The 52,732-nt window shown below is 47.7% G+C and overlaps 1 protein-coding gene across 1 annotated transcript; it reads left to right on the top strand.

Annotated features, from left to right (window-relative positions):
- The first annotated feature begins 20,446 nt into the window (after positions 1-20,446).
- On the top strand, positions 20,447-39,006 carry LOC106801800 (uncharacterized). The gene is given in 8 exon segments (XM_087444857.1): positions 20,447-20,501; positions 20,815-21,210; positions 29,531-29,725; positions 32,298-32,376; positions 35,059-35,235; positions 37,829-37,880; positions 38,718-38,888; positions 38,890-39,006. Coding segments are annotated over 8 exon segments (1,242 nt in total).
- The last annotated feature ends 13,726 nt before the right edge of the window (positions 39,007-52,732 follow it).

Here is a 52,732-nt window from a genome sequence, read left to right as displayed (position 1 = left end):
TTTTCGAATTCCATGCCTACACGGACAAGGGAAACAAAAGAAAAAATAGACAAGCGGGACTTCATCAGACTAAAGAGCTTCTTTTTTTTTTTTTTTTTTTAAAGGTTTTTATTTTCAACTCAGAGTCTGTGATGCTTCATGAAATCAAGGATTTTTTTTTTTTCTGAGGAAGACTGGCCCTGGGCTGACGTCTGTGCCCATCTTCCTCCACTCATATAGGATGCCACCACAGCATGGCCTGACAAGCAGTGCATTGGTGTACGCCTGGGATCTGAACCCGGGTCGCCAGCAGTGGAGCACGCGCACTCAACCACTACGCCACGGGGCTGGCCCCTGACTAAAGAGCTTCTGCAAGGCAAATGAAACTGGAATCAAAATGAAAAGACAACCCACCAGCTGGGAGAAAGTATTTGCAAAGCATATATCTGACAAGAGGTTAATCTCCATAATATATAAAGAACTCACACAACTGAACAACAAAAAAACAACCCAATCCAAAAATGGGCAGAGGATATGAACAGACATTTTTCCAAGGAAGATATACAGATGGCCAATAGACACATGAAAATATGTTCAACATCACTAACCATCAGGGAAATGCATATCAAAACCACACTAAGATATCACCTTACACGGGTTAGAATGGCTATAATCACCAAGATAAAAAATAACAAATGTTGGAGAGGTTGTGGAGAAAAGGGAACTCTCATTCACTGCTGGTAGGAATGCAAACTGGTGTAGCCACTATGGAAAACAATATGGAGATTCCTCAAAAAATTAAAAATAGAAATACCTTATGATCCAGCTATCCCACTATGGGGTATTTATCCAAAGAACCTGAAATCAACAATCCAAAGAGGCTTATGCACCCCTATGTTCATTGCAGCATTATTCACTATAGCCAAGAAGTGGAAGTGACCCAAGTGTCCCTCGACTGATGATTGGATCAAGAAGATGTGGTAGGGCCGGCCCCGTGGCTTAGCGGTTAAGTGCGCGCGCTCTGCTACTGGCGGCCTGGGTTCAGATCCCAGGCGCGCACCGACGCACCACTTCTCCGGCCATGCTGAGGCCGCATCCCACATACAGCAACTAGAAGGATGTGCAGCTATGACATACAGCTATCTACTGGTGCTTTGGGGGGAAAAAATAAATAAATAAAATTATAAAAAAAAAAAAGAAGATGTGGTATATATACACAATGGAATACTACTCAGCTATAAAAAAAGACAAAATTGTCCCATTTGCAACAACATGAATGGACCTGGAGGGATTATGTTAAGTGGAATAAGCCAGACAGAGAAAGAGAAACAGTATGATTTCACTCATATGTGGAAGATAAACTAACACACGGACAGAGAGAACAGGTTGGTGGTTACCAGGGGGAAGGGGCGTAGGGGGTGGGCACAAGGGGTGAAGGAACACATTTACATGGTGACTGACAAACAATAATGTTCAACTAGAAGTTTACAATGTTGTAAACTATTATGACATCAACCCCCCTGCCCCCACGCCCAAAAAGGTTTAAATGTTTTTGCTGGGCTTCCTTGTTGGTGAGACATTTAATCTATACCCCAACCCTGTTCCTTACTATCCCATTTTATAGAAGAAAAGCTGAGACTCAGAGAGGCTTAGCGACTTGCTTGAGGTCACACACCTTGGAAGTGACAGCTGGGGTTTGTACTCTGTCCTGGGCCTCTAATTTTACGCTCTACTGCCTTGCAAGGGCTTTTGCTTCAGACTCTCACCAGCTGCATGAATGAAATCACAAGCATTCCTGGGAGGCCATGGGGAAAGACAAGGAATCCACAGAGCATCTTCCAGAATTTCAGCTGGAAGGTGGTATTGTCTTCTCTGCACCTCCCTCCTTATTAGCTGGGAGCAGAGCAATTTTACAAATGGTTCTGAGCCTGGGATTAGTCCTGGTCCCTGGCAGACAGCTCGTGACTTCTACCAGCTCTTAGCTCCAGATCTCCCATCCATAAAATGGGCATAACAGTGTTACCTTCCTCTTGGGGTTCTGTGAGGATCAAATGAGATATGTCAAAATGCTTAGTGTAGCACTTGGCACAGGATAAGTGTTCATTTAGGAATAGCTATTCTTCATCTGACTGGCGGTCTAGTGGTTAAGATTTGGAGCTCTCACTGCCAAGACCTGGGTTTGTTTCCCAGTCAGGGAACCACACCACTCATCTGTCGGTTGTCATACTGTGGTGGCTGTGTGTTGCTGTGATGCTGAAAGCTATGCCATTGGTACTTCAAATACCAGCAGGGTCACTTATGGTAGACAGGTTTCAGTGGCGCTTCTAGACGAAGACAGACGAGGAGGAAGGACCTAGCCACCCTCTTCTGAAAAAATTGGCCGTGAAAACTCTATGAATTGCAGTGGACCATTGTCTGGTATAGTGCTGGAAGATGAGAGGATGGTTCAAAAAGACTGGGCAGGGTTCTGCCCTGCTGTACACGGGGTCACCAGGAGTCAGAATTGACTTGACGGGGCACTAACAACAAATAAAAATCTTCATGTGAGTAATGATGATCTAGTGCAACAACTTGGATGAAGACATTATGCTGAGTGAGGGAAGGGAAGCCAGTCTCAAATAGTTACATACTGTAAGATTCCATTCATTTGACATTCTCGAAAAGCCAAACCTATAGTGATGGGGAACAGATGATCGGTGGCTGCCAGAAGTTCAGATGGGTAGGGAGTGTGAATATAAAGGAATAGCACAAGGAAGTTTGCAGTATCTTTATTGTGGTGGTGGTTACATGAATTTATACTATGTTAAAATTTATAGAACTGTACATCAAAAGAAAAAACAGTCAATTTTATTGTATGATAATTTAAAAAAATATTAAAAACAAGCATGGGCTCTGGAATTGGATTTCTTGGGTTTGAATCCTGGCTCTGCCACTTATTAGCCGCGTGACTTTGAGTAAGTACTTCACATCTCTGAGCTTCAATTTCTTCATCTGAAAAATAGGGGTATAATGGTACCCACCTTATGGGGATATTTGGAGGAATGAAGGAACACTTATAACTCTGCTTGGAACACAGAAAGAGCTTTCAAATGTTTGCTATTTTCTAGTTTTTTTAAAAATCTTATCCTTTTCCTTTTTTCTCCTCCTCCTCCTAGATTTTGCCTGCCTCACGCCTAACTGGTCATAAAATTTCCAGGGAAGACGGAGCGGGGTTTGTTCAAGGACTTGCAGCTCCAGCCTGTGTCTGTAGGGGGCACCGTGGGCACTCACATTTCCAGCCTGTGGAGCAAATCTTCCACCCTTGGGCTAGGAAGTGGGGAGATGGCTTGGCAGAGGTGATGCAGATGGGGGAGCTTTTCAGATCCTGCAGCCAGCACTTCTGGGGTCGACTGCAGCAGCGGAGCCTGAGAAAGGGCGAGTTCCCCAGGCCTGAGGTGTGCGCTGCTGATGGTGTGACCAATAAACTCGTCATGCAACAAACCAACCAAAAACGAATTTACCCATGATCCCTTCAATCTAACATATCAGTAACAATTTTCACTTTCCCACCTTCTCTTCTGTCTCCATTATGTTACAGTGGGGCCGCCACTGCCAGCATTTTTAGGGGAAGCCAGATGTTGGCAACTGATTTCAGTTATAGAAACTGTGAAGACTGAGTAACGCACAGGTGTGGGCTCCACATGGCCTAGAGGCCGCCAGTTGGAGACCTCGGCAGTGGGAGCTGTGTCCTTTTCAGCACTGCCCTTGTCATTCCTGGGCCAGATAAAACACACATGCCCAGTTAAATTTGAATTCAGATAAATAACACATAACTTTTAGTGTTATGTCCCATGCAATATTTGGGACATAGTTAAAATTATTTGTTGTTTATCTGAAATTCAAATTTAACTAGGCGTTGTGTATTTTTATTTGCTGAATCTGGCAACCTCATTCCCGGGAGCACCTGGCTTGAGACGAGGGCATCTGTTCTTTAAGATGAAGCCTCGGTGGACCTCGTACCTTCTGAGTAACTTTCATGTTCTCTGTAGACTTGGATTTTTCCTCCAAGATTGTCTGGGGGAAAGTTGGGGTTTGTGGGGTTTCCCGATGCTCAGTTTCCAAACTGGCTTCAAAGCCAGGGTGGGTGGAATTGGCAAGCCCCCGTGGCCCACCAATGGGGCTGGTCCTCTGATCCATTCCTCCCAAGGCCTCAGTGTTAATTAATTGCAGATCTGTTTAGAAGGCGACTGTCTTTTCTTTTATCTGTTAGTCATGGCAGAAACAGACCATCTTGGGCTTATTTATATCTGTGGCTTTTTTAAAAAGAGAGAAAAGGAGAAATCTGGATCCTCTCACTTGGCAGGCCCACTTAAACAAATGGTCCTTTTGCTAAAACAGACTGGCGCCGCAGGGCCACAGTTTGCAGGTGGGAAGGCTTGGGATGGGGATGGTCCTAGTGGGTGAGAGCATTTTTCTTTTGCTCTGATGTTAAAATGGTGTCGTGCGCAGTCTGGGACTTTGACGTCACTTTTAGCTCCGCCCAGGTGACTTGATGTTTTTACAGCTAGAGGAGCTACTACTGAGTGTGGTGGTATTTATCCTAGTATGTGCTAGGCTGCCTCAAACGTTTCCCTGTCCCACCGTTTGGTCAAGACCAACATACCTCTCTAAGCCCCATTTCTCATCATCATCATCATCATTATCATCGTCAACATCATCTCAACAACAACAGCTACTGCCGTTTATTGAAATTTCCTACCAGTCTCCATGCTAGGTACTTTACATGTTATAAATAATTTATTCCTCACCTCAGCTCTACAAGGGAGGTAATATTATTATCTCTACTTTACAGATGAGAAAACTGAGGTTCAGAGAGGGGAAGTGACTTACCTAAGCCACACAGCAAATGGCTCTGCCAACGCCTTCCTGTGCCCCTCCAGATCCCCTCTTCCCCTGGGCCACCTTGCTCAGTGCTCCTGGAGCACACGCTGCATCCACAGCTCTGAGCCCTGTGGCGGAGCTTCAGCAGGGATGGAGAGTGGGGCTGAGCTACGCATCCCCTTGGCTCCATGCTGCAGGCGCTCCTCCAGGAGCCCCTCCACTCACTCTCCTTCTGGGTCTGGTAGCTGCTCCTTTCCTGGGCCTTCAGGTGTAGGGAGTCCCTCCTTCTATTTCCAGCTCCAGGTTCCTCACTAGCCCTTGTGGTTTCATCACATCCTGTGCACACCCTGTGTTTTTCTGGAATTATATTCTGCTAGAGTTATTCTGTTTCCAGTGGGCTATGACTGGTACAGAGGCAGAGCTGGGATTCGAACCCAAGAACTCCCAAATAACCTCTTTACCAATGGCCTCCCAGAGCTGCTTGCTGGTTGCTCCTGCCAGGCGTGGTGTTTTCATTCTGGTATGGACCATGATCTGCTCTCATTTCTATCACTCTTCTCTTCCACAGCAACTGTGGGAAATGTTGCTAAATGCACTTTCTGTGCCTGCCTGTGTATTGACCCTATTAAAAATTAAAAACCACCACCACAACGAAAGATGCAAGTTTTACATGACATTCTTAGGGACAAGCTCCTGGTGAATGCTTGCAGCCCACCCCAACTCCCAAGTGCTTAATTAGAATCATTTAAGAAGCATTTCCCTATGGGGCAAAGCATTGAGCTGGGCCAAAGAGGTGACAAGATGGGTGATTATCCCTGTGTCTCCCCTAAAGTACACCACAGCCAAGTCACCAACTACCTGGTTAATTTTTCAGGCTACAATTTCATGGGGAATGAGACCAAGCTTATCTACTTGTGGTTTCTAAACTCTAACCTCGCATTAGGAAATAGGGATATATATATATATATATATTTTTTTTTTTTAAATTAAAAACATATATATTAAAATTCAGGTGGGATATGTACTCAAATATATACTTATTAAAAATAATCTTTTAGGGCTGGCCTGGTGGACTAGTGGTTAAGTTTGGCATGCTCCTCTTCAGCAGCCCGGGTTTGGTTCCCTGGCGTGGACCTACACCACTTGTTCACGGCCGTGCTGTGGCGGCGACCTACATACAAAATAGAGGAACATTGGCACAGATGTTAGGTCAGGGTAAATCTTCCTCAAGCAAAAAGAGGAAGATTGGCAACAGATGTTAGCTCAGGGCAAATCTTCCTCAGCAAAAAACAAAACAAAACACCTTTTATTATGATGAAGGAACTATTGATAACGTGCAACAACCTAGACTGATCTCAAGGTCACTATGTTTATTGACAAAAGCCAATTTCAAAAAGTTGCATATATATGATCGTTTATATAGCATTCTTGAAATGACCAAACTACAGAGCTGGAGAACAGATGAGCAGTTGCCTGGGGAGAGGGACTGGGGAGAGGAGTGCAGACATAAATGGACAGCACGAGGGAATTCCTCTGTGCTGGTTACAGCTCTGTGTCTTGATTATGGTGGTGGTTACAGGAATACATGAATCTATACATGGGAGAAAATTGCATAGAATTATATGTTCACATGTGTGCACGCATATAAATGTGTAAAAAAATGAAGACAACAGAATGAGGTCTGTAGTCTAGTTAGCAGTATTGTACCAAAGTCAATTCTCTGGTTTTTATATTGTACTACAATTATACAGGATGTTACTCTTAGGGGAAGCTGGGTGAAGGGTACATGGTGTTCTATGTACTATTTTGCAGCTTCCTGTGAGTCTATAATTATTTCAAAATAAAAAGTTTAAAGAAAAACTTTCATTATTACCAAAGAAGGATAAGTGCATTGTAGAAAGTCAGAAATATTTGTTGTTGTTAGTGCCATGGAGTCGATTCCGACTCCTGGTGACCCTGTGTACAGCAGAGCAGAGCCCTGCCGGTCTTTTTGTGCCATCCTCTTCCTTTCCGGTGCTCTATCAGACAATGCTTCGCTGCTAGTCACAGTGTTTTCATGGCCAATGTTTTCGGAAGTGGGTGGCCAGGTCCTTCTGCCTTATCTGTCTTAGTCTGGAAGCTCTGCTGAAACCTGTCCACCATGGGTGATCCTGTGGGTATTTGAAATACCAATGGCATAGCTTTCAGCATCACAGCAACACGCAGCTGCCACAGTATGACAACTGACAGACGGGTAGTGTGGTTCCCTGACCGGAAAATGAACCCAGCCGCAGTGGTGAGAGCACCGAATCTTAACCACTAGACCACCAGGGCTGGCTGTCAGAAATATAGAAAAACAAAAATAAATAAAACACTATATTCACATAACTCAGAGACTCCAGTGTTAATCTTTATTGTTTATATTTTTCTTATGTGTTTATATATATTATATATATTATATTTGGCTATTTTAAAAAAGACTTTAGTTTTTTAGAGCGGTTTTAGGTTTATAATAAATTGAGAGGAAAGTAGAGATTTCCCATATACTCCCTCTCCCCTCACATCTGTAGCCTCCCCAGTTATCAACATCACTCACCAGAATAGTCCATTTTTTACCAAGGATGAATCTACATTGACACCACATAATCACCCAAAGTCTATAGTTTACCTTAGAGCTCACTCTTGGTGTTGTACGTTCTATGGGTTTGGACAAAAGTATGACATATATCCATCATTATAATATCATACAGAGTATTTTCACTCAAAATCCTCTGTGTTCTACCTATTCATCTCTCCTCCCACCCCTGGCAACCACTGATCTTTTTATTGTCTCCATATTTTCACCTTTTCCAGAATGTCATATAATTAGAATTACATAGTATGTTACATACATGTAGTTAGTATCACACAGTAGCATTTTCAGATTGGCTTCTTTGACTTAGTGATATACATTTAAAGTCCCTGCATGTCTTTTCATGACTTGGTAGTTCATTTCTTTTTAGTGCTGAATAATATTCCATTGTCTGGAGGCACCACACTTTATTTATCCATTCATCTACTCAAGGACATCTTGGTTGCTTCCAAGTTTTGGCAATTATGAATTAAGCTGCTATAAACATCCTCATGCAGGTTTTTGTGTGGGCATAAGTTTTCACCTCCTTTGGATAAATACTAAGGGGCATGACTGCTGGCTCATGTGGTAAGAGTGTATTTAGTTTTGTAAGAAACTGTCAAACTGTCTTCCACAGTGGCTGTACCATTCTGCATTCCCACCAGCGATGAATGAGAGTTCCTGTTGCTCCACGTCCTCACCAGCATTTGGTGTTGTCAGTGTTCCAGATTCTGGCCATTCTAGTAGGGATATAGTGGTAGCTCATTATTTTAATTTGCATTTCCCTGATGACATGTGATGTGGAGCATGTCTTCATATGCTTATTTGCCATCTATATATCTTCTGTATTTTCTAACTTTCTTCAATGTTGTGTTACTTATAATTAAAAAACAAGATGGAATAAAAGATAATTCTTAGACAACAAAAGTAAAAATAGATAAATTGGACTATATAAATATTGAAAACTTCTGTGCACCAAAGGACACAATCAATGAAGTGAAAAGGCAACCTATGGCGTGGGAGAAAATATTTGCAAATTATATATCTGATAAGGGGTTGATATCTGGAATATATAAAGAACTCCTATAACTCAACAACAAAAAACAAATAATCTGATTAGAAAATAGGCAAATTACTTGAACAGACATTTCTACAAAAAAGATATACAAGTGACCAAAAAGCACATAAAGAGATAATCACCATCACTAATCACTAGAGAAATGCAAATAAAAATCACAGTGAGATATCACCTCACACCCATTAGGATGGCTACCATCAAAAAAGCAGAAATAACAAGTGTTGGTGAGGATGTGGAGAAATTAGAACCCTTGTACACTGTTTGTAGGATGTAAAATGGTTTAGATGCTGTGGAAAATGGTATGACATTTTCTCAAAAAATTACAAATAGAACTACCATAAGATCCAGCAATTCCATTTCTGGGTATATACCCAAGAGAATTGAAAGCAGGGTCTCAAAGAGATAGCTATATACCCATGTTCATAGCATCATTATTCACAACAGCCACAAGGTGGAGGCAATCTTAATGTCCATCAACAGACGAATGGATTAAGCAAAATGTGGTATATGCATACAACAGAATATTATTCAACCTTAAAAAGGAAGGAAATTCTGACACGTGCTACAACATGGATGAACTTGAAGACATTATCCTTGAAATAAGCCAGTCACAAAAAAGACAAATAGTGTATAATTCCACTTATATGAGGTACCTAGAGTAGTCAAACTCATAGAGATGGAAAGTAGAAGGGTGGTTGCCAGGGGCTGGGGGGAGGGGAAAATGGGGAGTTTTTTAATGGTAAAGAGTTTCAGTTTTGCAAGATGAGAAAGTTCTGGAGATTGGTTGTGCAACTTAACACTACTAAACTATACATTTAAAAATAGTTAAGATGGTATATTTTATGTTATGTGTATCTTACTGCAATTTAAAAATGTTTAAAGGCGACAATAAACTCTGGTAATATGGAAGGAGCATACCAGCCACAGTGTTAATATAAAAGGTAACTTTCCACAACACACATGGGGGTAAAAGAGTTCACCTTAGAGCTGGTCCCCTCTGGTTTTTACTTTTATGTATCAACTAGCTTATGACTCTTATGGAAAAAAAGTATTCGCATCACCTGTTTCTTAAGGCACATTTGGTAACTTATAGCCAACAGCTGTCAGAGATGTGAGAGCTGTTGGAAACATTTAGTTTCCCTTCTCTACCCCCATTGTACAGACGAGGAAACTGCATCCCAGAGAGAGACCTTGACTTGTCCAAGGACACACAGTGAGTTTCTCCTGACACTTGGCCCAGGGTCCTTTCTCATCAGGGAACAGTGAAGAACTCTCTTCCGGCAACGCTGGGGATGGACTTATCATTAGACTATATCATTTTCAAAGAAAGCTTTCATTTTAAGAAAAAATAGCTTTCAGGCAAAATTTGGAAGATATAAATAAAACTTTTCATATCATCTTAAAAAAAGATGATTCTTGCAGTCAGGAAGGACATAAAAATACTTAATGTTTCAGAATATAAAAATAATACATAGCTATTATGAAAAATAAGTAAAATTTAGAAAAGAAAACAGAATTAATATTAAAATATAAAACGACTCTCTATTCAGATTTTCCAGCTAGGAAAAGTCACAGGAAATGCCATGGCTCCCATGGGAGCTAGAGTGTTGCTACAAAGGGAAAGTATAAGTGTGTGTTAGAATTAGTCCCCCCCCACCACATATGCAAATTCCACGTGGCTTGGCATCCTGGGATCTATCACTTTCCAGCTGTATGACCTTGGAAAATCATGCAATCGTTCCTCGCCTCGTTTCCTTACCTGTAAAATGGAACTTGTAGTGATGCCTCACTCAGTTGCTGCAAAGATTAAGTGTGGAAATGTCTGGCATGAAAGCTTAGTAAAGATGCTCACTAAAGATCTGTCAAATGGACAAATTCTTAATGCCCGTGAAGATATCGGCAAAATAGGAGAGTGAGCGGAGTTGGCAACTTAATGGCATGCTTATTTAATTTAACCCTGGGGTGATGCCCCGAGGGCATTTTTTTTTTTTTTGAATCTGGAAAAAGTAGAAGAATTGAGTTCTCTCCCTCTCTCTCTTTTTAGATCCATTTAAAAATAATTGTGGTTTTTCGTTTCCTTCCTCCCTTCTCCCTTTCAAATCATCTTCTTCAATATGCTGAGTCTCTAATTAAGCAAATGCAGACCTAGGCTGAGAAGTCCTCTCTAGTGAAAAATCTCCAAATTTTCTGATTATTACCAGAAAAGCTGGCCAGTTGGTGGACTTCAGCTGAGGCTGGAGAAAAGTGCTCAGCCTGATATTATTTTTCCAAGCAACAACTTTTATCTGATGCCAAATCCCACACCATGTTAATCTCTTAAATAATCTCTTGATGCAGAAGAAAACAGATCCTGGGGAAGACGCGCTTAACCCAAAGGAGATGCTCAAGAAAACCATCCCTACAGGAGCACTGGATTATTTAAACGATTTTTCATCCTGAATCTCTAAATAGCAGTGCATGGTGATCTCGACAGATCAGTGCTACTGGGAGTGTAAAGTCAACCATTTTCTAGCTGTGTGACTCTGGATAAGTCACTTTACCTCTCTGAGCCTCATTTCCTCAGCTGGAAACTGGCAGAGCACCCAGAGATTGATGGGTATCACAGGCCAAGTATGGTGGAGTTCAAGCAGAAATGGATTGATTTGACTCGGCTGCAATGAACACACTGACATTTAAGGAACATTGTCTTGTGACAGAGAAAATATCTGCCAAATATGTAAATCTGAATAACCGTGATTTGTCTGTCATTATTTCAAGTAAAAATGGTGTTCCATGAAGTCAGCTAGGACAACTTACAGCTCAGTCACACAAGTGCTTTTCCCCGAGGCAGTCATCATACTTTGATATGCAGTTGAAGTGCTTTATACACACGTTCCACTTTTTCACACATCATTTAAAAGATACATTTACTCAAAGGTTGAATTAATAAAATTAGTAATTTTTACTGCTTCGTTAAGGACATTCCTAAAGTGAAACTGGTTTTCTTTTCTTTTTTTTTTTTTACGGTGGGTGTGTAGGGTGAAGAGTACAATGATCGTGAGTGGAGTCAATTTGGTGCCACTGCCTCGACTCATGCTAAGGAGCCTGCAGTTTTACCCACCATTGCTTTTGCACCTTTAGTGCAAATGTCTACACAGTGAAAACAGTAAATCACATCTTACTATCATTATGAAAACAGTTTTGACCTTGAAGACCCCCTGGAAAGGTCTTAAGCACCACACTGTAAGAACCACTGATCTATTCTGTAGACCTCATGCAACTTTTGCCAGTTTTCCTACTAATATCCTTTTTCTGGTCCAAAATCCAATCCAAGATCACGTGTTGCATTTCCTTGTCCTCTTTCCTTAGACTCTTTTGAATTTGGAACAGTTCCTCAGTCTTTGTCTTTCATGACCTTGACATTTTTAAAGAGTACTGGCCAGTTATTTTGTGAAATGTTCCTCCATTTAGGTAAATATTGTGTCCTTCTCACTAGAGTATCAGGAGGCACATGACGTCAATTTGTCCTGTTAGTGTTGATGTTAACTGGATCATTTACAGTTTCCTTATTCCAGCTCTGGAATCAGGCATTTCTCCAAGGAGCCCTGGTTCCTTTCATTGGAGAAACCAAGATGATGTGCACTAGGTGTGCTCATTGCTTCTAGACCCCTCAGCAGACAGAGCCAGGAAATATGTGGCTTCTGATCTCATAAATCTTTCATTCCAGTTGGAGAGAGAGTCAAGAAACAAGTAGGCAGAGAGAAGATAATGTCAGACAGTAGTAAGTGCTATAACGGAAATAAAATAGAGGGATGGGAAAGAAAATGACTGGAGGGTTACTTTGGATACAATATTCAAGGAGGGCCTCTCTGAGGATGTGACATGTGAGTCAAGACCCAAAGGATGAAAAGGAGCTGGGCATGAGAAAATCTGAAAGGGAAAAGCATTTTGGAAGAAGGAACAGAAAGTTCAAAGGCTCTGAGATGGGAATGAGCTTGGTGAAGCTACCCAGAATTGTGTCCAATATTCTACTTCAGCTGCTGATAAACCTGTCCATGATGGAACTTGGGCCCTAGACACACAGAACTAACATCAGTTATACCAGCACTTATCAGGCCTGGACTCACATTAAGGTGGAGTAAAAATTTTAAACTCCAGACATTTCTCCACAAACACTTAATGTGTTTTTATTTGCTTGGGAGGGATTTTCCTCACCTCTGCCTCAGGGGGCTCCAATTTCCCAGACTCTCTGCCAGGGAAGAAGACTGAGCCGGGAAGTTAACCATCCAGAGACAGTCAGGCACCTGGCTCCACTCCGAACATAATTTACCAGTGGAACCAGCTAGACATTTGGCAGGAAATGATGAAAATAACATTTTTCTGTGTGTCTAAGGGTGCCACATGTATTTTAGATTGGGTGGTGTCCAAAAGCAACTGGAAAAATTCCAGTTTTATCAGGCATCTATCTCTTCTCTCTGCTGTGGCTAGCCATAAAGGAAGTCGCGTAGATACCTGTTGTCCACTGAGTTAGCTCTGTCCTTAAAAGACCTATTATTTAAGATATAAACACACCCAAAGGGCAAGAGGAAGGTAGCTTGAGGAAGTGGCTAGATCGCTGTGTTGGACATCAGGGGATTTGGGTTCAAGGCCCAGCTTAGGCACAAACTGACTCAGGCACCCTCATTTATAAAAATTTATCAGTTTCCGGGCCAGCCCTGGTGGCCTAGTGGTTAAGTTTGGTGTGTTCCGCTTCAGTAGCCTGGGTTCAGTTCCCCGGCACAAAAATACACCACTTGTCTATCAGTGGCCACGCTGTGCCAGGGGCTCACATACAAAACAGAAGAAGATTGGCAACAGATGTTAGCTCAGGGCAAATCTTCTTCAGCAAAAAAAAAAAAAAAAAAAAAAATCAGTTTTCTGCAAAGTGGCAAGTACTTTCTAGCCACGTGACCTTAGGCAAGTGACTTTACACCTCTGAGCCTGTCCAACCTCTAAAAAGGTCATTCATATTTATTTGTGGTCAACACTGCTGGTTCGTACCTAATAGCCATTTTTCCCACCCTCCCTGCTGGCAGAAACTGTCTCCCACAATAGAGGCAGACAAAGCCACCTTTGCAGCCTCCTATGCACTAAGGCCTGCAACCTAGTTCTGACCAACGAGAGCAAGGGAAACTTGGCCAGGGGTCTGTACGCAGTGCCCATGGCATCTTTTCATATGATTATTAATAATAACATGATGTCATGCAGCTATTAGTCGGGGGAGGCAGCCCACAGAAAGGCCCAGAAAATCTAAAGCATATGTGCTGGTGTATAGTTCAAAGCAGTGCTTCTCAGCACTTAATGTGGGCATCTTGTTAAAATGCAGGTCCTGGTTCAGTAGGTCTGCGGTGGGGTCCGAGATTCTGCTTTTCTTGTGGCACAGTTAATTCCTATATCAGGACCCACAAAATGGAGGCCGCCCCAGGGGCCCCGCCCATGTCACAAATCTAAACCTAAGTCAGCCTGGACTTACGGGAAACCTCTGTCAGGGAAACCTGACATACACCAGTCACAATCCTCCAACTCAGCTTTCGCTAGCTCCTCACCTCACCCTGGAAAATAGGACCTGCGAGCCTTATAAGGAAATGCCCTCCAAATCTCAGTGACGGTCCCAGGCATTGGTATCATTAAAACTCTCTCCAGGTGCTTCTAATGTTTAGCCAGGGTTGAGAACTAACGTGTTCAAATCACCGGAGATCTTGTTAAAATGAAGATTCTGGTTCCGTAAGTCTGGGATGGGGCCTGGGATTCTGCATTTCTAAGCTCCCAGGTGGTGCTGATGCTGGATCATGCTCTGAGTAGTGAGGGCCAAGCCGAATCAAGATTTATCTTCTGGGTCTGGAGGCAGGGCGAGGCGGCACTGCCCCGAAGCATCTTGGTGCTGTTATTGAGGAGGGAAAAAAGTTGGGGAAGAGGTAGACTAGCTGTGTGGAAGCCAGCTACTGTGGGGTTCAAGGAACCAATGTTTAGGGTGAGGTTAGGAGAAAAAGAAGCGCACATATGGGCAACCAAAGATAAATGCAGAAGCTCAGACAGCTGTTCCCACCCACTGACTTGCCAAGAGGCCCATGTTAGCCTGAGTCCTGGGCCTGGCCAAGTCAAGACCGGGGTTGAGCTCGCTTGTCCTAAAGTCACCCAGGAACCTGCTCCGCTGGAGAAGCCAAGTACAGTGTCCAGAGGTGCCCTGTCCCTCTGCCCCGCAAACGCCATGGAGACTGACATGGGGCTGTCAGCTGGTTTAATTACCCAGATGGGAGCTGGCAGGCAGAACCCAGTCTTGGGCAGAGATTAATGACTCCATTATCTTCCTGGGCAATCGTCCCGTGCGGGGCCCAGTCTGGGATGTAGATATAAGGTGTAAATAAAGTCTCTGTTCTGAGGGAGCACATTTTTCATTGTCTCCAGATGGGAATTTGCCCCCAGAAACCCTTGGCTCAAATCCAGGAGGTGTTTTGGTTTGGCAGAACGACCTGGTCCGTTCTGGGGTATGTGACAGACCTCCTGAGGCTTGGGAGCAAAAAATGTATTGCTCTTTTTCTTAAACTCATAGTAATATATACTTGTTGTAAACAATTTAAACTGGAAAGCTGCATGTAAGGTAGCAAGTGTTAGTTCTTGGCCCCCTTCCCACTCCCTGAAGGTCACTCTTGTTAACTGTTTGGTGTGTATTCTTCCAAACATATACCTTTTTTTCGTTCTTTGTTTTTTTCTTTTGATTCGATTTTTTCCAACTTTATTGAGGTGTAACTGCAGTACACTATATGGCATATATTGAAAGTATATAATTTGATTAGTTTTGACATATGTATACACCCATGAAACCTTCACCACAATTAAGACAGTAAACATATCTATCACCCCCCAAATCCATCAGCCATCCTTGTGCCCTTTTGCAGTCACCTCCCCACCTCCCCTCCACCGCTGACTTACTTCTATCACTATAAATTAGTTTGCATTTTCTAGAATTTATATAAATGGAGTCATAAAGCATGTACTCATTTTTTGGATGGTGAGGGTTGGCTTCTTTTACTCAGCATAATGATTTTGAGATCCAGCCATGTTGCAGGTATCAATAATTTGTTCCTTTTTATTGCTGAGTAGTATTCCATTGTATGGATATACCATGATTTGTTTATCCATTCATCTCTTGATGGACTTTTTAGGTTGTTTCCAGTTTTTGGTGATTACAAATAAAGCTGCTCTGAACATTTGTGTACGAGTCTTTGTGTGGACAAATGTTTTAGTTTCTCTTGGGTAAATGCCCAGGAGTGGAATGGTTGGGTTGTGTCATATTGTAGATACATGTTTAACTTTACAAGAAATTACCAGACTGTTCTCTACAGTGATTTACCACATTTTGCATTCCCCCAGCAGTGTATGAGAGTTCCATGTGCTCCATATCCTTGCCAACACTTGTTATGATCAGTCTTTCTAATTTTAGACATTCTAATGGGTGTGTCGTGGTATCTCATGATTTTAACTTACATTTTCCTAATGACTAATGATACTGAGCATCTTTTTATGTGCAATTATTGGTGATTCGCATATATCCTTTTGTGGAGCGTCTGGGAGCAGGGGGTGGAAGGTGGTTTTAGAGCTGCTCACATTGAGGTCCCTGTGAGACATCCAAGCGAAATGTCAAGTAGGCAGTGGAGACTGGAGTCTAGACTTCAGAGGAGAGGTCTGGGCTGGAGATGTAAATTTGGGAGTTGTCAGCTTATAGGTGCGTAGAGCCATGAGACCAGAAGAGACCACTAAGCGGGAGAGTGTAGACAGAGAAGAGGCCCAGGTCTGAGTTTGGGGATGCTCAATTAATCTGCAGCCGGAAGATGAGGAAACACCACTCAAAGAGCCTAAGAAGGCCTGGCTGGTGAGGTAGGAGGAGAACTAAGAGAAGAAAGTGTTGAATGGCATACAGCATTGTGGTGGCTGGCCTCCAAAGACGGCCCGTTAAGAACCACACACTCTGCTACTCACGCTCTTGTGCGGCCCCTCCCACTTTCATTCCGGCCTGGCCCTGTGTAACCGAGGACGTAGCAGAAGTGACGTGCCTGACTGCTGAGACTAGTCCTAAGAAGCTCTGCGGCTTCCGGCTTGGCTTTTAGAATGCTGCTCTGGGATAAGCCAGTTGCCATCAAAGAAGTTTAACGACTCTGAGCTGCCATGATGTGAGGAAGCCCAACTAGCCATGTGGAAAGACCGTGTGGAGAGAAAAAGACGGCCAGCTAGTCCCCAGTTGTTCCAGGCATCTCAGTTAAGGCAGCAGACAGGTGAGTGAAGAAGCCATGTGGACGTCCAGCCCAGCCAAGCCTTGAGGTGACTTCAGCAGCAGCTGTTTTCTCTTTTTTCTGTTTTTTTAAATTAATTAATTAATTTTTCCCCCCAAAGCTCCAGTGGACAGTTGTATGTCATGGTTGCACATCCTTCTAGTTGCGGTATGTGGGGCGCGGCCTCAGCATGGCCGGAGAAGCGGTGCGTTGGTGCGCGCCCGGGATCCGAACTCGCGCCACGGGGCCGGCCCAGCAGCAGTTCCTTTCTGACTGCAACTGCGTGGGAGACCCAAGCAAGAACCACCCAGCTGAGCCCAATCAACCCCCAGGACTATGAGGGATAATAATAAATCGTTGCTTTAAGCCTCTAAGTTCTGAGATGGTTCATTATGCAGCAGTAGATAATGAGACAGATGTGAACAGTGAAGGGAGACTGACCAGCCCCCCAGCCCCACCCAGAGCACAGCGCCCTGCAGCCCAGACCTGTGGAGAGAGGGGTGCGTCACCTCAGCTGGACAGCTGTCTACTACCTGACGGGTCCCTCTCTCCCTGCTAAGAGGAGAATAAACTTCTCCTTGTGCCCAGAGATGTGGCATCTGCCAAGAGCCCCACAGCCCCCAGGGCGCTTCCAAAACGACAGCAAGGGAGATTTTCTGGGAACTGGGTCACCAACTACTTGGATATTTCAAACCTGGCAGGACACAGAGAAACCAGATCAAAGAGGCTGGAAACTACAGGAAGCTGCTGGTCCTTGGCATGGGAGACTGCTCAGGGACATGCTGTGGTCGGGAGTGGCTGCCTGTCCCCACTTGACCCTTACATCAAAAGAGACTGCCTCGGGGCCAGCCTGGTGGTGCAGGCGGTTAAGTGCGTGTGCTCCGCTGGGGCGGCCTGGGGTTCACAGGTTCGGAACCCGGGTGCGCACCGACGCACCGCTTGTTAAGCCATGCTGTGGCGGTGTCGGCATCCCGTACAAAGTGGAGGAAGATGGGCACGAATGTTAGCCCAGGGCCAGTCTTCCTCAGCAAAAAAACCAAAAAAAAAAAAAAGAGGAGGATTGGCAGATGTTAGCACAGGGCTGATCTCCTCACAAAAAAAAAAAGAGACCACCTCTGTCTCCGTCTTTCCTTTCTTCTTTCCTCTTTCTTGGCAGTTAAAACATTTGTCAACTAATATTTTATACATATACATATAGGATATATTACATATATAACATACGTTTTGTTATATACATGTAATTAAAAGCCACTGTTCCGCCCCACCCTTCCTACCCCCTATTCAATTCTCTACAGGCAATCACTTAACTTTTGTTTTCAGATTTATTTGAATAGGTAATACGGGCATGAGGTAAAAATTTCAAAGGTACCACCCAGCTCCTCTCCTCAAAGGCAACCACTCTTACCAATTTATTACATCTCCTTCCAGAGAAATGCTAAGCATATATCAGCATATAATATAAAGATCCTTGAAACATAAAACAGAAATGGTAACTTGCTACAGACACATTATGCACCTTCCTTTTTCACCTAACAATGCATCTCGAAGATCTTCCATATCAGTACCTACACAACTGCTTTATTATTTTAGGAGGCTGCACAATATCTCATTGTAAGGATGGATTGTAGTTGATTTAACCAGCTCCTACTGAGGGACATTGAGGTTGATGCCAACTTTTTGATATTACAGTGAAGCAGCAAAGAACCTTGTGCTTACGTCTTTCTGCACATGCATGCCTCTACCTGTAAGGATTCGGAGTCAAAAGGTATGTACTTTTGTAATTTTGATATCGACAAAGTGTCCTCCGAAGAGATTGTACTAACGTACTTGTCCCCCAACTTCATACCCTTGTCCCTTTCTCCACACCCTCCCCAATTCTCTTCAAACAAAAATCAACCTTTTTGATCTTCGCTATCTAATTGGTAAGGATGGTATCTCTGTACTTTTACATTTGGAACGTCTTATTAGGAGGCTGAATGTCTTCATATGCTTAGTTGGCATGGTAACCGCTTCTAGCCTTTGTAGCTATTTCTTCTAGTTGTTATTTCCATAGAGCTAAATTATATACTTATGTGACCAATCGTTGATTTATCAGCTTTAGACATTCTCTATTGATTTTTTTTTCTCTTTTTTCCCCCAAAGCCCCAGTAGATAGTTGTATGTCATAGCTGCACATCCTTCTAGTTGCTGTATGTGGGACGCGGCCTCAGCATGGCCGGAGAAGTGGTGCATTGGTGAGCGCCCGGGATCCGAACCCGGGCCGCCAGCAGCGGAGCGTGCACTTAACTGCTAAGCCACGGGCCGGCCCCTCTATTGATTTTGCCTCCAGTACATGAGGATTTGGCTCACTTACAGTATCTTTGCACAGTCTCTGTCTTTCTGCCCTTCCATTCTTCTTTTATTTATGAAAAGTATTACTGGTTTTCCATTTATGGTAGTGATATCTTTTCTTTTTAAATAGACTTTATTCTTTAGAGCAGTTTTAGATTCACAGTAAATTGAGCAGAAAGCACAGAGAGTTCCCATATACCCCTGCCCTCACACACGATCAGCCTCCCCCACTATCAACAGCCCCCGTCAGAGTGCGACATTGGTTACAATGATGAACCCACATGGACCCACATCATTATCACCCAGAGTCCACAGTTTATATTAAGGTTCACTCTTGGTGTTGTACATTCTGTGGGTTTTGACAGTGAGTAATGACACGTATCCACCATTAGAGTATCATACAGAATGGTCACTACCCTAAAGCTCCTCTGTGCTCTGCCTATTCATCCCTCCTTCCTCCCTAACTCTGGCAACCACTGATCTTTTTACTGTCTCTATGGTCTTGGCTTTTCCAGAATGTCATATAGTTGGAATCATATAGTATGTAGACTTTTCGGATTGGTTTCTTTCACTTAGTAACATGTGTTTAAATTTCTTTCATGTCTTTTCATGGTTTGATAGCTCATTTCTTTTTAGCGCTGAATAATATTCCATTGTCTGGACGTACCACAGTTTATACATTCACCTACTGAAGGACATCTTGAATGCTTCCAAGTTTTGGCGATTATAAATAAAGCTGCTATAAACGTTCATGTTCAGGTTTTTGAATGGACATGAGTTTTCAGCTCATTTGGATAAATAACTCATTTAGGTAAAGACCAAGGGGCATGATTGCTGGATCATATGGTAAGAGTGTATTTAATTTTGTAAGATACTGCCAGACTGTCTTCCAAAGGGGCTGTACCATTTTGCATTCCCACCCGCAATGTATGCGAGTTCCTTTGGCTCCATATCCTCACCAGCATTTGGTGTTGTGAAAGTTTTGGAAATTTCGGCCATTCTAATAGGTGAGTAGTGGTACCTCATTTTAACTTGCAATTTCCTAATGACATATGATGTTGAGCATCTTTTCACATGTTTTTTTTGCGATCTGTATATCTTCGGGGGGATGTCTGTTAGGTGTTTTACCCATTTTTAAGTCGTTTGTTTTCTGGGTGTTGAGTTTTAAGAATTCTTTGTAAACTTTGAATAACAGTCCTTTTTTCAGATGTGTCTTTTGCAAATATTTTCTCCAAGTCTGTGGCTTGTGATACAGTTTTTTAACAAATAAATTATTTTAAGTTTAAAACGCGAGTCCATTTAAAGATAAATATTCAGGAAATAATGGTCAAGGTGGTAAAGATACAGCAGAAAATGAAGGTGTATCCAAGGGACTCAGGTTTGGGCAATATTGATGCTGCGCCTAGAGCCTGGCACGCAGTCTGGTTTCCAGGCTCCATATATGGCAGTTATTATGGCTATTATTACTATTTTAATAATACTAGCCGCTATTGTTGGTATTATCGCTATTATAATTAGGGTATAGTGGCTATTACTGCTGTTCTTGCTATAACAATATACTACTGTGATCTATTATATTGCTTTGATGAACCTCTGTGTCGCCTGTCTCCCTGGAACGTGGGGGCAGCGGAGAACCCTGCGAAGTTGTTGCGCTTATTACCATTATTTTGATGTTTCACCGCCACGAGCAGTGCAAAGTTTGGATGGGACCAACGAAGGCGGGTATCAGTCCGTGACAGGTAGGAGGTGGGTCCGGGGAGGGGTCAGGCCGGGAGCCTCCGCCCAGCACCGGGCGGGCCGCGTAGGGTCGCTCCCCGTGGGCGTCCGGTCCCCGGCCGGAGCCCGGTCACGGCCCGGCGCGGCGCGGATCTCGGCGCTGGCGGTCGCCCTGGCCGCGGCGGCCGCGGCGTCCTGGGCTCGGGGGCCGCCAGGCGCTCTCCGGCCGGGTCAGGGCTGCGCCGCGCTGGGCCGCTGCTGCCCGGGCCGTGACCCGACCTGAGCCGCCCGCGGGCCGCCGCGCGGCTTCTGTGACCAGGCGTGCGGGGCGGGGCGGCACTGCTGCGAAGACTCCGCGCGGGCCTGCCCAGGCGCGGCCGCGGGAGCGCGAGGCGCGCGCGGAGGGGAGCGAGGCTCTGGGGGTGCGGAAGGAGGGAAGCCGCCCACGGACGGCGTTCTGGGCATCGAGGGGCGCGCGAGCCAAGGCGGGACGCGGCCGCGCAGGGCACGAGGGGGAAGAGCGGCTGTGGAGGTGCGCGCGGAGGAACATGCGCGCGGCATGGACGGGGGCGCGCGAGCCTCCGGGGACGGCATGGAGGCGGACGCGTGGAGAGTTGAGAGGTGTTTGGGAGGACGGGGTGCAAAGACTGCACGCGGGACTTGGAGGGCCGTGCGAGGGTGGCAGGGCTCGGGTGCGGCACGCAGGGCACCGAAGGGCAATGCGCGCGTTCGGGCACCAAGGGGTGCGAGACAGGAGGGGGCGAGCGCATGCGCTAAGGAGGGCGCCTGGGGCCTGAAGGGGTAGGAGGCAGGAGGGGGCGAGTGCGGTCAGAGGGGCTCGTGAAGCATCGAAGGCTGCGAGGGAGGAGAGGGCGCTTGGATTGGAGTTGGGTACCAGATTTAGCAAATAAAAATACAGGATGCCCGGTTAAACCTGAATTCCAGATAAACAACCAATAATTTTTTAGTAAAAGTATGTCCTAAATAGTGCGTGGACCAAACTTATATTGAAAATGATTAATTATTTTTCTGAAATTCAAATCTAACTGGGCGGCCTGTATTTTATCTGGCAACTCCAGCTGGGGGAAGGCCGTGGAGCCTGGAGGGGAGTGACGAGGAGTGGGCGCACGCGCTACATTGCGAGCGGGCGGTTCACAAGGCAAATGGAGAGAGTGTTGAGAAGCCAGAGAGCTTAGAGTGGAGCGATGCTGAGAAAACGGAGGGAGGACCGGGGCCGGGTGGTCCGGGAGGGGCGGAGGAACTGAGGTGGGGTCGAGCGGGGTGGGGAGCAGCTTAAGACTTGATCGGCGGGCGGAGGCAGAAGGGCCTGATCCAAATGCAGGTGACGCGCCCCCGGTGGTCCCCGTGCCGGCCGGGGCCGCCAGACCAGGGTCTAAGCATTCCCTAGAAATAGATCCCCAGCAGAGCGGTATCCATCGGGCTTTGAAATTAGGGGCTGCTTTTGTTGAGTCGCTGGTGGGGAAGACTCTGTCCTTTCTAAATCCCAGGAGTAAATTTTTCGAACCCGCTGGAGACAAAACTCTAAATTCTGTCACCTTGTCAAATGGATATGATCCAACTTTCCTTTGTTAGGAAGGAGAGTGACTGATTGGCCCTCTGTACCCTGAGACATCAGTGGGGTTCCTTCAGGAGTTTACATTTAAAAGAGAGGGCAACTTTCAAAAATTCACAATTGAAGGTACCCACCATTTATTGGTCACCTGCCTCCTCTATGCCCAGGAGCTGGGCTGGGTCCCCATCCAACTCTGGGGATCTGTGTGTGATAATGTCCCGGTTCAGCGGATGAGGACGGCTCCGCACAGAGGGGAGAGGGCTCTGGCCAGCCAAGGGGATCCAGCAGGTTTGAGAGCTGGGTCTGATCCGGTGTCTGCTACCTCCTTGCTGCTTCCCACGGGTTTGAGTGGCCAATGGTGGAAATTCAGGCAGCAGTGAGAGGAAAAAGTAATTTTGTGTGTGGTGTCTTCCCAAATCATAGCAAATGAAACTTCCCCAGGTTAGACTTGCAGAAGGACTGTCTTGGGAACACTTTTGTATTCTGCTTTCAGTACAGAGAGCACCTGCAGCCCTGGGGTCATACAGAGTGTGGGGCTGCACCCACAGGGGCTCCCCTCCCACAGCCCAGGAGTGGGGGCCCCAGGAAGGGGACCAGGCAGAAGGGAACAGTGATACTTTCCCAGGGTCTGAGGTCTGACCCTTGCCCACGGAATCACGCGATGTTATCAGCTCCCCAGCATTTTCCGTTGTATAAAGAGCTTCGGCTGGTGGGCCCAGGAGCCTCAAAGCATTCCTTCCCTCTTTGATTTGCTCCTTTGGGAAGGCATCAAAAAGTCAACAGGCCTAGAATCTGGTGTCTTGTCTGGGCTGGGTGGAGCCAAGGTCTTCTGAATAGACCAGAGAAAAGTTCACTTTTCTATCTCCCAGGGGAGAAGAGGGGACGTGGGGACCAGTTAGGAGGCAAGAGACGGAGAGAATGAGGATTTTCATGAATGATTTAGGAGATCAAGTTGACTGACTTCACTAATTGATTGTAGTGGAGGGAGGTATTGAGGATGATTGAAAAACTCCTAATATTTGCTGAGTACTTACCAAGTGCCAGGGAGGGACTGTTTTAAGTGCCTTATGTAAATTGTCTCCTTTAAGTCTCCTAACAATCCTATGGAATAGATAGTGTTATCATGCCCATTTACAGACGAGGAACTCAGGCACAGAGAGGTCGTGACCTGCTCAAAGTTGCACAGCCTTAAGCAGCAGATCTGGGGTTTGAACCCCAGCAATCTGGCCCCAGACCACAAAGATGTGTGGTTGCTCAAGGGTAGGAGGGGCTTAAGTGTTGGGAGAGGGAAGCTTGAGCCTCCAGGGGGAAGAGGAGCTCTTGACATCGCTCACCTTCAATTAAATTGCTGGCCACCTGCTGTGTGCCCAGCTGTGAAGGGTCAGGGCTGGAAAGATGGGCCTCTGGTGCCCCTCCAGCTTATAGTCTGTTTTTGGGAGACAGGGTAGCTGTGAAAGAAATAAACAATTTTTTTTGTGTGTGAGGAAGATCGGCCCTGAGCTAACATCTGTCAATCCTCCTCTTTTTTGCTGAGGAAGACTGGCCCTGGGCCAACATCAGTGCCCATCTTCCTCTACTTTATATGGGATGCCGCCACAGCATGGCTTGACAAGCGGTGCATTGGTGCGCGCCCGGAATCCGAACCCGCAAACCCCTGGCCACCGCAGCGGAGTGTGCGCACTTAACCGCTTGCGCCACCAGGCCGGCCCCGAAATAAACAATTTTAATCAGAGCAAGATGAGACTTGGAAATGATTTGGGAGGATGGGGTGGAGGCAGGGAGAGGGTGGGGCTGGAGTGACTAGTAAGGCCTTAAAGGATGGACATCATTCCTTCACATTTTTCAAGTTCTTTACTGAACATTTTCATGTATTTTATACTCTTTAATTCTCACTTCAACCCTGAAAGAATCAATGTCCTCATTTATGCACTTATATATTCATTATACTGGTCAGTACTCTTAGGGTTGTGGCACAGCTCATATTGACTTAAGCTAACAAGGGAATTTATTATCTCAAGTAACCGAAAAACAATCCATGAATTCTTGCTTCGGGCATGGCTGGATCCAGGGACTCCAATGATGTCATCAGGACTCTTTGTCCGCCTTTCAGCTCTGCTTGTGTTAGCTTCATTCTCAGGCATGCTGTCACCAAGCGGTGGCAAAGATAGTACTCAGTAGCTCCAAACCGGCATCCCTAGTGGAAAGAGAACATCCTTTTCCCAGTTGTTCCAGCCAAAATCCTAGGGCTGGTTCTCATAGACCCATGTTGGGTCACATGCTTATCCATGATCCAATCAATCACTGAGCCTAGGGAGAAGGATTATGTCAATTGGCCATGTCTGGGTCACATGTCCTCTCCCAAGAATGAGAAGGTGAGGTCAACCCTATACAAACCACTTGGACTGAGAATGGGGAGGGTTGGTTCCTCAAAAGAAAACTGAGATGGTGTTACCAGAAGATGGGGGTAAGGAGGCTGGGAGGGCAGAAATGACAGCTACTCTGTACTGAGCTGTGGGAGACCATGTGTTTCAGGGAACTTGAAGTTAAAGCATGCTGAGACATTAAATAGGAGGAGGAGGGAGGGAGTGAATGGGGATGTTTTGCAGGAACTCTTAGATTTTTAGCCACTAGGCTTGGGGGTCTCTATGATCCACTATGGAAAAAAACCTTTTGTGAACCACCTCAATAGGAGACGGGAACCACTAAAGGATTTCAGGTGGCAGGCCAGAAGTGCATTCCAGAAAAATCCTTTTGGTAGACAGTGAGCAGGGTGGACGGTCAGGGGGCTGGGCAGTGAGGTTCAGAGAAGAAGGTGGGGTTCGGATGGTCCAGAAAGGCATTACCCGGTGAGCCTGGGCCTGTCGGAGTGGGGGCAGAGAGATCCAAGGGGACTGCAGGAAATTCGGTCTGGCCCCAGCAGGCTCAGCTGGCATGATGTTATCTGGGTCTCCAGGGCTGGGTGAGCAACCCTAACCGCCCTCCCCCCGGCTCTTTTCAGCTACACTGATAAGCTAGAATTTCCCCTTTTCTCACCAAAGGGTGGAATGGCTTTTGTTTTGAGAAACACCGCCATCTAGTGGTACCTTTTTATTTTTTATAATTTTATTTATTTATTTTCCCCCGAAACCCCAGTAGATAGTTGTATGTCATAGCTGCACATCCTTCTAGTTGCTGTATGTGGGACGCGGCCTCAGCATGGCCGGAGAAGCAGTGCGTCCGTGCGCGCCCGGGATCTGAACCTGGGCCGCCAGCAGCGGAGTGCGCGCATAACGGCTAAGCCATGGGGCTGGCCCCTAGTGGTACCTTTTTGCAACACCAGCCTGTGGTCATATTTCCTTTGTTGTTGCTAAGGCAAGATTTGCTCCTACAGTATTCACGGGCTCGTTCCTTACAGGGTCCCTGTGTGCCACGCACTGTCCTCGGCGCTGGGATTCAGCAGGGAACAAGGATGCTGCCTCCATGGAGCTGCATTACAGCGGAGGAGGCTGACAAGGTGTGAATAATCACATGAATGTACCGAGGTCGTGACCCTAGGCATAGGTGAGGTGTGATGACAGTTCCCTGGGGGTGTCACGTGCGCATGCTGCCTGGTGACTTCACAGATGTGGGATGACATGGAAAGAATACATGTAGGGCTGGCATCTGCCTAGTTTTCTGCAAAATCTCTCACCTGCCTGGCCGGGCAGGCAGGGGTCGCATGGGACTTTGGTGCGTCCCCTTGGTCCAGCCGCCCAGCCAGTGCCCGAATCTGGTCTGCAGTCTCCCTGCCAGGTTGTCCAGCTGCTCTGCGAACACTTCCAATGACCAAAACTCATTTCTTCTAGAGCTTCTTCTACCGTGGATTATCCTCTCTCGCCTGGACAACTGCGGTAGCTGTCTTGTTGGTCTCACTGCGTCCCAGGGGTGGGGTCTCACCCCCACCCAGCAGCCAGGGAAGTCCTTTTACAACCTTAACTGTGTTCCTCTCACTCCTCTGCTCGGAACCCAGCAGTGGCTTTTCTTAATGCTTAGGATAAAATCCAGACTCCTTGCAGGAGTCCTCAAAGCCCTGTGTGCTGTCACATCCCCTCCCTCTCTGTCATCACCTCCTGCCACTTTCCTTCCTGCTTGTTATGCTGCAACCACACTGGCCTCCTCGCTGTCCCTCCAGCATCCAACCTTGACCCTGCCTCAGGGCCTTTGCACTGCCTGTTCCCTCTGCCTGGAACACTTTACCCCCAGATACGTACACAGCTCCCTCCTTCCCCTCCTCTGAGGGCCTTTGACCCCTCCATCTAAATAGTTTCTTATCATCCCACCCCTGACGATCTTATTTTGCTTTGTTTTTTCTCGGAGCATGAATCACTGGTTGAAATTACATCATATATTGTATTGTTTATTGTCTCTTTCCCCCACGGAGTGTCAGCTCTTCGAGAGCAGGGGCTTTGTCTGCTTTGCTCCTGTGTGTTCCTGGCACCCGGCCCAGTGCTTGGCACACAGTAGGCCCTAAATTGTTGAATGAACGCATCAAGACCCCTGTTGTCTTGAGCATTTAGGATCTGCTCAGTGCTTCGCATTCGTCATTGCGCCAATCCTGGGAGATTGCAGTTTTTCTGACTCCAACACCTTGGCTCGACTCAGATATTCCGCCCCCTTAAGCCTCACTTGCCTCCTCTGTGAGATGGATTTGACAATAGCGGGAATACATATAGGAGTCGGGGTCCTGGGGAGTGACAGATGGTATGCCCAGAGGGGTTGAATGGAAGAGAATTTGATGAGGGCTCTATTCACAAGGGTGGGGGCAGGGGTACAGGAGGAAACGGTGTTATTGGAGCCTGGTGAGAGTAGGGTCCATGGCTGAGGGTCCCCCCACCCAGGAGCGAGGCTGAGCTGCAGGGGGGCGAGGGAGCAGTAAACACCTGGGCTGCTCTCTCCTCCCTGCGGTGCTCCCCACTGGCTCCACTCACTGGCAGCCAGGGGGCCGGGGAGCCTCTGTGATGCACAGGCTTCCCGGAGGGCACAGGGCTAAGAGGGATCCAGGAAGACACAGCCTCCTAAGGGTGTTGTGAGGATGACATGCAGTTGTGTATGGACTTGCCTGGTCCAGCACCAGTGACATAACTGGTGTCATTATTAGGTGGGTGATGGAAGCAATCGATGATTGTGAGGCTGTCGTACCTTGTTTCCTGCCCCCCACCGCCCTTCCTTCCTCTGAGCATTTCAGCTCTGCTGAGAGTTGAGATCTAGGCAAGGAGTATGTGACTTCCAGAGGTGCTGGAAGCGATGCTGTTGTTTTCACAACACGATAACCTCATTCCCTCAGCTCAAGGATGCACACTTTTTTTCACATGTTCACCTTGCTGAACTAGGACATGTCTCATAGCTGGGAGTGCTTTTCACGAGGACAGACCAGTCTTGTTCCCATGGTGTCTCCTGGCTCACAGTAGACGCCTGGTAAATATCTGGAATGAGTGAATCAATTCTGACTGTAGTAGCCGCCTTGTGTGTGCACGAGCGTGTGTGTGTGTGTGTGTGTGTCACTGTCAAGGCTTGCTGGCATATCCGTAGACGTTCTCTCCCTGGAGAAGTCCACAGATTCCGTGTTTCAGCCAGACGGCCCTCCCTGTCTGGTTTGATCCAGTCCTGGTCTGGGACTGTGGGTGGATGAAGAGGCCACATCATTAGAAGAGACCTGCTCATCGGGCCCCTGACTGTGGCAAGCACGTGGAGCATCTCAAGGATGCGGACCCCCAGCACTTTCCTTCTTTTATTGTGATGGAATATTTCAGACGTGCTCCAATGGAGAGAGAATAATATACGAAACTCTCCTGAAAAGCTAAGAAACAAGCCTGACCAATGCTGTTGGAGCTTCTGTGTTCTCCCCCAGGCACCTGCCTTCCCTCTCTCCTCAGCGGTAACCTCTGTGTTGAGTTTGGCATTTTTAATTCCCATGCATTTATGTATATAAATATACACAATCGAGTCTCATGATTCACGGTAGTTATGTTCTGTAAAATTGCCACGAACACTGAATTGATGAATACTGAACCATTGCCTCCAGGGGAAATATGTACATAGATTATAATCTTAAATCCTAAAAACAACTCATTCTGGTAGAGTCCATTTTATTTATTTTACAAAAGAGAAAAACGAGGTCCAGAATTAAGTGACCAGCACTAACAGATGCCAGAGTTGGGATTCAGACCCCATCCAACTGGCCCCAGAGCCAGAGCTTCCTGCGTGACACCACACAGCTGCCTGCCGCTCCGTCCAAGAAGGCAGATCGCGGCCTTGTTTGACCTCAGCTGTGAGCGTGCCCTTTGGGTGACTCAAAATTTTTACTGTTCTGTGCGTGTCTGTGAATGACTGCAAAGAGCCTCAAGTATTGATTTTGGCGTTACAAATAAATTTTAGCAAATAGACGAATTCGCAAATACAGAATCCGCAAATAGTGAGGATTGACTCATAAATATATACTTAGTATGTGTATGTATATATGTTTAGGTATATATATAGTATCATATATATATGTATATATAATACCTGTATGAATTCTTAGACACAATATAGCACTGTTTTGCAGGTTTTAAAACTGTATATAAATAGTATTACACCAGAAATAGCTTCTGCAAGAGGCTTTTTTCCACCCCACGTTGTTGTTGGGGTAGCTGTGGTCCATTTCACTGCTGTAGAGGAATAGCTAGTGTTTGTTGAGAGCTTGCTCTGTGCCAGGAGCAAATGCTTTATATGTCACGTCTGGTTGAATCCTCAAGGCCACCCCATCAGGTGAATACTGTTCTTATTCCCATTTGACAGAGGAAGAAACTGAGGCACAGAGAGGTGAAATCAGTTGCCATTAGTGCTCAGAAGTGTTTGTTGAAGGGATGAGTGATGGAAACAACCTAAATGATCATCAGTAGGGTGATGGATAAATAAAACGTGGAATTCTAAGTTTAGATACGCGTATAAACAGTCATCATAGAGAAACTTTCAAGGAAGGCATGGACTCAAGTTTGCGAGTGTTCTAGCTCTCACTGTGGTGTTTTGGGGGGTTTGCCTTGTGGGGAAGGTGAAGACCTGGCTGCTAGCCAGCCAAACTCTGTAGAAGTTGCCCTTGGAGACGCCCCCTTCTCTTCCAGCGGTCTCCTGCATCGTGGCAGAGTGGAGTGGCTGGAGTCGCTGTGCCAAGCCCTGCCAGGTCTCTTACCGCGTCCACCAGAGGCATGTCCTGCAGGATCCGAGGAACGGGGGTGCTCCCTGCCCCCCGCTGGAAGAGCGGGCTGGCTGCGTGGAGTACTGGAGCTGCCAGGGAGTGGAGTGCCAACAGTCCTTGCGTGAGTTGGGGTGGCCCGGGGGGGCCGCTGTCAGTGGGAACAGCCTGGCTGGACTGCAAGGCCCTCCACAAGTTCCTGGGTGGGGTCTGAGTTTGGGATGGGACTCTGCTTTCCTTTGCTCTGATCCCCTCTCCTCACCTTGTGAATGAGGTAAGAAGCTCTGACTTCCGCTAGGCATCTCCGTGTCTTCTTTCTGCTCATCTCCCAGTGTGAATCTGTCCCATCTGAATGCAGAGGATGGGAGCCCACCTTAAACTGACCAGAGCAAAAATATGTGGCTCATGTAACTAAAGTTCCAGGGGCTGCATTCAGGCATGGGTGGATCCAGGGGCTCAAGCAATGTTGACAGGAATCTCTCAGCTCTGTTTACCTCTGAGTTGGCCTCATTCTCAGGGAGGCTCATGCCCTGTAATGGTCTTTGATAGCTCCAGGCTTCCCTCCAACCAGCCTAGCAGCTGGAAGAAAAGCCCTCTTTCCCCGTAGTTTCAGCAAATGTGCTAGGGTGAAGTCTCATTGGCTTGACCTGGGTCATGTGTTTGCTGCTGAACCAATCAGTATGGAATGCTCTGATTGGCCGAGCCTGGGGCAGGTGCTCCCTTTGAATCTGGGGCGGGAGGGGCAGGGTGAACCCTGTCTGAATGAGAGTAGGGGAGGGGTGTTCTCCAAAGGAAAATTGGGGAGAATGGGTGCAGGGCGGGCAAAACAACAGAGGTCCACTGGATTGCACACCCCGACAAAGGGATTTTATATCACTACAAAAAATAGGTGATGCCCGTTTTACAGCTGAAGAAATACACCTACAGAATGAAATGGTTTTCCAGAAGGGATAGAAGAGCGGGCAGCAGGATTAAATTGTCCCCTTCCCATCTCTCCCCATGCCACAGCCCGGCGGGGTGGGTAGATCATTCTGCAACACAAATCTGACCACGGTGCCACCCTCCTGATTAATTTCTCCGGTAGCTGCCCAGAGCCCCCGGGTAACCCAAACTCCTCATCATGGTCTCTTAGCTCCCTGAGCCTGGCTCCTGCCTCCTGTGACCTCATCTCCTTCCTCCTTCTGCCTGTGTTTTAGAGGATCATTCTGACTGTGGGGATGGCTGATGAAAGGGGTCAGAGGGCAGCAGGGAGACCACGGAAGAGGTGACTGCAGCCGTGCAGGCGAGAGAGGATGGTGGCTAGACCAGGTGGCGGCAATGGGGTGATGAAGTAGCAATGCCTAAAATCCTTCTCTCTCTCCCCTGCCGCCTGCATCTAACCTTGTCTGGTTTGTCATTTCCTGCATAGATGTCAGTTTTCCCCAGGAAGATTTTCCTGACTGCCCTACTATGTGCCAAGCTCTTTGCCACATTACTGGACTCTGTGAGGCCGATGTTCCTATTCTCATTTTACGGAAGGGGAAACCAAGGTTCAGGAAAGCAAAAACTTGCCCAAGATACATGGCTCACTGTATACTTATTTAGCTCTGACCATAACTCTATGATATAGGTTCTAGTATTTTCCCCATTTTGGTGAGGAGGAGGCTGAGGCTCAGAGAGGTGCAGTAACTTGGCCAACCAAGATCACTCAGCTATAAGAGGGAGATCTGGGACTAGAACCTGGGCTTCTCTGGGACTCTCCTCACTGCTGTAGACTGCACCAAAAGAAGCCCTATGGGTGTTAGAAGAGAGGAGGGAAGGGGAATTGTGGATTAAGTGTGTATGGCAAAGACCAAGCCTGGTCTCTACAGCAGCAGCAGGGAGAGGGGCCTGGGATGCCCTGGTGGGCCCTCCTCTCGGTCACAAGCATTAGGTCAATACCCAGCCTTTGACTCAGCCCCCTCGCTCAGGGAATGGGGATAGGTAGGGACTTCTTTTGGCTTTTAAATTTTCCTCTGGAATCACCGGCCTCTCGTGGTCTGATTCTCAATTCTCTTCCTTTGTCTGTTCTAGGAAGGAAGAGACTTGGAAGCTGGCCCAAGAAAATAATTTTATTAATTCATTTATCCATCCATCCCTCCGTGCCTCCTTTCTTCTATCCTTATGTCTTCCCACCATTCATTCATCCATCTGTCTGTCCACTTTTCCATTCATCTGTTTTTTATCTCTTCATCTATCCATCCGCCTGTCGTCTCTCCATCCATCCTTCCTTCCATTCGTCATCTCTTCTATCTATCATTTCTCTGTCTCTCCTTTTTTCCATCTTCCCATCTTCCGTTTATTTACCCATCGTCCATCCATTCTTTGTTTCTTTCTTCTGTAATTTTAGCCATCCATCCGTCCATCCATTCAGTTATTAACTTTCATCTGTTCTTTTTTACTCATTCACTCGTTCATTCATCAAAATCATTCATCTGAAAAATTTTTATTGAGACGTACTGTGCTAGGCCCTGAGTCTCAGGAGAGAACTCTGATCCTGCCTCCAGCACGCATAAAGGGTCCTAGTGGGGACCACTACCCAGTTACAAGACCCCACAGTCTCCTTAGGGCTGCTGTGTAGATGACCCGGACACCAGGAATACCTAACCCTGCTTCCTGGGGTGTCATTGCCTGAGGGGTGCTGGGCTACCTAACTCTGTTTTCTCCTTGGCCCACAGTCCCTGCTCTGATAACCACAGGCAGCTACGGGAAAGAGCGGAAAAAGCGAGGTGTCCCCAAGGAGCAGGAGACGGTAGGGTAAGTTGAAGCAAGTGAACCCAAAGTCCAACTACAATTTGTGAACATTTTTCTTTAGATTAAACTTTCATCATGTCTCTCTCTCACTTTGATAGCTTTGGTATCTCCCCTTTTCTTGTCCTGTTACATTTGTGAGCTCATTAACATGGATTTTGAATTCTTTAATAATTGGTCTCCATTCAACTTCATTCATTCACTCAACATTTATGGAATGCCCATTATATGACAGGCACCATGCTAGGCCTTGGGGCTACAGCAAGGAATAAAAAGACAGAAATACTTGTCCTCATGGACTGGACAGTCTAGTTGGAGGAAACAGACAATAAACAAATAAATAGCATGTCAGAGGATGCCAAGTGCTATGGAGAAAAAAAAGCAGGGAAGAGGGTGGGGGTGCCAGGGACATCCTCACTGAGAAGGTGACATTTGAACTAAGATCTGGAGGAGGCTGTCTGAGGGAACAGCATGTCTGGAAGAGGGACCAGCAAGTGCAAAGGCTCTGAGGCAGGGCATGCCTGGTGTGTTCAAGGATTAGCAAGACCTTGTGTGGCTGGAGTGTAGGGAGAGTGAGAGAGTAAGAAATAAGGCTGGAAATATATTGAGAGGGGGATGTCAGACCTCACAGCGCCTATCGGCTGTGGTGGGAAGTGGGGCACTTTCTCTGCATGAGATGGGAGTCATGGGAGGGTTTTGAGCGGAGGAGTGTCATGATCTGACTTAGGTTTTCACAGGACCCCTTTGGATGTTGTTTGGAGAATGGATTGCAGAGAGGCAAGGACGGAATCAGGGGGACCAATGGGGAGGCTCCTGCAACAGTCTGGGCGAGAGGCGAAGGTGGTTTGGACCTGAGTGGGAGCCCTGCACCTTGTGAGGGTGAATTGCAGGGACTGCAGTCAGACCAGTGTGTTTTTCCTGGTGGGGATGAGGTCAACCTTCCAGCACAGTGAGTGGCACATGGCAGCTACTCAATAAATATCAGTTGAAAGAATTAGGTCTGAACTAAGGCAGTGGCAATGCAGATGGAGAGGAGAGCTACATTCGTGAGGATTCCTTTCATTGCAAGTGACAGCAACTCGGCTCAAACTGGCTCCAGTGAAAAGAATGATTGGTTTACGTCACTGAGAAGGAAGATCTGAAACAGAATTACTGCAAGCATGGCTGAAGCCAAGAGGTCACAGCATGTTGTTGCTTCTTGCTCTCATTCTCTGTCTCTCCCCGTATATTGGCGTCATTCTCAGGCAGCCTCTCTCGCTACAGCGGCCAAGACGACCACCAGCGGCCCCGCGTCCTCCCGGCTTAGCAGCTCCAGCGGAAGCAGCCCTTCCCCAGTCTCCGAGTGTCAGTTCTGGGAGAGCCCCTCATTGGTTCCGCTTGGAGCCCAGGCCCATCCCTGAACCAATCACTGCGGCGGGAGGATGGGAACCCTGATGGGTCGGCTTCGATTATCTGCCCGCTCTAGTGGCAGGTGTAGGCAGCCAGGACCAGGTGCCCTGATTGATTGCCTCTCCAGGACCACACAGGGTGAAGGCAAGGGTTCCCCAAATGAACCACCAAAAGGGGAAGAAAAAGCGCACAGGGAAGTTTTTCACAGGCCTCCGGTAAGGGACGGGTTCCTGAGGAGTTCTGAGGGCAGCTCAGAGAGAAGGGGCTGGGAACAGGTTTGGGGCTGTCCTAGAAGAAAACCATCTACTCCTTAGGCCTCCCAGCAGCTGCCGCCCCAGAGCCCAGCCCCACGCAGTCACCCTGAGTCCCTGACCAGCCGCGTCTCCTCCAGCAGGGGGCGCCCGTTCACTGCGACTTGTAGGAAATTTAGGTAGGAGTAAAATTTTGGCAAATTCGGTCTTACTAAAGATAGCCCAGAATGGGGGGCTTCCCTCTGAAGTAATTCTCGTGGCGAATCTTCTCCACAACACAGGATCTTTTATGAAATGCAGAGGAGTGCTTATTGAGGCTTTTGGGGTTTAAGTGGTTCATTTAGGCACCACCACTTATTAGCTGTGTGACTCTGGGCAAGTTCTCTCTCTGATCCTCAGTTTCCTAATCTGTAAACTGGGGCCACATCTACCTCGCAGCCTTTCCCTTGTCCACTGGACCAAATGATTCACTCAGCCAATTTTTATTGAGCCAGGTAGTATTCTAGTACCCAACGGTGAACAGAACAAAAAAATTCCTGTGTTTGTGGAGGCTGACCTTCTAGTGGGGAGACGCATGAGAAGTAACCTGTGTCGTCTTTAGGATATGGTGCTTAGGAGAGGGCCTGACACATGGGACTCCTTCATGAGATTAACTTTAAAAAGCAGCAGCCGAGGGGCCGGCCCTGTGGCCTAGTGGTTAAGTTCAGTGTGCTCTACTTCGGTGGTCTGGGTTTGGATCCCGGGCATGGACCTACACTACTTGTCAGTGACCATGCTGTGGCAGCGGCCCACTTACAAACTAGAGGAAGATTGGCCACAGATGTTAGCTCAGGGCCAATCTTCCTCAGCAAAAAAAAAAAAAAAAAAAGCAAAGCAGGAGCAGAGTCTCTAGTTGTATGCAGCCTGTTGATGCAGATTGGGTTTCCCGAAAGGGTTCTATATCAGGGAGAAATAGTACCAACCTGGACGTACATAGGGCTAGGTGCACAGCGGGTGCTCCATAAATGCTCACAAGTGTGTGCAGTGGTGTCTCCCTGTGCGGCTGCAGGTACTGTGTCCAGTTCCGGCTGGGGCCCATTCCAGGGAGCTGCCAGCAGGTGAGGGCGTCCCATACCCAGTGGACAAGGTATCTGACCCAGGGCCACACGGTTTGTGTGAGGTGTGAGTGGCCTGCCCAGGACGCCAGGAGCTGGCGCTGCTACGGGGACGGCGGTGGGGCCGAAGGGTAAGCAGTGGGACTTGGGTGTGGGGAGGTGTGACTTAGAGCCTGGGGCTTTCCTGCTGCCTGAGAGAGGAAGGTGCTGCTGGAGCGAGAGGCTGCTCCCTGGTCAGGGCCGGGCCCTGGAAGGTCCTGGTCCCAGTGTCCGAGGAGGGGCAGCTCCTGCCACTCCCAGCTGTGTGACCAGGGGCAATCTCATAACCTCTCTGAACCCCAATTTCCTCATCTGAAAATGCAGATAATAAGAGAACCTCCTCATGGGGCAGTGGTGAAGGTTAAGCGAGATCATGCAAGTCGAGGACTTAGCATAGCTCCTGGCATCCAGAAAGGCTCAAGAGAAGGGAGCTGGTATTATCATTGAATCCTCACAATTCCCTTACAAGCCGAGTTTGGTTGCCCTCATTTTATAGACGGGGAAACTGAGGCTCAGAGAGGCAGTGTGACTTAGTCAAGTCACACAGCAGGATTTGGCCCAGATTTGGCTTACATCAGCCCCCTAGACTCAGAAAGCACTTAGCATACCAATTATAATAGTAGCTAACATTTATTGAGTGCTTACTATGTACCAGGCATTATTCTAAGTTCTTTGTATTCATTCATTCATTCATTCACTAAATATTTGTTGAGCACTTACTCTCAAGCATGTGCCAGGTGATGTTTTGGGTACTGGGGAGAGGCGGTGAACAAAGCAGATGTGGTCCCTGCCCTTATGGAGAGGACCTTCTGCTGTGAGGAGACCGACATTAGGCAAGTAAATCTGTAATTCATCAGACAGGAGGTAAGTGTCAGGGAAAGAAAGCAGACGAGGGGTAAGTTCTTGGGGTTATTGTTTTTCAAGGAAGGTGACACTAAGGAGGTGACATTTGATTAGAGATCTGAAGGAAATGAGGGAAGGAGCCATGTGGATGTCTGGGGGAAGGGCATTCCAGGCAGAGGGAACAGCAAGTGCAAAGGCCCTGAGGTGGGAGCGTGCTGCCATTGCGGCCAGAGTGGAGCAAGTGTGGAAGGAGGTGAGGACACATTAGCACACAGTATGCCATCGAAACATTCCAAGAACCCTAAGTGGGTACTTTTAGGATCCTTGCTTTCCAGATGAGGAGACTAAGACACAAAGCGTTGCCCAAGGTCACACATCTAGCAAGTGGCAGAAACAGAATTTGAACCTAAGCCGCTCAGACCCCTGAGCCAAGCTCTGAAGACTAGTCTAGACTGTTTCCCACCGACGGTGCTTTCCCGTTGCAGGGATTATACTGTTGGAATGAGAGCTCTCTCTGGGGTCTCTCCAGGGAGTTCTTCTCACATCTCCAAAGGTGTTAATTTCCTTCCTTTTAAAATTGAGCAGGCCCGCTCACTGCAAACCTAGAGCCGATGCCAGGTGGGTGTTAGGACAGATGTATCTGAGCAAGAGGCATCGGAACTGCCAAGATCCAGGTTCAAACCCCACCCCTGGGCCTTACTAGCTGTGTGACTCTGGGCACGCCCTCCACCTGACCCTGATAGTCCCCACCAATGGGATTGTGGGGAAGGATTCCGAGCTCTTTGCGTAGCACCTGGCTCTCGTAGATGCTCAGTAGTGAAAGCTGCTATTGTCATGTCTAACCTCTAAAATGGGTATGATAATACATACTTTGTGAAAATGAGACATAATGGATGTGATGAACCTGGCATGTAGTAGGTGCCCGAGAAATAAATGGCAGACAATATTATCACACTCTAGGGAGGCCCTGACTGTCCACCCCCAACCTCTCTCCCACTTACCTGTCCTAGACCTGAGATTCTACCATTAGAGATTCATTCTTTGGTCTAGACGCTCACTTCTTAGAGCCTCAGTGTATACATCCATCTTTGGATAAGCCTTTCCAGCCCTAAGACTCTGATTAATCCCACATTTCTCTTTTTGGATGCAAATACTCCGGGATGAAGAACGTGGCACTTTGGTGAGGCTGAGATGAGAGTCGCAGGAACCCCTGCCTCCACCGGGTTTGGGCAGGAACGGAAAGTAGAGCAGGGCTATGCCAGAGAGAGGCATCGCCCTGCTCCCACCCTACCCGGGCCAGCTCACAGGACAGGTGATGGAAGGTCTGATCGGGGCATGAGCTTACCAGGCAGCACCGGGCAGACGAGGAGGATCAAAGCGAGGATGGCGACGAGCTGTCAGCTGGATTCTTTCCGTGGGCAGCTGGCAAGGGCGGGCCTACAAAGGGCCCGGACCTGGGGAGGGATTAGCGTGTCGTATGTGTCAGTTGGGGATTTTAGGAGCGTTTGTTTAGCTTGAGAAGTGTCTCTGAGTTTGGGACAAGCAGAAAGAACACCTGCCATAGTCACGCACCTACTGTGTGCTGGGCGCCAAGTAGGGGCTTTACATGTGAGTTCTCATTCAGGCCTCACAAGCTTAGAACAGGGCCTGGCACGTGATAGGCACTCACTCAGTGTTGTTACTGTTATTATTTTGCATTTTTTAAAGATTCGAGTTATACCTACAGAGAATTGGCTAAAACATATATGAGCAGGTTAACAAACGTTTGGAAAGGAGACACACCTGGATAGTCACACCCAGAGAAGGAGCAGAACCTGACCAGCCCCTCTGTCCTCCCCACAGGCCCCCCTACCACAGCCCCCCCATAAAGGAAACCACCGTCCTGACTTCCACGGTGACCCAGTGTCCAGTTTCCCTACAGCTTTGCTCACCTCCGTGTAGGTCCCTGGGCGCTATAGCTTACTTTTGCTTTTTTTCAAATGTTGCATAAATGAAATCGTGCAAGATGTGCACTTTGGAATCCGACTTCTTTTGCTCCTCGTGAAGTTTGCAAGGTCCCTCCATGTGGCTGCCTTAGATCGTGCGTTCTTGTTGCTGAAACGGTTAGCCATTAGTATCGTGATCATTTCTATTTTCTCTGCACACTGCGTCTCATAGAACCCTCCTGACACTTTAGAGAGGCGGAGATTATGGATATTTCTGCTTTCTATTGAGGAGATAGTGGCTGCTAGGAGCTGGGTGGTGAACTGATGTCAGACCCTGTGCTCTTAACCATTGTACTGTGTTGCTTCAACCGAGGAGGAAAAGGGGCACAGGGAGGTTAAGCAACTAGCCCGGTTTGCCCAGCAAGGATGTAAGAGCGCGGCCCCTAATTGTTGAGTCTGGATGGCCGCGTGTGACCCCTGGGGTCGGCGCGCTGCGGGCAGCTGGGGGCAACTTCTCCGTCAGGCACCTCTCCATCTCCGCCAGGAGACACAGGGCCCAGTGCCCACACACTTTTAGGGCCCATGAAAATTTTTAAATTTTGATTTCTTTTAAAATCAGAAGAAAAAAAGATATAATGATGAAGATTGAATAATGAATCCAGCCTGGATTATATTTGTCCTTATACAATGCGGTCGTAAACTATGAATTAAAGTATTTTTGGCGCGGGGGAAGGGGCCCACCAAGGCTGCCGTCCCTGGAGCCCAGGAGAGCCCCGGTGGGACTGGGCTGGCCCCTTCTTTCGCAGGAGCCAGCTCGGGCCCTGGGCGAGGCTGGGGCCGCTCCGGGGCTGCTCCTGCCCCGAGGTCCACAGCCTCGTCGTCATCTAGCGGCCGCGGGCCCTGACTGTGCAGAACCCCGCTCTCCAGAGCCTCCCTGGCTGGCGGAGAGAAGCCGAGGGCTCGGGATCCCGCAGGACGAGGGCGTGGGGAGAAGTCTGCAAATGTGAGACGGAAGGAACAAGCGTCGTCCTTACGTTGACACTGAAAATAGCTTTGCATTTCCGCTGGGTGCCAGCTGAGTCACAGCCTCACTGACAATCCCTCTAGTTCAGGGCTCCCCACATGTCATCTCCTGAACCTTCTTGTCGCTTTTGCTCTGTTCTCCTTATCTGTGCACTTCCTTTCTTTTGACTCTCCACTCCCTCCCTTTTTTCACTTAAATAAATCTATTTTAAAAGGAAGCTTATACTTAAATATTTGTGTTTAAAGAGGAAACGTTTTATAACAACTAGAAATCAAAATAAATAATAGTAAATATTTATTAACTACCTACAGTGTGCCAAGTACTATCCCAGCCCTTTAGACATATTGACTGATTGGGTCCCGAGTTAAGTGCGGTTATTATTCCCATCTTACATGTGAGGACGTTGAGGCGCAGAGAAGTTAAGCCACTTGCCTGAGGTCACACAGCTAGTGAGGGCAGAGCTACATCTACTGCTAAGATTCCCTGCACTAGTACATGAGCTCCATGAGGGCAGAGTTTTGGTCTGCCTTGTTCCCTGCCGTGTCCCCTATGCCTAGAACATGCAGTAATGCTCAATAAATATTTGTTGAATGAATAAATGAATGACTAGATGAACGATCAGCTGCCGTGATTAGAAGGCAATCAGAAAAATGAATACAATGGAAACCAAGCGAGTCTGGCTAAGGAGCTGAGCACGAAGCCTGCTCTCTCCTTGTTCAGACAAGAAATTAGCACACGTTGGAGAGAGAATACGGACATGCTCGTGTCTAATGGAGACTTGCTCTTTGATAAATTAGAAGAATGACAAGAGATTTGAAAGGGGGTGAATTTTTTTCTCCTGGGAGTCAATTGTTATTAATATATTTTTTAACACCTTTATTGAGATAAAATTCACACACCATACCATTCACTCATTTAAAGTATACCCTTCTGTCCTTTTTGGTATGTTCACAGGATTTTATAACCACACCAAGGTCTAATTTTAAAACATTTTTTGTCCCCCCTAAAAGAAATGTGATACCCATTAGCAGTTACTCCCTACTCGTCAGGACCCCTCCAACCCTAAGCAACCATGAATCTACTTTCTGTTTCTATGGGTTTTCCATTCTGCACATTTCATATAAATGGAATCTTAACAAATGATCTTTTGTATCTGGCTTCTTTCACTTAGCATAATGTTTTCAAGATTCATCCATCTTGTAGCAAGTGTCAGTACTGGAATCAATCATTTAATGCCACATCCTGGGTTTGTGTAAAACCATCTCACATGTGGCCTCACTTCGGGAAGCACCGCTGTGATGGATAGAGAATTCGGGGGGAGTTGTGGCTCACTCCCTGTCCTTGCTCGGAGTGTGCCGGCCCAGCTTTCCTGTGTTTGGACCCAGGAGCTCCCAGGATGGAGTTGGGGGATGGGAGGGGTGGTTGTATCTTTCAGATGTCCTTGGGGCTGGGCGGGAACTGGCCCACATGTTGCTGTTACTCAATCCTCCTTCCTAAATCAGGACTCTGGGTGCTCCTGGGAAGCACTGTCTGTTCCTGCTCCCCGGGAGTGTGGATGAGTCACCGGGCAAGCATTTCGGCAGCACCTGTGTGTGCCGGTCTGGGGTAAGGAGCCGGGGCAGCGGAGGGGAGAGAGGTGCAGACCGACCAGGAGGCCAGCAAGAGGGCTGCCCGACTCACCTCCCAGGTTCCCTGGAAGCCAGCTTTTCCTGCTTCTGCCCCTGCGCTTGTTTTGGCCAGAGGAGGCCATTTTATGTGGAAGTCACTTTAGGTTTAGCTCTGTCTTCCCCAGCAGACTGTCAGTGCCTGAATTGCACAGGATCCATCGTATATACTTTTTGGAGTTCCTCGTAGCTACCATTTTTTCAACCCCTAAATAGTGATGCCTGTTTTAATCCCCTCGAGGACTCTGGAAGGCAGGTGATCTTTTCCCCATTGACAGAAGAGGAAACTGAGGCTCAGGAAAGTCAAGTGACTTGAACAAGTTCTCCTGATTAGGAAATGCTGGAGCTGGGGTTTGAACTGCACTCCAAAGCCTGTGCTCCTGACCGAACAGGGAGGCAGAGGCTGTGGTGGGGAATGGCTTGGTTACGGGCACCCAGAAGGCAGAGCCATCTCTTGGGTACCATGAAAGGGGACGTTTGCCTTGGGTACTCCCTCGGGAGTGTGTTGCTGGAGCTTGTGCAGAGTCAGGGAAACTGCCAGGGAGGGAGAGGTATGTCCATCCAGCCAATACTTAAAAAAAAAAAAAATCAGAAGTGTGTTGAGGATGGAGGTGGGAGCATGCACTGTGATGTTCCGGGAGCCTTGCTGTATGCCTAAGGACTTCAAGTCAGGGCCCTTTGAGGGATGAGTGACAGAACTGAACTAAGCAATGTTAGCAAAAAAAGGAAATTTATTGACTCATGTAATTAAAATGTCCAGAATAGGTCTGCCTTCAGGTATGGCTGAGTCCGGGGGTTTAAAAGGTGAAGCACGTGTATCATTTTCTTTGGGCCCTTCTCTCCTCTGTGTTGGCTTCGTTCTTGGGCAGGCGTCTTTTGGTGGCATAGACGGCCACCAGGAGCTCTAGGCTTTCTTCCTTCCAGTTCAGCATCACCAAGAGGAGAGAGCTTCTCATTTCCAGTGGACTTAGCCTTAGCTAAGTTCTGGGGTTGCTGCTTATTGGCCTGGCTTATCCCACATACTCACCCCTGAATCACTCAGGCAGCGGGGAATGGCCTGGCTTATCCCACATACTCACCCCTGAATCACTCAGGCAGCGGGGAATGGACTGGGCCGAGTGTACATCCCTGGAGGTAGGGGAGGGGTCAGTCTTAATTGAACCACACAGACCGAGAGTGGGGGAGGGATGGTTTCCCAAGGAAAACTCGGGGTGCCGGTATCAGAAGGAGCAGGAATGGGAGCTGGCAGGTCCCGGACAACAGCTGTCCTCCTCATGGGAGGTCGAGGGGCTACCATCTATTCAGCTTTGCCACCGACTTGCTGTGTGCCCTTGAGCAAGCCCTTTCCCCTGTCTGAGTCTCAGTTTCCCCAGCTATACAGTGATGATCTCTACGGACTCATCCAGCTCTGAACGTCTGAGGCCAACAGCCTTCATTCAGCCAATTGCCCAGCATCCTAGCTTAACAGATCCAAGCTGTGGCTTAGGAATGCACGGCCTTCGCAGACCCTGAGATCGAACTTGGGACTGAACAGCCTCCTGCTCCTGCCCTTCCCGGCAGGGTACAGCCTGTGACAGTAGGAGGGAAGGGCCCCGAGGAGTTTCTTTGCTCATCCCCAGCGTTCTCCATCTATAATTGGCTCCAAATGAAATGATCTCATCCCTGAACACTGAGGAAGATGGGGGGGCGGGGACAGCTCCCTGGCAGCATCTGACATATTTGTGACTAACCCGCTTCCCTCTGGGAGAGAGAGATGGTCCACTTTCTCTAAGACGATGTAAAAGTTTGAAAAAAGGTCTTGATAACGGATTGAGGACATTCCAGCTTTTTGGGCTTTCAAGCCCATTCTGTCCAAAGCAGGCGTCTTCTGACTGTCGCTCACAAGTCAACTTGCCCACCTGTCACATCCACCTGGCTGGGGAGGAGGTGAGCATGTCCAGTCGGTCAAGCGATTTATCTTGTGCGGATTCTTGATGGAGCATTGTGGCCGGTTGAAGCTCGTTTAAAACGCCCATACGTTAATTTTGAAAGACGAGCTCCTAATCAACTTTTAAAAAGCTTGTCGAAGCACCATCTGCTAGGCGTTTGTCACTATTGCATTACATAAGAGGAAAGACATTTTTAAAGAATGCGGCTGCATTTAGTAATTGGATCGCCGGAGGGGAGCCAAGCTGGGGCGGGTGGCACCGTGATTCAGAAATGCCACAGGCCTTCTCTGGGGTGCGGCGGCCTCCCCAAATTCCACACGGTCTTGGCAGAGACCTGAGTGCAGCCCAGCCCGGGGGACAGGCCCGAGGTGGCCTCTTTCCCTCTTACCTTGCTCTCCCTCTTGTTTTTCCCGCTCCCCGTTTGTTCTCCCGCACCCCTGCCACCTGAGATCGCTTCTGTCAGTTATTAGCAATAACCAAGTGACCTCACGTCCCTAGACCCCACTTCCCTCATCTGGAAAACGGGAATATAGTAGCGTGCTGCCGTGAGGTTTAAATGCATGAACACACACAGCGCCTGGCACAGAGCGAGCAAGCCGTTATGTAAAGCTGTGTCTGATAAAGGAAGGTGCCGCATTCGTGTCCGTCTTCCTTCCCTTTCCCTCTCTTCCACATGATTCAGTGAGTATTTAGGAGGCGCCTACCTTAGAGGCGGGCTGGCTTCACGGACGGGCCACCTGAGCAGGGGCACTGGGCCCCGTGCTCAGAAGGGCCCGCGCTTGGTTTAATGCTCTGCTGTCACCGTCTTGACATTCTTAGTACTTTTTGAACAAAGGGCCCTTCATTTTGCACTGGGCCCCACAAACTATGTAGCTGGCCCCATGTAGAGGTCTGGAATGATGCTATGTTTTATTGGACTGCCCGACTTTTAAAATAAACAACTGAGTCCACATTTTGAAATCAGGAGAGTTCACATAAAAGTTTGGTGTATTTTGGAAAATTAGAGCATCTTGCTGTGGTGGGTCCACATTCCCACATGCTGCCAACAACAGGCTGGAGCTGGACGGTGGTGCCCTCTGCAAAGGGCACGTGCTGCAGTCCACACCCCTGGAGGCTTTGAGCCGAGGCCCTTTGCCCATTTACAGGGCATCTGGCCCTGTGGTTGGGGTCATGGCTTTGCAGCCGTGGCTTTGCCAGTCAACCGCCATTTGACCTTGGGCAAGTGGTCTTTGCCTTGGTTTTCCATCTGTAAACTGGAGATGATGATGATAATAGCAGCCTCTCTCTTGGGGATGTGAAGATTACACTGGTTAATATGTGTGAAGCATCTAGAACACGTTGAATTATTATTGCTATTCTTTTACTCCCACCTGGTGCAGAGGCTCAGACCCTAAGTCTGAGGGCTGCCCCTTCAGGAGCTGGAAGGTGCACCCACAGCAGTTGGCTGTGAGGTCACTGCCTCCTGCCGTCTTGAGCAACATGCCTTGTCAATGGTCATTTTCTCCCCCTCCACCTGTGGCGTCAGAGTTCACACCTTGCGCCTGCCCTCCTAGAGATATAACATCATTTTGAGAAGAGGGCCTTGTATTCCTTAACTAGGCCAAGTCATCCCTGCCTTAGGGGCTTTGCACATGCTGCACTTTCTTCCTGGAATACTCTTTCCCTATATGTCTGTGTGGCTATCTTCTTATTCTGGTCTGGCTCAGATGTCACCTCCTCAGGGAGGCCTTCCCTGATCACCCTAAGTAAGGTAGTCCCCGCCCCGTTCCCTCCAGTCATACACATTCACCTATATTACTTTCCTTCCAGAACTTTGTTGTCTGTCTCCCAGAGGGCCTGGTCAGGCTTGGTCACTGCTGTATCCCTGGCACCTAGACCATTGCCTGGCACATGGTAGGTGTGCAATAATTATTTGTTGAATGAATGAATGACTGAACTCAGGAACTACTCACGGCCAGCCTGTAAAGCAGGGACAGCAGGGGAAGCGACTGCTCAAGTTCTCAAAGCCATGAAGGACAGGAAGGGAGGTGGGGACCAGATGCCCTGCCGCCAAGCTTCCTGTGGCCCCCAGGTGGGAACAGGATAGACAGTGGACCATTGGGCCCACTGAGCCGCCCAGAGGGGGTCTCGCGTGGAGTAAGGCCAGCGACCAGCTTCTGAGAGTGTAAGAGTGAGCCAGCCAGGCGGCCGGGAGGCGGGACTGTGTACTGGAGCTGGTGGCCATCGCCATGACAACCGGCCAGCCTACAGCTTCCTGCATCAACAGGGACGCAGGTTTACGCTTGGCTGGGCTGCAGTGAGGACAGTGGGGGTGGGGACCAGCAGGGGAGCGAGGACCCCGACACCAGGTCTGAGGGAGGGGGTCTTGTGCGGAAGGCTGGAAGGGCCTGATGATACTATATAAGTTTGTGTACATGTGTGTTTGCGAATGCGTGTGTGTGTGTGCGCGCGCGTGCGTGTGCGTGTAGGGGGAGACTCTGGGCTGTGTGGAGCCAGGGTGCCTGGGTTTGAATCCTGGCTTTGCCACTTCTGCACTGTGACATCTGTGCAAGTGAATTAACCTCTCAGTGCCCTAGTTTCCTCCAGTGTAGACGGGATAGACAGTAGAACCTTCGAGAGCTGTTGTGATGATTAAGTGAGATGATACTCTGACAGCGCTTAGGATGGACCCTGCGTTGTTGCTTAGTGCTTGAAATCAGCTCACAGCTGACTCTAGACGGCCTTTCTGCTGGGGGAGTGGGACATTTGGTCTCAATCGTTCTCGGGCATCCCCACTTCATTTTTTAAACAAATTTCTTTCACTTAACAAATATTTATTTTTGTTAAATAAGTATTTATGGAGCACCTACTATGTGCCAAGCAGTGTTCTAGAGTCTGGGAACAGAGCAGTGAACAAAGCAGACAAATATCTCTACCTGACATTCTAGTGGGGCAGATAGACGTTAAATATGATAAAAAGGGAAATATATATTAAGTCAGATGGGTATAAGTGTTATGGAGAAAAATAAATCAGGGTTGGGGGATACAGGCCGTTGGGGGGGTGTTGCGATTTCAGAAAGTGATGGGATGTGGGGGTGTTGGGGAAGTCCTCACTGAGAGAGTGACATGTGAGCACAAATTGAAGGAGGCAGAAGAGGGAGCTACATGGTTAACTGGGACAGGAGCACCCCAGGCAAAGGAAACAGCAAGTGCAAAGGCCCTGAGGCAGGAAGTGAGCGTGTACGAGACTGTCTTGTGTAGTTATATCTCTTGGCATGTCTGCCTGTGTGATGTTATGTGGACACGTTTAGTGGTACATAGGTGATTATGCATCTATATATGGATGAAGATGTGTGTACGTTTGTTTGTACGCAGAACTGCTGTGTTCAGCCACAGAGGCTGTGCCTGCACAATTCAGGGGATGCCTTTCATGCAGATTACAATGGAATGGGACCTCCTGGAGTGGTGCAATGCTGTGGCCCTGTGCATATTTATAAGTAAATGTGTAAAACCATGTCTGTGAAAATGTCCGTGTTTGCATGTGTCAGGACATTTGAATATAAGTGATGTGTAAATGTGTGTATATGGATATGTCTTTATTTAAAATGTTAATATTTTATCATCAATTTTTGCATTAACATTGATTTTTAAAACCATTATTTTTCTTGATTACTGAGGTTTTTGGTGCCCCTTGACATTTTATGCCGAGGCGAGTGCCTCCCTCTCCTCACCCCAGTCCTGGCCCTGCTCTGCCCGGGGGTGGAAGATGCATGTGGGGGAGGCCTGGCTGAGGGGAGGAGGGCCTTTCTTTCCAGGCTCTTCCAGCATCTGTGCTTGGCAGCCCATGACCAGAATCCAAATCCAATTTGAGCACCTTTTGTTCCTTTAAGACAGGATTTATTAGGTGCTGACTATGTGTCAGGGACTTGCATACATTATTTCATTTTATTCTTACAGCCATCATCTGGGGTAGATATTTGTTCATTTGGTTGAACATATATTTAATTAGGGCCTACTGTGTGCCGGGAGCACCATCTGGTATTGCTGCTGGCCCAGCATCTCTTCCTTATTTTTCTGGTAACAGCACCCCAGTTTTCCTTTGGGGAACCTAACCTCTCCCCCTCACACTCCAAGTGGTTCAACCTGGGTTTTCTACCCCCATCCCTCTAGCTCCAGGGGTAGACATGTGACCCGGGTGGCCTAATCAGCAGAGTCCATCCCTCTGGCTCTAGAGATTGGTTATGGAATGAGCGTATGACCCATGTTAGTCCAATCAGAGTGAATCCTGGAACTTTTGCTGCCCTGTTGGGAAAAAGAAGCTCTCTTTCAACCAAGATTTCTAGCAGTAAGAAGGATATAACCTTGGAGCTCTTAGTGAGGGTCCACTACACGGATAGAAAGAAAAAAACCTGAGTCCTTATGACATCTTTAGAGCCCCTAGATCCAGTCATTCCTGAATCCATTACCCTAAGACTTTCTAGTTCTAAGAGTTCACAATTTTTTTTTTTACTAAACCAGTTTGAGAGGGCATCTGAAACCCTACTCTTGGCATCTTTATACAATATCTCCTTTAATTCAGAGATGAACTCTGTGGAGAAGGGGCTGTGATTATGAAGGAACTGAGCCTCAGGGAAGTAAGTGGCTTGTCCAAGGTCACACAGCAAGTCAGTAGTTGGAGCTTGGATTCAAACCGAGGTCTCTCTGACTCCTAAGCCTTTCTTCCAGTCCACACTGTCTGAGCTCTGGACAAGAGGGTCTGTGGGGGTAATGGATAAAAGACCTGAGTCCCAAATTAGCCACTCTTTTGCTGTGTGACCTTGATCAAGTCATTTCTTCAATATGAGTCAGTCTCTCCATCTGTAAAATGGGAAAATAGTGCCTATCCCAACAGGTTGTTGTGAGGGTTAAATGAGATAGCCAGCATAAGTAAAGTGCTTAGAACAGGGCTGGGCACTTACCAGTGAACATGAGCTGTTATTATCATGGCCCTTTTTTTTTTTTTTTGTGAGGAAGATCAGCCCTGAGCTACCATCCATGCCAATCTTCCTCTTTTTGCTGAGGAAGACTGGCCCTGGGCTAACATCCGTGCCCATCTTCCTCCACTTTATATGGGACGCCGCCACAGCATGGCTTGACAAGCAGTGTGTCAGTGCGCGCTCGGGATCTGAACCCGCGAACCTGGGGCCCCCCAAGCAGAGCACGCACACCTAACCCTATGCCACCAGGCCGGCCCCTATCATGGCTGTTTTTTTTGTTGAGGGAAGGAAGGGGGTCTGGGGGCCTCACCCCGTGCCTGCAGCCCACATGCTCCCTGCCTCCCTGCTGGTCCCAGGCTCCCAGCAGCCCTTGGGCGGCACCTTCATCCATCTCCTGCCAGTGCACAGACCTGGCTCACTTACCCGGGAAGCAGGCACTTAAGGAGCTGCTTCCCCAGTTTTTCTTTTAATTTTCATTACATAAATTTCACATTTCCTGGAATAGAGCTCTTGAGTGGCTGGGCTCATCTGGAAATCGCATCAGCAAAGGGCCTCATTTATATTAACGGGGCCTCGAGTCTGGCTTGCAGGGAGGCCACGACAAGGATGGATGGTGGTGACTCCTGGCTGAGCGGCTCCAGCCTGAGCTCAGACACTGCCGTGGATGAGCAGATGCGTCTAGATCTAGGCTGGGACCATTCTTGTTATGTGGGAGGCTCCTGGATGCACGGACTGCGTTTCTCCCTTGCTTAAAGCCCCAGTGCCCATCCACTGCTCTCAGAGTAACCCCGCTCGACAAAGTGCTGCGTGATGGGCCCCCTGCTGACCTCTCCCACCTCCTGCCCACCACTCTTCTCCTCACTCATACCTCTCCAGCCAAGCTGACCTCCTGAGAGTGTTCCTGCCTCAGGGCCTTTGCACTTGCTCTGCTTTGTGCCTGAAAGGCTGTTCTCCCAGCTCTTCCCGTGGCTAGCTTCTTCCTGTCAATCAGATCTTGTCTCACAATCCCCACCGTTGGGAAGCCTTCCTTGACTGCCCATTTAGAGTAACACTCCCCAGTTACCCTAAATCACCACCCATATAATTTTCTCCACAGCACTGAACAGTAGCTTATGTCTTCTTGTTTACTTATTTGCTATTTATTTACTGGCTGTCTCCTCTATGAGAATATAAACCCCGTGAGAACACAGGCCACGTCTGTCTCATTCACCTTTGTGTCCCTGGGACCTGGCACAGAGAAGGTGCTCAATAAATGTTTGTGGCATGAATGCCTGGATTCACTCAGCAGACCCTTTCTGAGTGCCTACCCTGGGCCAGGCTCTGTGCTGGATGCTTGGAACACGGGTCAGACTAGGTTGTTGCCTGCGTGGAGCTTACAGAGATGGACAAGCCACAGTAACTCACACGCATTGCTGACTGTGACAAGGACTTTACAAGACACAACACATTAATCCTCCCTACAGCCCTGGGAACCAGCTGTTACGGGCACCACCGGTTCCTGGAGCACGGAGAGGTGGAAGTCTACACAGCTAGAAAGGAGAGGAGCCCGGATCTGAACCCAGGCTGCCCGCCTCCCACGTTTGCTGGGTTAGCCAGCTCACTGGAGTCACAGGAAGTTAGAGCCTGTAAGGGCTGGGATGGGGCGGGCTCTGGGAGGCCAGAAGGAACCCCCGATCCTGCCTTTGATGGGGGAGGGATCAGCAAAGCCTCCTGGAAGGTGCGGTGCCTTAGCTCTGGCTAGAATTTATTTATTTTTAACTTTACATTATAGCTTAAGAGTTTTTAGTATCTCCACATTGTCTACAGTTAAAATTTTAAGGAATGCATATTATTCCAGTGAGAGGCGGTGCTCTTCATCATTGTCGGGCAGTTGTGTGCCTGCCGTTGTGACGTTCTCCCTGATGCTGCAAGGGCCAGCTCCCTGAACTTAGTGGAGTAACAAGGGGCTCGAGCGCTCGGGCTCCGGACCTGCGTTCAAATCCCAGCTCCTCCTCTTGGAGCCAAGGATGCTATCTGCCTGGGACAAGGGGCGTCTCCAAAGTCACTAAGGTGGCTAGATAACCCATAACCAGAAGGCCCTGCCCCTCCACCCTCCATGCCGTGGTGCCAGGTGAGTCCCACACTCCCCAGCCCAAGAGGGGCCGAGCTGGCGTTCTCTCCCACTCAGCAGGTCCTTGGAAATTAGGTTGGTTTAAGAAAATAAAGACATTTAATATTTCAACAGGAAACTAGTAACTAGGCAACTAGTGGTTGCTTCTGGAGAGGGAACCCGGGTGGCTGATGGACAGGGTGAGAGGGCAATTTTCCTCGCGTATTCTTTCATACCCCTTTCCAACTGGTACCACATGAAATTATTACTTAGTAAATAAATAAGTATCGAAAAGAACTTAGAAGGAAATGCATTATTTCTGCATATCTGTCTGTGGACTAAGCTTTATATGGTGTATTCATTTTCTTTATTCACCTCAGCAACCCAGGAAGTAGTATTATTGCCCCTGCCTGACAACTAGGGAAACTGAGGCCGAGAGGGGCACTGCTTTGTCCAAGGTCACACAGTGGATTAGCACCAGAACTGAGACCCCAGCCCAGGCCTCCTGAGCTTCTGCCCAGGGAGTCTCCGCCCCACCCGCTGCCTCTTCCCTCACAGGTGGAAGCCATGTCAAGATTGGATTGAGGGGCAGCGATAGTGTAGAGTGGTGACACATTGCCCTTGTGTCATGCCATCTGGGTTCAAATCCTGGGTCTGTCACTTGCCTGTTGTGTGACATTAGGTAAGTCACTAAACCTCTGGGGCCTCGGTTCTGTGGTTGCCACCCTCCAAAGTGGCCCCCAGTGATTCTTACCTCCTGGTATTCACTCCCTTGTGTCATCCCCTTCCACAGTGAATGGGGCTGACCTGTGTGACCAATAGGAGATTGCAGAAGTGACAGTGTGTGTGACTTTCAAGGGTGGATAATAAAAAGACATTGTGACAATGGAATATTACTCAGCCTTAAAAAGGAAGAGAATTCTGACACGTGCTACAACATGGATGAATCTCGAGGACATTGTGCTGAGTGAAGTAAGTCAGTCACAAAAAGACAAATAGTGTATGATTCCACTTATATGAGGTACCTAGAGTAGTCAGATTCATAGAGACAGGAAGTAGAATGGTGGTCGCCAGGTGCTGGGGGGAGTGGGGAGTTGTTATTTAATGAGTGTGGAGTTTCAGTTTTGCAAGATGAACAAGTTCTGGAGATGGATGGTGTTGATGGTTGCACAACAATATGAATGTACTTAATACCACTGAACTGTACACTTAAAAATGGCTAGAGATGGTAAAGTTTATGTTATGTGTATTTTGCCACAATAAAAAGAAATTGGAGGAGAAAAGACATTGCAGCTTCTGCCTTTCTCTTGGGTCACTCACTCTGGGGAAGCCTGCAGACATATTGTGAGGACACTCAAGAAACGCTGTGTAGAGATTCATGTGGTGAAGAACTGAGGCCTGTTGCTAACAGCTCCGCATCAGCCTACCAGCAGTGTGAGGGCGCCATCTTGGAAGTGGGTCCTCCAACCCCAGTCAAGCCTTCAGATGACTGTAGCCCTGGCTGACATCTTGACGGCAACCTCATCAGAGAGTCTGTTCCAGAACCATGCAGCTAAGCTACTCCCAAATTCCTGAGCCACAGAAACTATGTGAGATAATAAATATTTATTGTTATTTTAAGCCTTTAAGTATTGGGGTAATTTGTGACACAGCAATAGATAACTAATACAGTTCCTCCTCTGTAAAATAAGGATGAGGATAAGTTCACAGAGTTGTTGTTGATGATAACTTCATGGTGATACCCATGATGATAATTTCATAGTATTCATTGTATTTCAGAGGGTTGTTGCTAAGGATTAATTAGCAAATGTATATAAAGTGCTTGGAACAGTGGCTGGCACACAGGAGATGCTCAATAAATGTTACCAGTGTGATTTTATATTCTCCATGACTTCCGGCATTGTGAGGACCTCAGCCTGGAGGATAGATCTCCATTAAGGATCACACGTAGGCCCTAGGTTGCCATGAGAATAACAACGATGGTAACAATGAGAGCTGCCATTATTAGCTCTCACTGTATGCCAAACCTTGGGCTGAGCACTTTACATCTTTTCATTGAAGCAATCCAGCAGCCCCTCAAAGTAGATGCTATTATTTTTCCATTTCATAGACTAGAAAACCAAGGTCCAGAGAGGGAAAATGACTTGCCCTAAGTCACACAGCAACGGAGTGGTGTGGCCAGAATTCAAACTCAGATGCTTCAGACCCCAAATTTTCTCTTGTGAACCACTGGATTGAGTTGCAGCCTGAACACCTCCCCCGGCCCTGCCCCGCGGCCCATTTCTCCTTTAGTAATTTCCTGTTTATTAGCACAGGGTTAATTGCCAACACATCTGACAACCAAATCATTTGTTCCCTCATCTCCCATCTGCAGAGTGTCAGACTCCCCTCCCCTTGGGAGACTGGAGAGTAGATTCCCTTAGAAGTTCTGTTTTTCTGATCCCAATATCCTCCCCTTCCACATCCAGGATTGGGAATAAGAAGAACACACACACATTCAGAAAAGCACAAAAGTATATGCCTGGCCTTATTCCTTGTAAGTGTCTTGTTAGAGGTGGTTTAATTAGCCCCAAACCTTTGAAGCCTGGCACCTCCAGACGTGCCGCCAGCTGGCTCTCCACAAACAGCTCTCCTAATATTTGCTGTGGGGACATGTGGCCATCAGGAGGGGCATGTCCCCAGACAGGCGATGAGCTCAGGACATGGGCATCCCCGCACCTGCTCCTCTCCCCGAGGAGGGCGAACAGCTGTGCAGCCACGGACAACACAGCCTTTTTTGAGCTTGGGTCTTGTGAGTATCCTTGTGTCTGGGCAGGAGGGCAGACAGGGGCCAAACCAGGGCTGATGGGGGCGCAGATGGAGCGACAAGGACACCTGCACCTGCAGTGTGGCAGGGGCTGTGCCGGGCCTGCTTTCCCTAACGCATTGCTGCTCAGAAGTTTTTGACCATGAGTTGCAAGAGGAAGTATGTTTGCATCATGACCCATAAGACACACACACACACACACACACACACACACGCACACACACAATTGAAACAAAAGTTTCGTGAATCTGTACTCACCTTATTATGAGCAATGCATGCTGATCTACTCTATTCTGTTCTAATCTAGTCTATACATATTATTCTGTCATTAAAAAAGTGCTAGTCATGACCCATG

This window comes from Ceratotherium simum, chromosome 21, assembly GCF_057802395.1.
Source record: "Ceratotherium simum simum isolate JZ-2026a chromosome 21, ASM5780239v1, whole genome shotgun sequence".
NCBI classification, from domain to species: domain Eukaryota; kingdom Metazoa; phylum Chordata; class Mammalia; order Perissodactyla; family Rhinocerotidae; genus Ceratotherium; species Ceratotherium simum.
This window is presented reverse-complemented; position numbering and strand designations above follow the sequence as displayed.